At 42.8% G+C, this 71,816-nt stretch overlaps 3 protein-coding genes and 2 long non-coding RNA genes across 5 annotated transcripts; 4 read left to right on the top strand and 1 right to left on the bottom strand.

Annotated features, from left to right (window-relative positions):
• Positions 1-10,906: 10,906 nt before the first annotated feature.
• Positions 10,907-12,909, top strand: bcl2l16 (BCL2 like 16). Its single transcript, XM_014171422.2, has 3 exons — positions 10,907-11,142; positions 11,447-12,082; positions 12,702-12,909. The coding sequence occupies exons 2-3, from the start codon at positions 11,603-11,605 to the stop codon at positions 12,885-12,887; spliced, it is 666 nt and encodes a 221-aa protein (XP_014026897.2). The 5' UTR covers positions 10,907-11,142; positions 11,447-11,602; the 3' UTR covers positions 12,888-12,909.
• A 1,128-nt stretch (positions 12,910-14,037) lies between these two features.
• On the bottom strand, positions 14,038-16,770 carry LOC100136483 (tubulin beta-1 chain). Its single transcript, XM_014171634.2, has 4 exons — positions 16,611-16,770; positions 15,584-15,692; positions 15,364-15,474; positions 14,038-15,257 (listed from the first exon to the last, which is right to left on the bottom strand). Exons 1-4 carry the CDS (start codon positions 16,665-16,667, stop codon positions 14,197-14,199), a joined length of 1,338 nt encoding a protein of 445 aa, XP_014027109.1. The 5' UTR covers positions 16,668-16,770; the 3' UTR covers positions 14,038-14,196.
• A 167-nt stretch (positions 16,771-16,937) lies between these two features.
• On the top strand, positions 16,938-23,914 carry LOC106585439 (uncharacterized). The gene is made up of 3 exons (XR_001323969.2): positions 16,938-17,141; positions 17,688-17,726; positions 20,967-23,914. It is a non-coding gene; the product is annotated as an uncharacterized lncRNA (long non-coding RNA).
• A 3,399-nt stretch (positions 23,915-27,313) lies between these two features.
• LOC123730425 (uncharacterized) lies at positions 27,314-29,734 on the top strand. Its single transcript, XR_006761827.1, has 3 exons — positions 27,314-28,479; positions 28,612-28,759; positions 29,422-29,734. It is a non-coding gene; the product is annotated as an uncharacterized lncRNA (long non-coding RNA).
• Positions 29,735-39,523: 9,789 nt separating this feature from the next.
• LOC106585440 (protein crumbs homolog 2) lies at positions 39,524-70,188 on the top strand. The gene is made up of 13 exons (XM_014171636.2): positions 39,524-39,805; positions 45,197-45,892; positions 46,129-46,324; positions 46,927-47,066; positions 47,674-47,859; positions 48,032-48,145; positions 60,350-61,342; positions 61,572-62,131; positions 62,313-62,478; positions 64,942-65,803; positions 65,919-66,035; positions 67,843-67,969; positions 68,228-70,188. Exons 1-13 carry the CDS (start codon positions 39,736-39,738, stop codon positions 68,447-68,449), a joined length of 4,449 nt encoding a protein of 1,482 aa, XP_014027111.1. The 5' UTR covers positions 39,524-39,735; the 3' UTR covers positions 68,450-70,188.
• The last annotated feature ends 1,628 nt before the right edge of the window (positions 70,189-71,816 follow it).

Here is a 71,816-nt window from a genome sequence, read left to right as displayed (position 1 = left end):
CACACCTGTATTTAGGGAGTTTCTCCCATTCTTCTCTGTAGATCCTCTTAAGCTCTGTCAGTTTGGATGAGGAACGTTGCTGCACAGCTATTTTCAGGTCTTTCCAGAGATGTTCGAATGGGTTCAAGTCCGGGCTCTGGCTGTGCCACTCAAGGACATTCAGAGACTTGTCCCGAAGCCACTCCTGCATTGTCTTGGCTGTGTAGTTAGGGTTGTTGTCCTGTTGGAAGGTGAACCTTCACCCCAGTCTGAGGTCCTGAGCACTCTGGAGCAGGTTTTCATCAAGGATCTCGCTGTACTTTGCTCCGTTCATCTTTCCCTCGATACTGACTAGTCTCCCAATCGCTGCTGCTAAAAAACAACACCACAGAATGCCGCTGCCACCCCCATGCTTCACTGTAGGGATGGTGCCAGGTTTCCTCCAGACGTGACGCTTGGCATTCAGGTCAAAGAGTTCAATCTTGGTTTCATCAGACCAGAAAATCTTGTTTCTCATGGTCTGAGAGTCATTTAGGTGCCTTTTGGCAAACTCCAAGCGGGCTGCCATGTGCCTTTTACTGAGGAGTGGCTTCCGTCTGGCCACTCTACCATAAAGGCCTGATTGGGGGAGTGCTGCAGAGATGGTTGTCCTTCTGGAAGTTTCTCCCATCTCCACAGAGGAACTCTGGAGCTCTGTCAGAGTGACTATCAGGTTTTTGGTCACCTCCCTGACCAAGGCCCTTCTCCCCTGAATGCTCACTTTGTCCGGGCGGCCAGCTCTAGGAAGAGTCTTGGTGGTTCCATACTTTTTCCATTTAAGAATGATGGAGGCCACTGTGTTCTTGGGGACCTTCAATGCTGCAGACATTTTTTGGTACCCTTCCCCAGATCTGTTCCTCGACACAATCCTGTCTCGGAACTCTACGAACAATTCCTACGACCTCATGGCTTGTTTTTTTTTCTCTGACATGCACTGTCAACTGTGGGACCTTAGGTAGACAGGTTTGTGCCTTTCCAAATCATATCCAATCAATTGAATTTACCACAGGTGGACTCCAATGAAGTTGTAGAAACATCTCAAGGATGATCTCAAGAATGATCAATGTAAACACGATGCATCTGAGCTCAATGTCAGGGTTTGAATACTTATGTAAATAAGGTATTTCTGGTTTTTATTTTTTATAAATTAGCAAACATTTCTAAAGACCTGTTTTCGCTTAGTCATTATGGGGTATTGTGTGTAGATTGATAATAATGTAATCAATTTTAGAATAAGGCTGTAACGTAAAACAATTTGGAAAAGGGATAGGGTCGGAATACTTTCCGAATGCACTGTATCTATGGCTACCCGTGCTCATACACCCACGCACCCCACACATATTCTGCTTGCTTATTCCAGTTCTCAAACTTCAGTTATTTGTCTTCCAGTCCCTTCTTCTGCCTCCATGAGCATGCTCATGATCATGACTCTAACTCTCTTAGGGGGGTGTGGTTAAATCCCCACCAAAACATAGCTTGCTTTACAGCTGTTGGCTTTCCTCTGAATAAAGATAAAAGGTATAATTGTGTGAGGTGAGTCAGACTCCACTCACAATACTGGAGCTAATTGGTCATAAATGAGTCCATCTGGTTTGATTTGGAGTTCAGTGAGGCAGCAGGATAACGTCTCCCTCTGACCAGTCCCCCTCCTCGTCCCCCTTCTAGCCCCCCCCACTCGCCCCCACCTCGTCCCCCACCTCACTGCCAGGCCCCAGAGGACCACCTGGCCTCACCGTCTGTGACCACAACCGTATTGTCTCTACTACACAACCTCAGAGCATTCTTCCTCGTAACACATAGGATGTGTCAGGATGCCATAGCTCACAGTTCCATCACCACAAAAAAGTCAGCAACAGCAGCAGTGGAAAGACTATGTCTAATGTTTACCGGGTGTTTGTATATCCTGTTTTATAATAACAAAAACACAAACTGGATCAGTATAACATCAACAACTCAACAGCATACCTCTTAATGCCCTCCATTAGATAAACATCCAATACAATCATGCAACAATTCCATAATCTCCTAAAATAAAGGGACATTAACGTATCACAACGTTGTAATAACCCTTTAACCTTTGCTCAGTTTAGACCCACATTTGACTTGTTCCACTCCAACAGGTCCAGACCTGTTGGCAGCATCCACAGACCTCCAATCTCAAAATCCCCAAAGCCTAATCGGGTTCTGTGTGTTTGCACAGCTTGCTGATCAACATTTTCTATTATGACCTCAGAGCAGATCAAACTGTCAGACCCCTCCTGGATCAGAGTGTGGATGGATGCAGCTTGTCCCACACACCTAGGTCCTAGTATGCCTTCAGGCTGTGGACATGCCCCATGAGAGGGATTCATAAAGAAAATACAAAGTAAGGGCTCGATTAAATCCATGGCGCTGAAGACCTGCACTAGCATGATAGAAATTTAAAGGCAACGTCCGAGACTGCATTCGTGGTAAACAATGCATATCTCGGCTCAATCGGAAATTACTTTTAAATGTAAATCGTGCTACAGCGCTGATTTTCAACGCTAGGGAATGAATCGAGTCCTAAATGTGGTCTTTATACTCGCTGTGAGCTCCATGATCCCTACTCTACTGGCTCTGTGGTAGTGGCAGGGAGGCCACAGTACTTGTAGGTTGGGGTTGAGAGTGGCTAGCCTTAAATAGCGCTCAAATTCCCTCACGAACTATATTCTACCTCTGTTGACAGGCCTGGAACTATAGGCTAAACCTCAGTTATTATGCATTGTAATGTAATGCCTTATATGATCAATAGGGAGGATTAATGGGCAAATAGCAAGCAGTAATTGATGTGGGAATTCAGAAATAGATGGTGAGAAACAAAGCTGTCAGAGTAACTGTGGGATAGAGTTGAAAAATGAAAAGTAAATTCACGTGTTAATGACTGTGGTGTTTCTGTAAGTATCTGCTGATGCAGCACTCTGTTGGATCTTTGTCCCAATTATCATTTGTATTTCATTTCCTCAAATACAGATTGTAGGTGATCACATGCTGTATCTCTTGTCCTTGAGCGAGAGAGCGATAGAGCGATAAGCGAGAGAGAGAGAGAGAGTGTGTGTGTTTGTGTGTGTGTTTGTGTGTGTGTGTGTGGCCACTCTTCTTTTCACCCACGGTGCTCTAATTGAGTAGAGGCTTCCGTTATATAAACAAGAGGTATATCTGTAGTTGAACATGTTCATGTGGTGAAGAACAGTCAGACAGTGCTGGTTGAGAGTGATACATATTCCAGTGGGTGAGCTCTCATCATGTCACACGTCTGACAGTGAGAGGGAGTTATTGGTATGGAGAGGCAGCTCCTATTCCACAGGAGAGTCAACTCTCACCCCTCCTCAACAATGAACAGAACATTCTCTCAGCTCTATTTCTGTATGCCCAGGTCCTAGCACATTGGTAGAGACTGTTATACATTTTAATAGCTTGCTAAATTCATCCAGGTTTGGAGAGGTTTAGGAGGTGGAGAAGAGGTTTAAAGCTGGTTGGTCCAATGGGTCTAACTGCTAATGTAGGTTAATATAAAGAGAGGACACTTGAATAACAGTTGACCACTTTAGGAAGCTCAGCACCCGCTCTACCTTTACCTGACCTCAGTTGCGGTTCAAGCCCATTTCAACTGGGGGCAAGCTGGGGCCAGTTGTACTGTTAGAGGGGCCAGTTACATTAGACGTTATTGTTGTCATATTGTTTTCTTCACTGCATTGCAGGCATTAACAGGCAAAAGACCATGTTCATAATCATTAGTGTTCTGCGTTGCCACTGTCTAATGACGGGTGTAAAAAAAGGAACGATAGCAAAAATGTGTTATGGAAAAATTATTTCATACTCCACATTTAGGGGGGCCACAAGAGGGTCCAAAATTGTTGTCACAGGGGCACTGCCCCCCCCCGGCCCTCCCCCAGAACCGCTCCTGCCTGACCTGGACCTCAAAACTGTATTCTATCCATATAATTTACAGTCCCCCATAGAGCTCACCATATCTGAGATACAGTACATATATATATTATATATGATCACCTGCATAACTTTATGAAGAAAAATGTGAAGATTGTGGAAGTTAACTTCAGAAGCAGAGGCCGAGTCAGACAGCGATCACAGGCAGATAACCATTCAGAGACACGTTCATCATTCATCTCTCTACTGCCATCGTCCCAGCATGAAGGAAACGTGGCTTCTGCATCTACAGTAAAGAACCTAGAATGATAAAGCTAGAATCGTTAGCTGCTACATCCATTTTTGAACCTATAAATTAATAAGATATACCCATTGATTCTTGAAGAATATAACTTATAAAAGCCTTATGAGCTTATTTCAACTGTCGTACCCCATCAAAATATAAGCTTGATTTACGCCAATGTTTGTAAACAATGTAAATGTAAACAAACACTGCATAGCCTCAAAACATGATTACAACTATACATTAGTTATGTTATTTTTTAAATTAAGGATTCTAGCTTTAACTGCAAACACCTCGGATTTGGCTTGGTATCTGAAAAGCTTGTACAGCACATGAACATTTGGAGGAGAAGGTAGAAATCGATAACTGCTATCTTCGCCTGATGGGTCCCTAATTTCCTCCATCTACGCCTGATGGGTCCTTAATTTCCTCCATCTACGCCTGATGGGTCCCTAATTTCTTTATCTACGCCTGATGGGTCCTTAATTTCCTCCATCTACGCCTGATGGGTCCTTAATTTCCTCCATCTACGCCTGATGGGTCCCTAATTTCCTCCATCTACGCCTGATGGGTCCCTAATTTCCTCCATCTACGCCTGATGGGTCCCTAATTTCTTTATCTACGCCTGATGGGTCCTTAATTTCCTCCATCTACGCCTGATGGGTCCTTAATTTCCTCCATCTACGCCTGATGGGTCCTTAATTTCCTCCATCTACGCCTGATGGGTCCCTAATTTCCTCCATCTACGCCTGATGGGTCCCTAATTTCCTCCATCTACGCCTGATGGGTCCTTAATTTCCTCCATCTACGCCTGATGGGTCCCTAATTTCCTCCATCTACGCCTGATGGGTCCCTAATTTCTTTATCTACGCCTGATGGGTCCTTAATTTCCTCCATCTACACCTAATGGGTCCCTAATTTCCTCCATCTACGCCTGATGGGTCCCTAATTTCCTCCATCTACGCCTGATGGGTCCCTAATTTCCTCCATCTACGCCTGATGGGTCCCTAATTTCTTTATCTACGCCTGATGGGTCCTTAATTTCCTCCATCTACACCTAATGGGTCCCTAATTTCCTCCATCTACGCCTGATGGGTCCCTAATTTCCTCCATCTACGCCTGATGGGTCCCTAATTTCCTCCATCTACGCCTGATGGGTCCCTAATTTCCTCCCGGGCAGAGGGGGAAACAATAGCGGGCATCAATACCTTCAATTGGCGGATTGGAGGTGGGGTGGAAGACAGCGGGACACAGAACACAAGTGGGTCACCTCTTCTCCAGACACTAAATGGACCTCAATCGATTGCACAAATTCAGTCTTGTGGGAGACTGAGAACAGGTTGGGGTAGGGAAGCCATTAAGACTGGTTTGGAATAAAAGGCAGTAACAGGGGAGGGAGAGGGGAGTGGACGTTTGAGGCCAGGTAGAGATAGGGAGTTATAGGTGTTTTCAATTACTGGCAAATTCAGAGCAATTTCTCCTCTTTCTGCCCAGGCCTCCCTCTGTGAGGGTGATAGGAGGCTCACACAAAACAAAGGTATAGAGGGGGTGTTTTTTCATTCGCTTGTCTCCTTTTACCTTTCTTAGTCATCTTGCAGCTTTGTATTGAGCTGAATGTTTTTATAGAAAAGGTCAAAAACTTCAGTGTTTCAAGTTCTGTGTAGATAAGAAACTGCCTGAACACAACAGATACGTACAAATGCATTACAGATAACAGACAGACAGGATGGAAGGAGCATATTGTTCCAATTGATAGAGCAAAAAACTGTGTTTCTGCTTTTTCTAGTCATTACAATGTGTATCACGCAGAGGTCACAAGATTCATCTTCCATCTTAAATCCTCTTTGTTCCTTTTCACCACTGGTCAAGACTCTAATGTTTCCCTTTCCCTTTCCTTCTTTGTCCCTGTCTTGATTGGGAGGCTATTTGCCGTGGATGACAGAGGATGAGTTGTGGGGATGTTATTGTGCTGTCTTTGTATGCCGTTTCTACTCTTTCCATCAGTACTACAGCTTTCCTGTTGCTGGATGTTCTTCAAATCAAATGTTATTTGTCACACACGCCGAATACAACAGGTGTAGTAGACCTTACAGTGAAATGCTGACTTACAAGCCCTTAACCAATAATGCTGTTTTAAGAAAACACACAAAATAAAAAGTTATAAAAATAACAAAAATTACTTAAAAAGGCAAAAAATTATTTAAATAACAAAAAGTAAGAGATAAGAGTAACAAATAATTAAAGAGCAGCAGTGAATAACAATAGTGGGGTTATATACAGGGGTACCGGTACAGAGTCAATGTGTGGGGGCACCGGTGTCGAGGTAATTGAGGTAATATGTACATGTAGATAGAGTTAAAGTGGCTATGCAAAGATAATAACAGAGAGTAGCAGCAGTGTAGAAGGGGGGGGGGGGGGCAATGCAAATAGTCTGGTTAGCCATTTCATTAGCTGTTCAGGAATCTTATGGCTTGGGGGTAGAAGCTGTTTAGAAGCCTCTTGGATCTAGACTTGGCACTCCGGTAACACTTGCCGTGTGGTAGCAGAGAGAACATTCTATGACTAGGGTGGCTGGAGTCTTTGACAATTTTTAAGGCCTTGCTCTGACACTGCCTGGTATAGAGGTCCTGGATGGCAGGAAGCTTAGCCCCGGTGATGTACGGGGCCGTACGCACTACCCTCTGTAGTGCCTTGCGGTCGGAGGCCAAGCAGTTGCCATACCAGGCAGTGATGCAACCCGTCAGAATGCTCTCGATGGTGCAGCTGTAAAACCTTTTGAGGATCTGAACCTGCTCCTCTCTCAACCTGCTCCCCTACAGCCCCATCGATGAGAATGGGAGCATGCTCGGTCCTCCTATTCCTGTAGTCCACAATCATCTCCTTTGTCTTGATCACATTGAGGGAGAGGTTGTGTCCTTGCACCACACTGTCAGGTAGCTGACCTCCTCCCTATAGGCTGTCTCATCATTGTCGGTGATCAGGCCTACCACTGTTGTGTCATCAGCAAACTTAATGATGGTGTTGGAGTCGTGCCTGGCCGTGCAGTCATGAGTGAACAGGGAGTACAGGAGGGGACTGAGCACGCACCCCTGAGGGGCCCCCGTGTTGAGGATCAGCGTGGCGGATGTGTTGTTACCTACTCTTACCACCTGGGGGCGGCCCATCAGAAAGTCTAGGATCCAGTTGCAGAGGGAGGTGTTTAGTCCCAGGGTCTTTAGCTTAGTGATGAGCTTTGAGGGCACTATGGTGTTGAACGCTGAGCTGTAGTCAATGAATAGCATTCTCACATAGGTGTTCCTTTTGTCCAGATGTGAAAGAACAATGTGGAGTGCAACAGAGATTGCATCATCTGTGGATCTGTTTGTGCGGTATGCAAATTGGAGTGGGTCTAGGGTTTCTGGGATAATGGTGTTGATGTGAGCCATGACCAGCCTTTCAAAGCGCTTCATGGCTACAGACCTGAGTGCTACGGGTCGGTAGTCATTTACGCAGGTTACCTTGGTGTTCTTGGACGTAGGGACTATCGTGGTCTGCTTGAAACATGTTGGTATTACAGACTCAGACAGGGAGTGGTTGAAAATATCAGTGAAGACTCTTGCCAGTTGGTCAGCGCGTGCTCGGAGTACACGTCCTGGTAATCCGTCTGGCCCTGCGGCCTTGTGAATGCTGACCTGTTTAAAGGTCTTACTCACATCGGCTGTGAAGAGCGTGATCACACAGTCGTCCAGAACTGCTGATTCTTCCATGCATGTTTCAGTGTTGCTTGCCTCGAAGTGAGCATAGAAGTTATTTAGCTCGTCTGGTAGGCTCGTGTCACTGGGCAGCTCTCGGCTGTGCTTCCCTTTGTAGTCTGTAATAGTTTGCAAGCCCTGCCACATCCGACGAGCGTCAGAGCCGGTGTAGTATGATTCTATCTTAGTCCTGTATTGACGCTTTGATGGTTCGTTGGAGGGCATAGCAGGATTTCTTATACGCTTCCGGGTTAGAGTCCCGAACCTTGAAAGCAGCAGCTCTACCCTTTAGCTCAGTGCGAATGTTGCCTGTAATCCATGGCTTCTGGTTGGGGTATGTGCGTACAGTCACTGTGGGGGCGACGTCTGATGTGGTGTACTCTTCAATGCCATCGGAAGAATCCCGGAACATATTCCAGTCTGTGCTAGCAAAACAGTCCTGTAGTTTAGCATTGCTTTCACATTTCACAGGGAAGCTCTACATGATTCTTTCAGGTTCCAGCAAAGGCCTGAATTTTCCCAGAGAAACAACATGCGATCAAGCAGTCAAATTATAGTATTCCACATTTCTGGTCTCAGACCAATTGAATGTGTTAATGTGTGTGTGATCCTGGGGAAGCTCTGAAAACCTCTCGGCAGGGAAAGAAGCAATGTACCAGTAGAAAGAGAGAGATATATATGTACATGTGGTCATGGTGGGCAGATATAAGTGGATGAAAATGAGCATTGTAAAACTCAATAATATCATTATTTCTTGCTCTCCTCAAGTTGTCCATAAGGTTTTTCCACAATATCCTTTGTTTGTTTTTGAAAAGGAGGAGACAGTTGTTACACTCAATCAGGTGCTGTATGAGAAAGACAAAACCGTAAACATCCTATATCTACACTATATATACAAAAGTATGTGGACAACCCTTCATATTAGTGGATTTGGCTTTTTCAGCCATACCCGTTGCTGGCAGATGTATAAAATCGAGGACACGGCCATGCAATCTCCATAGACAAAGATTGGCAGTAGAATGGCCCAACATCAGTGCCAACCTCACTAATGCTCTTGTGGCTGAATGTTCCAAAATCTAATGGAACTCCTTCCCAGAAGAGTGGAGGCTGTTATAGCAACAAAGGGGGGGACTAACTCCACATTAATGCCCACAATTCTGGAATGAGATGTTCGACGAGCAGGTGTCTACATACTTTTGGTCTTGTAGTCTATTTGGTTTCACAAAGGACATAGAAACTGCACTAAGCAACATACTCATGTACTCTCAAATACTTCAGCTCTCAACAAAAGCTGGTGTTGGAAAGCAATTATCTTGTAATCAGCTTGTCAGATGAAACTGTCAGAGTGGATTTTGCTTCATCTGGTTAAACACTTTAGTTTCCCTGGCAGGGACTGAACCAACTTCAAAGGGCCCTGTAGCCTACAGTAAAACTCTAGACAGGAAGTTCCCCCCCCTGCAAATGTTGCCACATGAACATATGAGAGCCCTGATAGCAGGTACTATCAACGATGTCACTTCCCCTGCACCCTGTCTCTTCCATGAGGAGGGGAACCATGTTACACACTCATTGTAACGTTCTAGCATTGTCTGTTGAATGTGTTGAAAAAAAAACCTCTCTCATACTGCATCTATCTATGAGGAAGGATGAGGGGACTTGTCATTTTTCATATCTCCTTCTGCATGTACAGTATGTGCCAGATGGGCAAACACACAGAGCTGGTGACGAGGCTACTTGAGCTGGTCTTTGTCTTCACTTATAAATCAATGGAGTGAACAGGAGTACATGACTTAACCCTAATTGAGCCTGTTAATCTCTCTGGATAAGAGCGTCTGCTAGATTACTAAAATGTCAATGTAAATGAGTGCATTTGATTGATCCCCAAGTGCTCCATCAGATTAACGGGTATGTAGATAGTTAACACACAGGCCAGTGTAGATGCACACATGAACATGAGTGTGTCATTAAGCCATACACTGTCGCAATAACAACCCTTTCTTTTGTCTCTTTAAATCAACAGACAATTATTTGGTTGCAATATGCGTAATCACAAGAATAAAAACAAATGTATTGAAACCCAAAATGCTTGACAATGTGTTAAAGATAAATTATTGTTTCCATGGCCATACAATATACTGGTTGTATATACAAAGCTGCAGGGGAGGAAGTACAAAGGCAACCATTTCCTGGTCTCTGTTATTTTAATCAATTACAAACCTACAGTATTGCAAAACCATAATTTACAGTTCAATACTGACTGCAACTCACAAGCACCAAATCTGTTTAGTGACACACCACTGCACCCTAGTGGAAGTCCAAGTGCTTGCATGTGACTTTTATTGCCTTGCACTGCACTGGTCAGCATTATTCCTGGTGGAGGAACAGATGTGTAGATTGGCAGACTCCCATTGGGGGAAAACAATGGTCAATAGAGGAAAGCCTTCAGCAGCTCCTAAAGCCTACACCTCCTCACCACATTCCCCTGACTGGCACCACACAGATTACAGACAGGCTGAAAGAAGCTCACTGGAAGAAGCACAATCTATGCTAAATCTGTATGCGAAGGAGTAGGATTGTTGTATGTTTATCGTGATGCTGTGTGAGTGTGTGTGTTTGTGGGTGGTCTCTGAATTAAAATACCACAATCAAACATCAATGACAAATGTTCCAGAGCTAAAACTGTATAACTGTACATCTATGTAAGGCAGCACAACATCACAGTATGAAATCTGGTTTTGATGAGGGCAGAAACCCAAAAAGAAACATTTCTGAATGGTTTTCAAAGGCAATAGCTCAGTGAAATATTAAACCTACCAACTGATTACTTTATTTTGGCCTGCCTCCTCTTTGTCTGTCTTCACCCGTATGATCTCACAGACTGTTAACATTAACCTGTTTCTACGCTGAGCCACACACACACACACTCTCTAAGATCTATATTTAACTTTGCTTGTGTTGGAATGGGGATGTGTGTCAGAGGGTTGATGATTGTGCATATGACGCAGGAGTTCAGTGTCAGTTTCCAACAAGGCCTCTAAATTTAGCCTGGGTAAAGGCAGCAACGAGCGGACTGGTTGGCGACCTACTCCTGCTGAACTATATACTGCTTTGGACCCACTGTTGTTCCGTCACCTGCACCTCTAATTCCTTTTTGTGTGTGTGTGTGTGTCTTGGTACCACTTGTGTTTTGGTGGAAGGGAAGGGGTGAGTTTTAAATACTTTCTCTGTTGATTGCCAGTGTTGTTTATTGGAAATGTGCACATTGCTGTATTAGTTGACATTTCAGAATATGTTATATTCAAATATTGTATGATATGTCTGTGTAATATAACATTAGTCTAACAAACATAATGGAGTTGGGGAAATGCACAGATTTTTACTAACATTAACTGAAAAGCATTCTACTTGTTTTGTTTATAAAAGGTATAATAAGTGCTAAATGTTTTTTTACCCACTGTGCAGTTTGGCATGCACTGTGCAGAGATTGATGATTTCTTTGTGGTTTCAGGTGACTGGATCTCTAACCATCTATGAGGAATTGACATTGCTGAGAGGATGGCAGATGGCAACTTGGCACAGGGACTGTTTATCTGTGAACGGCCCACTGCTCTAATGCAAGTCACAGCTTTGTGATTTGCGACAGGGAGTCAATCAGCCGGAGGCGATGGGTCAGTCAGAGGGGCTAGAGAGCAGGGGTGGCATAAACAGCCCTGACCCCCTGGTACAAGAGGCCTATCTGATGTTACATGACTATATAAACTATGTGATCGCAGGGCCTGACGGCCACATAGGCCCACCCCCTACTGCCACAGCAGCAGCCCTGCGCCATGCTGGGGATGAGCTGCTAGTTAGGTTCCCCATCTTCTTCAGGCGCTGGCCACGCGTCTTCCACGATGTGACCGAGGCCACAGCCTGCCCCATGCTCACCGCCATCCTGGATGAGCACTTTGCCACCACCACCCCCGGGGGGCGTCGACGAGACCTGGCCTGGAGTGCGGTGCTGTCTGTGTATGTGCTGGCTGGCCAGATGGCCCTGCACTGCCACGAGAGGGGCATGGGGGGAATCCTGCCCCAGCTTAAGGAGTGTGTGGGCGGTTACGTGGAGAGGGTCATCTGTCCAGAGATTCGGGACAAGGGTGGATGGGTAAGTTCACTAGTCAAGGCTCTTCAGTGGCAGAGTAAGACTAAGGCCTAGATTCAATCAGATCAAGCGTTAACCAGCAATGGCAGACAGCCACATAACGGATGTTTTGGCGGCGTTGGAGCCGTCAAATCGGTGAGCAGTTGATCTTACGATCATTGTCACAAAGCCACACCTGCCCCACTCCCGTTAGAAGTTCAGAACGAGAAAGTGTAAGCTATATAGAAATAATTACTCTCAAATTATAAAATCATAAAATCAAGTAATGAGGGTTTCTATCAGCCTAATTGAGGTGTAGATTACATCTCACATTCCAGGGTTCAAACTTGGTAACGAGGCTGGCTGCATGGGATTTATTTTCATGCGACTCTGTGCAGCCAATGGCAATGTCCGCTTTAGGTGTAATGCCAGGAGCTGCTTGTGAATTTGACAACTCTAACGCAGTTCCACCTCTGACATCGCCAAAACAAGGACATCGCTTTAATAAGGATGTCGGCTAAAGCAGATGTGATTGAATAGAGCACTAGACTACAGTTTAAAATGTTTGATTGTCCTGTTGTTGTTGTGAATCTTAAATTTGGTTTCATTCCTGGGAACTAAACACGTTTTCTGTTGTTGGCAGACAGGCTTTGTGTCCCGCTTTGGGCAGAAGCAGGACTTGGAGGGCCAGGTGAAGAAGGTGTGTTGCTGGACTCTACTGCTATTGGTCACCAGTATCCTGTCCTATTTCCTGTGGAAACGAAAATATCTTAAACAACACCCCCACCTGGTGGCCACAATCAGATTGCTCCAAAAGTCCCCTTATTGAATAAATATTTTCCCAAAGCATATATTTACCAATTGTATCTCAATGTCCCACTATTGTCTATTTTAATCCATTGAGGTGTGCAATCATGCTGGTAAAAACCTTACCTCAGTAATAATGTGCCAGGCATTTATGGGACTTTGCATTAGACATTGACATAACAGTTTCAGGGCTCAACAAACATACAATAGGCTCCCAGTATTAACCAGCCAGCTAGTTTACAACTGAATCATAATTCAGTAGAGATAAGCTTTTCACTGTGTCAGGTGTCAGCCAAGGATATTAGCACAACTGAAACTGAAATGCCCAAACCAACATTTTTTTTGGGGGGGGGGGCTGAAAATGCCCCATCCAGGCAGCCAATTGAGATTTTCTTTCCCCTACATCAGATATCTTTCAGAGCTAATCTGATTGGTCATAAGACCAATTAGTGAAAGAAAAAGACCAGATATGGGCTGCTTGTGTAAAGGCAGACTTTGATTTGTCAAGTTCAACCCATGTCATACATAAATGGTGAATGGACAGGCATATTCCAATATTACTCATATACCTTTGACTTTGTCAGCCAAATTAGCAAGAAACTTCATGATAGCCTACATGTGTATATTTATGTGTGCACTAACATCGAAATAAGGAACTAGAGGGTTTATGAAACACCACTTTGGTCTGTCAACATCACAGGGGATAAAGTCCTTGGATAAGCAGTATGGTTATTAGTGCTACAGTGCATGTTATGTCAGACTAAATCATAGCTTGAATGGCTAAAAATTGCTAATTCAAAATAGATTTACCATGAGTTTAGCACACTAGTCAGATTTCAGAGGCATGGCAAAACATGCAAAAACCTGGGCTATGCCTCAGAGAACTTGCACAATCGTGCTGGGGAACACTGTAGCCCCTCATCTTACCATGTATAGAAAACATACATGAATGACTTCATAAATGCACCAACAGCTGCTCTACAATTATTTATGAAACTGTGGTTACAATACAATAAATGTATGTCATTTGAATGTTTTCGCCACAGAACACTATTGCCTAGCTGAAGAACTGGTTGTCAGAATAATGTGTGAAATGTGACTACTGATCTGGCTATTATTGAAGCCCAACCATAGTTTATTGAAGCAATCATTAAATCGAGGAATACAGCACATTAAACAAAAGAAATTTTATTGACATGTTTCTGTACAGACAAGAAATGACAGGAATAGCAGAGGTGACAAAACAAAAAGGACAGGTAATGGAACACTGGAAAGGTCAAGACTGACATGTCAGTGAATTATACAGCTTGGATGCGCACAATTATAAACATTTAGGCCAGCTCCTCTTCTCCCTCCTCTTCAAACTCTCCCTCCTCCTCAGCGGTGGCATCTTGGTACTGCTGGTACTCAGACACCAGGTCATTCATGTTGCTCTCAGCCTCAGTGAATTCCATCTCGTCCATACCCTCTCCGGTGTACCAATGGAGGAAAGCCTTACGCCTGAACATGGCTGTGAACTGCTCTGAGATACGCTTGAACAGCTCCTGGATGGCTGTGCTGTTGCCGATGAAGGTAGCAGCCATCTTGAGGCCGCGGGGAGGAATGTCGCAGACGGCGGTCTTGACATTGTTGGGGATCCATTCAACGAAGTAGCTGCTGTTCTTGTTCTGCACGTTCAGCATCTGCTCGTCCACCTCCTTCATGGACATGCGTCCACGGAAGATGGCGGCCACTGTGAGGTAGCGTCCGTGACGGGGGTCGCAGGCGGCCATCATGTTCTTAGCATCGAACATCTGCTGGGTGAGCTCAGGCACAGTGAGGGAGCGGTACTGCTGGCTTCCCCTGCTGGTGAGGGGGGCGAAGCCAGGCATGAAGAAGTGGAGACGGGGGAAGGGCACCATGTTGACAGCCAGCTTACGGAGGTCAGCGTTGAGCTGTCCTGGGAATCGTAGGCAGGTTGTGACACCGCTCATTGTTGCCGACACCAGGTGGTTGAGGTCGCCGTAGGAGGGAGTAGTGAGTTTGAGGGTACGGAAGCAGATGTCGTAGAGAGCCTCGTTGTCAATACAGAAGGTCTCGTCAGTGTTCTCCACTAGCTGGTGGACTGACAGGGTGGCATTGTAGGGCTCCACCACAGTGTCTGATACTTTGGGTGAGGGCACCACGCTGAAGGTGTTCATGATGCGGTCAGGGTACTCTTCACGGATCTTGCTGATGAGCAGGGTGCCCATGCCAGAGCCGGTTCCACCTCCTAGTGAGTGGGTGAGCTGGAAACCTTGCAGACAGTCACAGCTCTCAGCTTCCTTCCTCACAACATCCAGGACTGAGTCCACCAGCTCAGCGCCCTCTGTGTAGTGGCCCTTGGCCCAGTTGTTTCCAGCACCACTCTGGCCTGCAAAACAAGATATTGAATAAATTATTGTAGTCTATTGCTCTATTCAGTTTATGTACAGGCGACATTATGAATATGATAAAATACTGTAGAAATATAAACCTACCGAACACAAAGTTGTCAGGTCTGAAGATCTGGCCGAAGGGTCCAGATCTCACAGAGTCCATGGTCCCTGGCTCCAAGTCGACAAGCACGGCACGAGGCACATATTTACCACCTAGACAACCAGGAGGAAAATAAAGATCAATATCAGAACCACACATAATCAATTGGGAGGGATAATGAATTTGACAAATGTGGTTATACAGCAGACGAACAAGGCTTACCTGAGGCTTCATTGTAGTAGACGTTGATCCTGTCGAGCTGGAGGTCACTGTCCCCATGGTATGTACCAGTTGGGTCAATGCCATGTTCGTCACTGATCACCTCCCAGAACTGCAAGAAGAGCATTCGGATTTAGTCTACAGCGCAAAATAGAATTCATATCAGGTAGGCTAATATGCCATTCAAAGTGTGATCTTAATCAAATGCGTGGTAGGCCTATGCAGTTAGATTGTTTCAATATTCCATTTGATCACGTCAATGGATCAATTCGACTACATTGCATGGTTCATTATAGGTACATACAATGTATGGTTAGGTATCTGGAATGAAAATCTCCCGTTAAAATTCCGCGCGCGCGGCACGACCTCCGATTGGCTGAAATCCATTCGCAATGGTTTTGAAAATGTCGAATACGTCACTTGCTGAAACACCGCCCACATCTGCCAAAAACCGGGCGCGGCGCGCTATCAATGACACGAATGTGGGTCATAATATGGGATTGAACAAATTTCCCATTCCCCCCAAGAAATATGTTTATTACGACAATAACCGAAATGTACTCACTATTTAACAGATTACTTGGAATATGGCATTTGGCATCACTGAGGCCTACTTCCCCTTTTGCGCATTGCAGTAGGTCGAGTAAATTGTGGTTATCCATACCCACATTTAATCGATCAAGTTTACATTTAATAAAACAATTTATTAATACACATGTTCATGTATATTGTCGCACTCGCCAGTAGTCTACAGTGTAAGGATCATTCCAGTCCAAATAAAACCGGTCGAATAAAAATAGAGTAGCGCATAAAAATAATACCAACGCTTTTTTTTCTCTTCCCCCCCCTCACCCATCAAAACAATAACGACGGTAATCAATATAGGTTAGGAATATTAATTACTTGCATTTCCATTAACAATACAGTTCTTTGGGTGTGGTTAACTGGACACGCATACAAAGAAACTGCGATTTTACGCACAGTTATTTATCGCACGATTTGCATCAAATTAATAAAACAGATGACAAACCTTAGCTCCGATCTGGTTTCCACACTGTCCAGCCTGAAGATGCACGATTTCCCTCATTTTTACTTTGGAGGTAGAACAACTCTTATGCCAATAAAAACCAGTGGCTTGGCTTCCTTTCTTAGAGTGCGCGAAAAGAATGGTGTCCCTGACTATATAGGAGGACCTTGTGCCCGCCCCTTAGATTCCATGTCACCAAATCTGACAAATCTGTTGGCTAATATTTCTCAGACCCAATTATTGACACACTTATAGACCAATCATATTCACAAAGAATAATTTTCATTGGCCTCTTCTGTCTATCAATCAAAATATACGCAAACGTGTGATCCTCGCATAATCTTGAAGATTTGTCCTACATCCTTTATGCCGGCTAAAATCATATCTCATTTTAAACTATACTTTCTTCACCATATTTTGATCCAATAAACCACACAGAGTACATGATTAAGAGAGGCACCTGTTGACTATTTAAAATATGTGAAACCTTTTCACATAAAATGGTAGAACTAAGAACAACCTCACAGATGTAATGTAAGTCCACGTGGCTCATTGTTACTTTGTAACCATTCCTGGCAGAATTATTTCAGCTTCTTGGGGGTGAAACATAGCTATTTCGTTTCTCGATTTACATTTTGTCACATGAAATGTATCCAACATCATGTCACATGTTTTCTGTCAAGAAAGGGATCTAATATGTCATCGAAGATATGTCAGTTGTTTTGTTATCATAACACAACATAGTCTACAGCCTTTGGTACTGTGCCGGAAACCTTCGATTAGATTATATGTACCCAGAGTCATTTATATCCCTAATTCTTATCGTTGTTGTTACATATTTCTGAATATGGGCGCCTCCCTTTTTGCGCATTGTAAAACATGGCTGCCTGGGCTGTGTCAGGGCTTTACACACAGACTGCTTGGCTGCTCCTTTCCCCTTACAGGCCACAGTGAGAACTTCACAACATGATTATTATATTTAAACTACATCGAGACGAAATCCTGCATATACATAGTCTATTGTTGTGAATGAATCCATGTCTGATTTATATAACGTCAATGTATTACCATTTCCAACAGATGACTCTGACCTGGGGCCCCATTGCAACCATCTCCTTGGTATGTATTACTGATCACAACATAGTCCAGTCATGAAGTGACAGACAGTCCAATAAAATGTTTAATCTTCCATGTTAAATTGTATTAATCTTTGTACTGGCATAGTCCTAATTATATAATATGACACAACACATAAATAGTGCAATGAAACAGCTCAAATCCAGTTTAGCATGAGATGGGGAGGTTGGGCTATCGGTCTCAAAACCAGAGAGACAGACACTGTCTGGAAGGATGAACAAAACAGGGAGGGGTGTGGCAGCAGCAGAGAAAGAGAGTGGGCTTGGGAGGGGAGCAGTGCATGGCTGTTTTAAAGAGTGCTGGAATTAGGAACGGGGGCTTATTGATAGTTAATATGTGTGCCAGGGGGAGAATGTGTCTGAGACGCCAGCGCTCGCCTCCTGCATGGGCAAAGTAGCTGTGCGTTGAAGGACAGAGGAGAGACACCAGCTGATTCTCTGTTAGTTTGGACCAATATCCGTTGAACAGACCTTTGTGGAGGACCTATAGGGGCTTTACCTTGAGTCTGGTGATCCATGCCCATTCAGCTCTTACCACTGTATCCATAACATGCATTTTCATGTAGATTAAACCTATAGAGTTGTCAAGGTGTAGGGATAAGAGCTCTGTGTGCGGAATGAATAGCCATACTCAGAAACAAAGGGCCTAGTTTCAATCTCATTACAGCACAGTGAGTGCATACAGTCCATTCTCACAGCGTAGGCTGCCTTTGCAGAGACATCGCTGCTGTGTTCACTCTGTAACTGGGTCATCATACAGTGTACTCTCAGATTGATATAGCACACATTGACATTCCCTGTGGTGCCTCAAGTGTGTACACTTTAGTGTATACATACACTGAGTGTACAAAATACTAGTAACACCTTCCTATTATTGAGTTGAAGAGCAGGTGTTCCTATTGTTTTGTACACTGTGTATATACAGAATACTTTTTTATTTTACTAGGCAAGGCAGTTAAGAATGTATTCTTATTTACAATGACGGCCTAGGAACAGTGGGTTAACTGCCCTGATCTAGCAACCTTTCGGTTACTGGCCCAACACTCTAACCACTAGGCTACATGCCACCCCATACTAAAGCCTATGACCCTGTTCAGTTGGGATGTTGACAAATATGCCTAAAGCACAACATTTCATATGAATCTTAAGAACAGTGTGCTTTCAACAATAGTTTCATTTTTTTTAAATATAGGCATGTCAGTTAAGAACAAATTCTTAATTTCAATGACTGCCTAAGAACAGCAGGTTAACTGCCTTGTTCAGTGGCAGAACGACAGATTTTTTATCTTGTCAGCTCAGGGATTCGATCTTCCAACCTTTCGGTTACTAGGCCAATGCTCTAACCACTAGGCTACCTGCCGCCCCTTGTTATGTAAAGTGGAGCTCTGTCTAACTCTTCCTCACACTTCCTTCATGGCCCCTGCATTCTTCCTCCACGGTAGTGTCTAGTCACAGATGACAGGGAAAGGGGGGGGGGTGTTAATAGTAACAAAGGGGGAGAGAGTGGGGCTTTCTTGTGAGGACTGGAAGAAGGCCAGCCTGAGGAGAGACAAAAGGAATCAATCACAAATACATTTCCTGAGTAACATCCTATACAGTGGAAGCAGCTCATTATGGTTTCATACAACACCTTTCCCACTCCATCCTCTGTCTGGGCACACACATCCACATTCTATTTCTATCTCAGCCTTTTTAATCTACATTAAAAGCAGCAGAAAGACAAGGGCTGGGCCTATCCAACAATAGACAGCCTCAAGACAGGATTGGAGGTGTGAGATTTCCTTTTGATTCAAACCATTTTTATCCCTCTGCGGTAAATTAATTATTCATCTAACTTTGGAGGGGAATAGAGTCTGATTGTACACCAAGTGGTGTGATGTGATGTGAAGCGAGGCTGAGTGAGGCTGAGCGTGTCTACTGCACATCGGCAAAAAAGCATCTCCGAGTCAAATTGAGGGCATTTGCTGTCCTCGACTCTTTATGGACTCATTTATGGACATAACGTCACCTCATTATATGCTTACAGTAACTTGCAGCTTGGCTGTCCCACTAGACAAGAGCTCCCCAGAAGGTTGATGGTTAAATTACCCTGCCCTGACTCGGCATCTTCCCTACATCTGCAGTAGACTACTGCATCCTCTGTGTACTGCCAGATAGTGTAGCAGACAGTGGTACACTACACCCATGGAAAAATGATTACAACTGTAGATATAACAGAATCAGTATTATACTGTATCTCTATGACTTGACTACACTATTCTCAGGGTGGAATGTGAGGAAGAGTTAGACAGAGCTCCACATTCAGGTTACATAACAAAGAGACCATGACCATGCAAAAAAGACACCCTGGCAGAATGCAAATGCTAGCTAGTGTCAGCTACAATAGTTACTGTGTTGCAGTGGGCATGTTGTGATGCTATTCAAGTACTGGGTCTTCTAGCAGTGAGGAACAAGTACACACAAGTCAATTTATAAATGTATGCTGATTTGCAACAAATTGACAGTAGAATTCTAAAGCACTGTAAAGTAATTGCCACGCCCAGTCCTCCTCAGCTATTCAGCATATTGGTACAGACAGATGCCTACTCTCTACAAGAGGGTTCTACCAACAATTATTTGGGCAACATTTAGTATTTCCAGTGAATATCTGACATCTTTGTAAAGTTTCATTGGAGAACAGCAGAAATCAGAGGTGGTCTTCCCTGGCCTGGCCTATACAGTAGAATTGTCAGTGAGTGAGCAGGTGGAATGGGCATGTGGTTAATAATGCAGGCCAGGTGTTGGACAGGAACAGCTGTGTCTCACGCTGATTGTGTACTGTACACTATGTCTGCTGGTGGAGCCCAGTGATTCAGACATATCAGGTTACTCTCCTCAATATTTACATTTACTCCGGAATGCTGTTATAATAAATGGCTGTGTCTGATCCCGATCTCTCATAGCGTAGTAAGCTGTGTATCACCATATCTGTCCCTAATGAAGAGTAACAATCTATGAGTGAATGGGTGGGATTCACTATTGTAAGAGCGAGAGGGGGAGGGGCACTCCTTCAGTGGAGGCGGAGTAGGCTAGGCTGCATTGTGAATAATGGAACAGTGCCCAGATGCAGAGACGGAATACATCATTCTTCCATTGATTTTCCTGAGATTGGCCATGCATGCTATCCTTCTGTGCTTTTCTCTCTTCTCCCTCTGTCTCCATGGCTGGTCTACTGGGAGAACAGTCAGTCAGGAAGCACAGCTGATGCTAACGCTGCCAGACACTCAGCTCCAGACTATGCAGCACATCCACTGAGCTTACTGATGATGATGATGCATACGCAGAGAACATGCAGTCAGCTGTGGTCCGGGGAAGTCCAGACCTCCGCTGTGACACTTATCAAAACAGGCCATCACATCGCTGGCAATATACTATGCTGGTTATGTAGTGGGATATCACTGCCACTGGCTGAATGACTGAGTGGGATAATGATGGTGGCTAAGATGGTAGGTAATTGGTGTCGTAATGGTAAAAGAAAATGGGGGATGGGTTTGTATTGATTAAGGATGACTCACTGGATCAATTTGGATTTCTAGCCTTCTGGAGGGGGGTGATGTAATACTACTGCATCACTAATTTAGGGATTTTGAGATTAAAGTAGATGCGTTCTTTCCCAAAAACAATGTAAATACATTTTCAAGATCTCTTGTAATAAATACTGGCCCACTAGACTTAGACTAGCACTTAGCAACAGCCTCATATCTGGTTTTATGGTTGGATGTGACAGAGCATATTTTCAGATGTTTATGAGATGTTGAGATGGTTCAAATCATTTTGATCAAGCCTGGGAGTGTTCATTCATTAATACATTACATTTGCACTCTTTCAAGTGAGTCTTTAATCAAATGAATGTGGTTTACCAATCAAATGTGTTTTTCTCTGTGGTGTTCTTTCCTTTTTTCTAAGAACGGGGATTCTCTCTAAATGGTTTAAATGAGCTCTGTAGTAGTGACATTGATTTGAATCAATCAATGGTTTCAATAAATAAATCTTGCCTACCTTTTCTAGTGTTTTATATAAGCATATTGGACACTACTACACTCACCCATAATGAAACAGTGGGTAATGGCATATGGGTAAACCAGTCTTAAAACTGTTACCAAAAGATTACAATCTCTGGGACAGCATCCAAACAGATGCTCATTTGGTATGATGATCTTTTTCAGAGGCCTGCTACTGGAGGCAGCTGCTAAGCAGTCCATTGTGTGTTCGACTCCATACCACTCCCTTATTACAGGCCAACTCCCAACACTTCCGGAGAGCAATAATGTTCCAATCATCTACTGCCATCTTCTGGCTGTATTGAAAACCAGTGTCATGTTTATTGATTATTGGAAAAATACGTCCCAGGAGACTGGCGATCTTGTATGAATTCACAATTTCCAATAGATCCACATTAGGGTGTTTTGGTTCATCAAAACAAACATTGATGAAGGTCTATTAAAAACTTTGATGAGAAATTGAAGAACATGAAATTAACCATGAGTATGATCATGCTGAATCATTTCAATGTGTTAGATGTAGAGTTTTACTTCCTGTTTCTCTGACTAGCAGTGTCCCTGTTTCCTAGTGACTATAATGTTGTTGCCTAGTGACTATAATGTTGTTGCCTAGTGACTATCATCTTGGTTTTGAATGAAGTGAACTCCAACTGTCTCGAGGTAATATTGTATGTTTATCTTATGACAACATTACATTTCAACACAAATGTCTTATAAAGCAAAAGAAAACCTTTATTTTTCTATTTAGAATATACAAAACAGTACCTAGTTGTCATAAAGATAAAACACAAGTACAAGATCATTTGTTTTTACAGTGAAGGTGATTGGGAATGATTTGTGTTGGTTGGTAGGCCTGTTGTGGGGTGGAGTAGCTGCAGACCAACATGACCAATGATGAGGGCCCGACATGCAGAAAGTAGAAGACTGATCATTATGGCTCCTATAGCAGAGTTCATCTTGTCTTGGTGCAAGGTGGTTGGGTAGAGGTGCTTCTTGCAACCACCACCACTTGACAATGCACAGCCTTTTATTACACTGGAAAGAGACAACAGAGAATGGTGGTAGAATCAGTCTGCTGACATGGGAATAAGGCTTTAGTAAATTTAGCCTACGTGCAAGAGCAGCATGCATACCGACACTTTCCCCATGACTCTTTACCATAACATCTGTAACAGAGCATGAATGGCATGGTGATATTCAATTCAGGAGTAGATCATTGATTTTGAATTGAAAAAAATCAGATCAGTTACCTGCAGGGAGGATGTTATCCTTAGAGTATCCCTTCATGTTCATGTTTCCTGCTGGGTTGTACGGGCCCAGCAGGAAAATTATCTCCATTAACCCATAAGAGTCTAAGCCATGTCTAAGCCAGGGGTGGGGAGGTTCTACTAAGCTATATGGAATTGTTTTAAGAAGGTGATACTAAGGATCATTTAGGTATATGATTTTGATTTTAAGACCCCTTGAAGTATCAAAAAAATATACATGAATTTTTTTTTGATATTTTTGGCTTTACCACTATTAACCCATTCAAATGCATTTAATAACAGATTCACTACATGGAACAACAGATAGTCCCCCCAAAAAACTAAAGAAGGTTCATTCTGAAGTGTCTGTCCTATATCTGAAAGATATAAGAAAGATCAGGGAACATTTGTTTTTATTTCTGTTTTTACATGTATTTAACCCCTTATTTCAACTGGTACCGGGGACCTTCAGACGAGTCTTGTGGGGCCCTCATGAAAAAGTACTACTGAATTACTACTCATCACTAATACACAAGATCTACACAAACGTACTGGTTTTACTACTTGATTGCTATTGAGATGTGTAATAAACCAGTAGTGATTTATGTAGTAATTTAAGAAGTAATGAGTGATAAATTAGGATGTTTCACTACTGGTGAACACTACATATTTCCTACTCAAACTACATAATTCTTTCTTATTGATTGATTAACTACTGAGCGTTTGGGTATCTACTACTTAAAACCTACACATTCCGACATGTTCACTATTGAATTACTACATAACGGCTACACATTACTGCTGTATGTAAATGTTATATTTCAGTTTATAATTTTTTATAAATTTGCAAAAATGTCTAAAAACCCATTTTTGCTTTGTCATTATGGGGTATTGTGTATAAATAGATGAGAAAAAACGATTTAATCAATTTTAGAATAAGGCTGTAACTTAACAAAATGTGGAAACAGTCAAGGGGTCTGAATACTTTCCGTATTCACTGTATGACTTAACCTCCACATTCCTACATAATTCCTCCATGTTCATAAAACAAGAAATACGTTTATACAAACTTAATTGTATGTTTTTTAATCAAATGTATTACATTAATTAAATTCATTAATTACAGCACTTTTAATCCATTTGAGGTCTTCATTCAGCTTTGACATCGCTATCTTGAGATCCTCTTTTTTGTTGCAGCCACATTTCTCCACAAGAGAAAATCAATTATAACTTAAGCCATTACCAATCACCTGCTGACTGTGTTCACGTAAGACAACACAGAAAAACATTTGATAAACAATGTTAATCGTACCAACAGTGGCCTCCAGTTTTATGTCGAGGTCCTCCTTGACAACAGGTGAAAACGGGTAAGTAGAATGTGTAAGTATACTAATGTGAAAATACTGTACATTTGCATACTAGTGGTGCACGGGTCAGGTGTTTGTTCACGCACACCTGCCGCAATTGCTAATAACCCATCCGCAATCACCTGACTATATGTGATAAAGTGAAAATCTGAGGCCTGCACCCGACCCTAACCCGCAAATATAGAACATGTGGAATAGGCTACAGTCAGAGACTGCAGAACAAGGGGTTGCAGGACTTAGATATGTTTCTGCTTATAATTTCCGACATGCTGGTAGGTTATTTGTTTGTCAACTTATCTATAATTAGATACATGTAGCTTCTCTTATGTATTTCATTTTGAGTTTGCATCTCAATATTACATTTTATACTGTATACATCACAGAAGACTGAAATATAACAAAACCTATTGACATAGAAACACGTTTTTTTTCGGCTGTTAAAAAAAAAGGTTTATTAATTAGGAAATTATGAAAGATATTAGTAACATTCCACCCATGAGGCCACTAGAGGGCGAGTTGGTCATGTGACTCCAGGATAGGGCAACACGCTTGATGTCATCTCTAGTGTAAAAGCCCCATCAGGCGTGAGCTGCTTGTTGAAATCTTACACTGTAGCAGCGCAAATCTCTTGTGGAGCTGGCGTGTTCATGCCCAGGTTTCGTTGAAATTAATAGGAGTGTCTCACGCTCTGCAAAAGTTAGGCCTATGCGTTCCATCTGATGGAGCAGGTCAGTAAAGCAGATTTTTCTGCTACCTCATTGTTGTTTTATTAAGAGACTGACAAGTTATAGCATTTGTGTGTGTAAACAACTATTTTCCCATTTCTGGGCAAGTGAACATAATCTTCGGGCAATCAAAAAATACGACTGATTTGGCAGATGGGAAATACCTTTCTGACCTTAAAATTAGTCTCTGTGTGGGACATGACAGTGATTAATCAGATGTAAAACGGTTTTATATGAGCTTTGATGAGAACAGAGTTTTTCTAATCAGGTCACAGTTTTAAACTCCTGGAAAAACTCCTGGCCCTGTAGGGAGGATGAAAACCCTATCAAACAGCAGCAACCTTGTACTTGTTCATACTTATTATATTTTAAAACTTACTGGGGGTTTCAGTTGCACAGACAGAACTGGAATTAGACAATATAACTAACTAACAGGCATGAGCTTCTTTGATGTAGGGTTGCATCATGTAGGCCCATATATACAGTACATTTGTAATTCAAAAGTTACAGGTCTAGCCTGTTACAGGTCTAGCCTGTCATCACTATTTGTTGATTTATAATATTTTTTTATTATGGGAGGTTTCGTAAATTCACTCTGGCTATCTACTCCGATTTCAGAGCACTCTCATCTGAGTGTGCCAGAGCACAGAATAACTGATTAATTTACGAACGCTCAACACCAGTTGAATATTTTAATATGTTTTAAAATGTAATCTTTATTTAACTAGGCAAGTCAGTTAAGAACAAATTCTTATTCATAATGACGGCCTCCTGGGGAACACTGGGTTAACTGCCTTGTTCAGGAGCAGAACGACAGATTTATACCTTGTCAGCTCAGGGTTTCGAGCCAGCAACCTTTCGGTTACTGGCCCAACGCTCTAACCACTAGGCTACCTGCCACCCAACAATCAGTTAGCAAGTCTGAAATGTCATAGTTTCCTCGGTCCGACTAGCACGTGAACAAAGGATTCCCCACTTAATTCAATGAGGATTACAGTTGCGTTTGCAAATCATTCTTTACCTTTAACCTAGCAATTACATTACCAAACGTGTGCACTTGAATAGTGATGGGTAACCAAGGCTTTCTGAAGGCTTTGGCACTTTCACCGAAGGTACCACGTTCATCTGTACAAACAATAGTACGCAAGTATAAACACCATGGGACCACGCAGCCGTCATACCACTCAGGAAGGAGACGCGTTCTGTCTCCTAAAGATGAACGTACTTGGTGCGAAAAGTGCAAATCAATCCCAGAACAACAGCAAAGGACCTTGTGAAGATGCTGGAGGAAACAGGTACAAAAGTATCTATATCCACAGTAAAACGAGTCCTATATCGACAACCCGAAAGGCTGCACAGCAAGGAAGAAGCCACTTCTCCAAAACCGCCAAAAAAAGCAAGACTACGGTTTGCAACTGCACATGGGGACAAAGATCGTACTTTTTGGAGAAATGTCCTCTGGTCTGATGAAACAAAAATAGAACTGCTTGGCCATAATGACCATCGTTATGTTTGGAGGAAAAAGGGGGAGGCTTGCAAGCTGAAGAACTCCATCCCAACCGTGTTGTGGGGGTGCTTTGCTGCAGGAGGGACTGGTGCACATCACAAAATAGATGGCATCATGAGGGAGGAAAATTATGTGGATATATTGAAGCAACATCTCAAAACATCATTCATGAAGTTAAAGCTTGGTCACAAATGGGTCTTCCAAATGAACAGTGACCCCAAGCATACTTCCAAAGTTGTGGCAAAATGGCTTAAGGACAACAAAGTCAAGGTATTGGAGTGGCCATCACAAAGCCCTGACCTCAATCCTATAGACAATTTGTGGGCAGAACTGAAAAAGCGTGTGCGAGCAAGGTGGCCTACAAACCTGACTCAGTTACACCAGCTCTGTCAGGAGGAATGAGCCAAAATTCACCCAACTTATTGTGGGAAGCTTGTGGAAGGCTACCTGAAACATTTGACCCAAGTTAAACAATTTAAAGGCAACGCTACCAAATACTAATTGAGTGTATGTAAACTTCTGACCCACTGGGAATATGATGAAAGAATTGAAAGCTGAAATAAATCATTTTCTCTACTATTATTCTGACATTTCATATTCTTAAAATAAAGTGGGGATCCTAACTGACCTAAGACAGGGAATTTTTACTACGGTTAAATGTCAGGAATTGTGAAAAACTACATTCTTATCACACACATAATATGAAATGACCTAACATACAGTCAGAGATGTCATGGCTATCCTACTGTGAACATTAGGAATGTAATCTTTACCTTACAGCTCTCCACACCTGGTACATGTCAGAGCGAGAATAAGCATCAATGGACAGCCAATCAGCAAAGAGCTCTTCACCAAATACTTCTGGGAGGTGTATGCCCAGTTAGAGGCTACAAAGTTATAGTATGTCTTCATAGAGAGTTGAAGAATGAACACTGATGTAGCCCATCACTCTCAAAGAAACTCTCTGACCCTTTCTTGTTATGACTGTGTCACTGCACTGATCCTTAGGACTCCCATGGAGTTAGTATGCCGGCCTATCTCCGCTTCCTCACGATCCTGGCGTTCCATGTCTTCCTATAGGAGAGGGTAACATTCACATACCCTGTCACATGTACAGTTTGTTTACAAATGTACTAACGACCAAATCAATTGATAACAGTTGTAAACCATTCTGAGCAGTATCTCTCTATATAACAGATGGATTTATCTGTAGAGGCTGTGATTTGAAGGGCCTATGACTGTACAAACATCATCAAGTATTTTTGCTGCATATCATAAAGGCTATATTATCAAAGTCAAACATAAGATTGATTAGTTACAGAATCCGTATTCACTTATTTTTCTTTCTGACATTTGGTGAACAGGAAGCCATGGGTTTCTGGGATCTCCTCCTTAGGAATTGATCAAGTATACTAGGAGACACCATAGAGGAGAAAGCATGTATATTTCAGATGAGAGTAATGCATGTTGTGTTGTGTGAGGTCAACCTATGCACTGTGTACCTGTGGCATTATTCTTACTATCTATTTAAAAAAAAAATTGTATTTAACTAGGCAAGTCAGTTAAGAACAAATTCTTATTTACAGTGACGGCCTACCCCGGCCAAACCCGGACGACGCTGGGCCAATTGTGCGCCGCCCTATGGGACTCCCAATTACAGCCGGATGTGATACAGTCTGGATTCAAACCAGGGATTGTAGTGACGCCTCTTACACTTTGATGCAGTGCCTTAGACCGCTGTACCACTCAGCCTGTCTGGAGGGGTGAATGTAGTTGAATAAAGTCCTATCTCTCCTCAGCCAGGGGTGCCAGCATTCACTGTTCTACCGGACAGAGCCGAAGAGACTGGGGTGAGTCACTGGGGCATTTTCTCATGGCTTTGGCATAAAACCAGTAGATTTGCATTGATTTTGCTATGCATTTGTTTGAGTGCACGCATATTTCACATGCTGAGTTGAACCCCTCTCCCCTGCCTTGTGTAGTGTCCCCTGTGGGTATGTCCAGATCTGGAGCAGTATGAAGTTGGGGCTGACCCTCTATGTCTGGGCCTGGCTGGACAACAGCAGCGCTGCAATGCATCACTTGCCCTGCAGCACAGCAAGACCTGGCTACACTGCTACCAACAGTCTGGTGTGTGTGTGTGTGTGTGTGTGTGTGTGTGTGTGTGTGTGTGTGTGTGTGTGTGTGTGTGTGTGTGTGTGTGTGTGTGTGTGTGTGTGTGTGTGTGTGTGTGTGTGTGTGTGTGTGTGTGTGTGTGTGTGTGTGTGTGTGTGTGTGTGTGTGTGTGTGTTAGATTATAACTTGCAAAGTATGACAATGTTATTCTAGCTAGTGTGGGAACGTATTTCTCAAAATAACAGCACACATTCCAATTGTGATGAGGTTCAGTGACTGTGTGCCTCTGCTTACTTGCAGATGACACAACACAGATTAAACACTGAAATAGACAAAATATCAAATCTTCTCACTTTGTTGTCCTAGCAGCCATGCTAGTTTGATTCGACTGTGTTTTGTCCCAACATCACTGAAACTATTACAGAAAACAATGTAGGTGAGTTATCTTCTCTCTCTGGGCTTCTCTGTCTGGGGTTTTAACAGACAAGTCGTGCAAATAAATGTTTATTTACTGGAGCAAAACTGCCACAATAAATATATGATTACACAAGTTGGAATATTTGTTTTCTTGGCTGTGTAAAAAATCATGCTACCACATTCATTGTCCAGCTGTGAAAAATGTCTTAGATGTGTGTGTGTAGTCCTTTACTCTCTTTGTGTGCTCTGCTTTTTTACAGATCAGCAGAATTTCAATGTGTTGGTGGAGAACATGCTCACCCGTTGCCTGGACAATGAGAGCAGCTAGCAGAGCCTGAGTGGGAGAGAAGCAGCAGGGATCTGAGTCAGGCTGCTGATACAGGACAGGTTCCCCCTGCTGGCCAAGACCATGACACACACCCTGGTCTTCCCCTGCATCGTCAGCGCCCTCCAGTGGATCAGTCAGGGAAGGGACACTGTGCTGGCTACTGCAGGGAGCCACTATCTCAAATCAAATTGTATTTGTCACATGCACCGAATACAACAGGTGAAATGCTTATTTAACAGTTTAGCTCGGCCCAACCTGGGCTTGAACCAGGGACCCTCTGCACACATCAACAACTGACACCCACGAAGCATCGTTACCCATCGCACCACAAAAGCCGCGGCCCTTGCAGAGCAAGGGGAATAACTACTTCAGGTCTCAGAGCGAGTGAGTCACCCGATTGAAACGCTATTAGCGCGCACCACCGCTAACTAACTAGCCATTTCACATCGGTTACATTTACATACAAGCCCTTAAGCAACAATGCAGTTCAAGAAATAGAGTTAAGAAAATTTTTACTAAATAAACTAAAGTGAAAAAAAAAGAAAATAATTAATAATCTATATATTTTTTTAAAGTAACAGAAGAAAATGACATAACAACAACGAGGCTATATACAGGGGGTACGGGTACCAAGTCAATATGCAGGGGTACAGGTTAGTCGAGGTCATTTGTAAAGTGTCTATGCATAGATAATAAACAGCGAGTAGCAGCTGTACATAGTCCGGGTGATTAATTGTTCAGCAGTCTTCCAGTACAACCCAGTGTCATGGCTAAAGCAGCACCACTAAGAGAGGCAGCCCACGTCTCTGGCCTGGTCGCAGGTAGTCTACACTTGGTAGGAGTGGCTCTGAAACACCTGGACCCCTCGCTCGACTCCTAATGGATTATTGGCACAGTGGTTTGGATTCTGCTTGGATCAGTAGTTAGTTTGGATCCGTCTGGCTGTTTTTTATGTAGGACATTGAGATACACTCAATGTTTGACAGGTATTATATTTGAGGTGTTTACAGCTAAGGGTCATCTTGAATAGAGGTGTGCTCTTTGTCCAGTGCGCTGTACTCATGTTGCTCTGTCAGTGCAGGAGCTTTTATACTATGAAGTTATGCTGTTGGCCTACTGTCAGCTAGTTATATTTCTTCCTGATAGAACTTGAAGTTTTTTGATTTTCTCAGGGTGATTAAATTATGATTGTGTTGGATTGTATTTTCTCTTAGAAGTATTTTTTTGACTAATGTACATAACGAAAATTAAAGTAGAAATTGTTTCTAAATAGTTGTCATTTTTTTTAAATGAATTGTGAGTAAATATTTATTTTCATGTTCATTTGTACCCTAGCCTAGCACTGCCTGTTCATGCGTACAGACTGCCACATATTCCCCGACCTTTGCTAGAGTTGCCCTGAAACAGAACAACATGCCTGTCTGTCTCTGTCTGCATGCCCCCTCAGTGAATGAATTCCCTGTAATGTCTTAGGTAAGCTTACAGACAGACACAATCTTAAAAGCTAAATGGAATGCAATATTTTGCCATTAGCTTTACCTTCAAAATATTACGAGAGGAAGTTTGCTCCAATCCCCTTATCCTGTCTGAATCCTTTCATTACTTCAGCATCTGAGGGGGGTATCGCTATGGCCAGGCCGGTGAAAGAAAGGGTTAAAGTGGGATGTTTGTGTGGGTTCAGGGCCCCGCTAGGGGACTAGTGTCTCTCTCTCGCTTATTAGCCTCTCATCAAGATTACCATAGACACAAGGTCATAGGAGAGGAGCCCTACAATCTTAGAAAAGAAATTAGAACCTAGAACCTAAAAAACAATCTTCCTGAACTTTGAATAGAAAATATGATTAGTGGCATTTAATGAAACTGTTATACGAATCAGTAAACATTTTCATGCTGAGCACAGAGATTTAGCCATACATCCTCTCAGGATATATTGGATATTGCTGCTGGACTGCATGTTACAGTAGATTGAAAGCCTCAGTGACAAGCACATCAAAAGAGCAGAATATACACCAAACACACAATGAAACTAAAAAGACGATCCAATAGGATGTTACATTGAACATATACATTTCAATACATTTAGTCAATAGGATTTCAGAGGCAATAGAGTAATTAGAAAGGCTAGTTCTGATGAGGATATTAGTGTAGCTGCTGCTTGCTGCTAGTTGACGGAGATCACCTTTCCCCTTCAATGAGAAACTGCAGGGATTTGGTCATGAATCTGCAGCGCCTCTGCTCTCTGAGAAGATTGTACTATTTAGAATCCCATTACAGCAGGGACTCCTATTACAGGTCCCTGACTGAAGCTCTGGGAGTGGCGGCGGTAAGCAGACCGCAACACTGCAGTTATACTGTATCAAAGTAGGGTGTCCAATCCAAAACAAATTTAGAGCAATGGGTAAAATAATACATTGTGTAGATCATTCTCTAAGAAAATCAATGGTCCAAACCTAATGTCGCTACCATAATCTGTTCAAAAGTTATTGGAATGTTTACCCTTGTAGGATGGCTAGATTTTAGGTGACTTAATCAATTGAGGCTAGAGAAAAAAAAACTGTAAAATTGCATGGCGTCAGCTAGGCTGCAAGAATTAAGGCTACTGGCTACCTGACAGACTCACTTTCCCATTGAACTCCTCATCTTTCTCCTCGAATCCGCTGGACATAAAACAATATAGAGGTAAGATGGATATCGATTTTGAGTCATGACGTAGTATTTGTCATATTTTAGAATACGCTCTTCATATTAATTCAAAATAATGTTATTTTCAAAGATTTAGAATATGGTGTAATTGCAGACCACAATTCGGGGTGTTTATTGATGTGGCTGTTCGCTGATATCAGGAAATGCCCATTGATAAACTCTATGGGGGTGCCACAGGGTTTAATTCTCGGGCCGACTCTCTTCTCTCTATACATCAATGATGTCGCTCTTGCTGCTGGTGATTCTCTGATCCACCTCTACGCAGACGACACCATTCTGTATACTTCTGGCCCCTCTTTGGACACTGTGTTAACTAACCTCCAGATGATCTTCAATGCCATACAACTCTCCTTCCGTGGCCTCCAACTGCTCTTAAATGCAAGTAAAACTAAATGCATGCTATTCAATCGATCACTGCCCGCACCTGCCCGCCCGTCCAGCATCACTACTCTGGACGGCTCTGACTTAGAATATGTGGACAACTACAAATACCTAGGTGTCTGGTTAGACTGTAAACTCTCCTTCCAGACTCACATTAAGCATCTCCAATCCAAAATTAAATCTAGAATCGGTTCCCTATATCGCAACAAAGCATCCTTCACTCATGCTGCCAAACATACCCTCGTAAAACTGACCATCCTACCGGTCTTCGACTTTGGCGATGTCATCTATAAAATAGCCTCCAACACTCTACTCAACAAATTAGATGCAGTCTATACTGTGCCATCCGTTTTGTCACCAAAGCCCCATACACTACCCACCACTGCGACCTGTACGCTCTCGTTGGTTCGCCCTCGCTTCATACTCGTCACCAAGCCCACTGGCTACAGGTTATCTACAAGTCTCTGCTAGGTAAAGCCCCGCCTTCTCTCAGCTCACTGGTCACCATAGTAGCACCCACTCGTAGCACGTGCTCCAGCAGGTATATCTCACTGGTTCCCCAAAGCCAATTCCTGCTTTGGTCACCTTTCATTCCAGTTCTCTGCTGCCACTGACTGGAACAAACTGCAAAAATCACTGAAGCTGGAGACTCATATCTCCCTCACTAGCTTTAAGCACCAGCTGTCAGAGCAGCTCACAGATCACTGCACCTGTACATAACCCATCTGTAAACAGCCCATCTATCTACCTCATCCCCATATGGTATTTATTTATTTATCTTGCTCCTTTGCACCCCAGTATCTCTACTTGCACATTCATCTTCTGCACATCTACCATTCCAGTGTTTAATTGCCATATTGTAATTACTTCGCCACCATGGCCTATTTATTGCCTTAACTCCCTTATCTTACCTCATTTGCACTCACTGTATATAGACTTTTTGTTTATTTTTTTCTACTGTATTATTGACTGTATGTTTTGTTTATTCCATGTGTAACTGTGTTGTTGTATGTGTCGAATTGCTATGCTTTATCTTGGCCAGGTCGCAGTTGCAAATGAGAACTTGTTCTCAACTAGCCTAGCCTACCTCAACTAGCCTACAGTGGGAAGGCTTTCCACTGGATGTTGGAACATTGCTGTGGGGATTTGCCACAAGAGCAATAGTGATGTCGGGCCCTGATGTTGGGAATTTAGGCCTGGCTCGTAGGTGTTTGATGAGGTTGAGGTCAGGGCTCTGTGTAGGCCAGTCAAGTTCTTCCAAACCGATCTTGACAAACCATTTCTGTATGTACCTCGCTTTGTGCACGGGGGCATTGTCATACTGAAAAAGTAAAGGTCCTTCCCCAAACTGTTGCCACAAAGTTGGAAGCACAGAATCGTCTAGAATGTCATTGTATGCTGTAGCGTTAAGATTTCCCTTCACTGGAACTAAGGGGCCTAACCCGAACCATAAAAAACAGCCCCAGACCATTATTCCTCCACCAAACTTTACAGTTGGCACTATGCATTGGGGCAGGTAGCGTTTTCCTGGCATCCACCAAACTCAGTTTAGTCTGTTGGACTGCCAGATGGTGAAGCTTCATTCATCACTCTAGAGAATACGTTTCCACTGCTCCAGAGTCCAATGGCGGCAAGCTTTACACCACTTCAGCCGATGCTTGGTTTGCGCATGGTGATCTTAGGCTTGTGTGCGGCTGCTCAGCCACGGAAACCCATTTCATGAAGCTCCCAACAAGCAGTTATTGTGCTGACGTTGCTTCCAGAGGCAGTTTGGAACTCGATAGTGAGTGTTGCAACCGATGACAGATGATTTTTACGTGCTATGCGCTTCAGCATTCGGCGGTCCCGTTCTGGGAGCTTGTTTGGTTTACCACTTTGCAGCTGAGCCGTTGTTGCTCATAGACGTTTCCACTTCACATTAACAGCACTTACAGTTGACCGGAGCAGCTCTAGCAGGGCAGAAAATTGACGAACTGACTTGTTGGAAAGGTGGCATCCAATGATGGTGCCACGTTGAAAGTCACTGAGCTCTCCAGTGAGGCCATTCTATTGACAATGTTTGTCTATGGAGATTTTATGGCTGTGTGCTCGATTTTATACACTTGTCAGCAACGGTTGTGGCTAAAATAGCCGAATCCACTAATTTGAAGGGGTGTCCACATACTTTTGTGTATCTATAGTGTACCTGCCATTGGTCAGTTCCAATGTTATGAGACTGATGGGTTCTCGACACATATGATTTGTTTACATAGCAGGTTAGGGTGAATTAGCGTGGCAGGTTAGGTGAAATAGCGTGGCAGGTTAGGTGAAATAGCGTGGCAGGTTAGGTGAAATAGCGTGGCAGGTTAGGTGAAATAGCGTGGCAGGTTAGGTGAAATAGCGTGGCAGGTTCGGAGACTGAGGTTTAGGTTAAGAAAAGTGTTAGAGTTATTTTTACAAAAACAAGCGTATCTCTGTGAAATGTCAACGGAGCACTGAGTGTGTTCCAAGCTTTTTATTTTCAAAGCCTTTTACATGTAATTCTGCTCGTGTCGTGTTAATTTAGCTTTTTGCAACCAGCAAACAACTTTGAAGACGACAATCACGAAAATGTAAAATCCTCAAAAGTTGTTATGAGAAATCAGCACCGCTATGTCAGCAGAATTCTGTGCTTGTTATGTATTAGGTTACGACATCCGACTTTTTTGATATAATGTTAAAGATATGTTAGAAAAAGTCCCCACTGAATGATTCAGAACACGAATAATCATATTTGTCTCGGTAAAATGTATTTTATAACATAAGGAAGTGAAATGTCATCTTCTGTCTGGACACCCTAATCAAAGGCTCAATACTCTGTGAGGTAGCAGCAATGCAACTACTGAAGTAACTTAGAAGAAAATAAGATTTTAATGGGGAGAAAACATTCTCCTTCTTCAAAGTGTAGCTGCTGTGGATGTAATCCGATGAATGTGAGACAACAAAGGTAATGTTGGATTATATATCCAATGGGGTCTGAATGCCCTCCAGTCTTCTGCTGTTCCTGCATTCTCTGTTGTTAAAATGAAAAAGAGGAACTATAAGCCAGTGGAGCTGGGGGTCACAAGTGGTACACGGACCTCTTTGAGATGTCAAAATTGTTTAGGGTCAGGCTTGAAGTTCAGCAGCTTTTCTAAGGTTTTGCACAGAGTATGTCTCCATGTGAATATGTGTGTGTGTGTGTGTGTGTGTGTGTGTGTGTGTGTGTGTGTGTGTGTGTGTGTGTGTGTGTGTGTGTGTGTGTGTGTGTGTGTGTGTGTGTGTGTGTGTGTGTGTCTGCGTGCACGTGTGGGCTTTAGGGAGGACAGTGCAGAGTGTGTGATTGAACAGGCAGATTAAGCTCCAGTCTGGGCCTTTATAAGAAGTCTCATAAATCCTGGGGGTTCCCCGTCTCTAAGAAAGGTGGGCAGTGTCAGATGGTACTTGGTCTGTGAAAGCTCAGCCCCAGAGGCCATCACTCTTTCTCTCAGCATCACTCATGCATGCTCTATTCCCTCTCAATGGCAGTAAAAGTGTAGTAAAAGTGTTAATAGATTCAGTGGCATGAGATCATAGCAGAGGGAAGTCGGGGTGCTGAAAAATCTGATTACATTTCTAAAATTAATAATAAATAAACACATACCACAAAAGTAGTGCACTGGGCCTTTAATAGTTCTGTATTATTAGCAGACCGATATAGCTTTCTGCAGCTCGCCCCCCCCCCCCCCTAAAAAACTACTTCCCATGGCTATGCATGAGATACGCTGCCATAAACCTCTATTATTGCTTAATGACAGAATTAGCATTAGTTGGTCATCACCTCCCCATACTCATCCTTCCACCCCCTGTAAACAACCCACTGTTAAAACCTGCTTGTTCTAACAGCAAGCCAGCATTCAGTCACTGGTCTACCTGTAGATTCTCAATATTACAGTGCCAGTGCCACCCATATCAAGGAACAGCGCCTATAAACAGGAAGCCGTCATTGATTCACAACATTTCCATACAATGCTGCTGTAAAGTCAGAGGTGCTTTGGGCTTCCTGTCACAATGGTAATCTCAGAGGCACAGAGCAGAGGGGATGTCATGGCATGTGTGTGTTTTAATCATAGTCTAATGGTCATGTTTGTTTGCTCACAGACCACCTAGCTTAAAGGGGTTTCTTTCTAAAGCCTCTTCTCGATCACTAGCCCAGCAGCCCTTTAGCCCAGCCCTTTAGCCCTTTAGCCCAGCCCTTTAGCCCAGCCCTTTAGCCCAGCCCTTTAGCCCAGCCCTTTAGCCCTTTAGCCCAGCCCTTTAGCCCAGCCCTTTAGCCCAGCCCTTTAGCCCAGCCCTTTAGCTCTTTAGCCCTTTAGCCCAGCCCTTTAGCCCAGCCCTTTAGCCCAGCCCTTTAGCCCTTTAGCCCAGCCCTTTAGCCCAGCCCTTTAGCCCAGCCCTTTAGCCCAGCCCTTTAGCCCAGCCCTTTAGCCCAGCCCTTTAGCCCAGCCCTTTAGCCCAGCCCTTTAGCCCTTTAGCCCAGCCCTTTAGCCCAGCCCTTTAGCCCAGCCCTTTAGCCCAGCCCTTTAGGCCATATGGTATATGACTGGTAAACTGGAAACTCCATAGTGGGCAGACAGATTTGTTGTGCTTCCAGCACTAATCTGGGTAGTATACTGTTTTATGACGTAGGATAACTACCCTTATCATGGTTACCCAAATTGCTGGTGGGACTGGGATTAGTGCATATAGCTTTTCCGTAGTACATCACTTCTCTGCAGTAGATCTTGTTTCACTAGTTTATTTTTAGCAGGCTAAACACTGATAAGCTCCTAACTTATCATTCACATAATAAGCTGTTTATGTTGATCAATAAGAACATTTAGACCCTATGTATAACCAATTGTTATAGACTTCAGATAATAACTTCATCGACTTTATATAATTATTATAAACATGTCTCCAGGATTTCAGCAGTTTTATAAAAATTCCTGTCTTTTTACTCAGACTAGGGAAGAAGATTACCTCATCAATCATGTCTGCCCACAGACCCTTGACCACATATAACAAACATTGGTCTGGGGGTGTGTCTATGACTGAGGAGGACCTACACAGGCACAGCTATAAATCTAATGATAAAGCATACGGCCAGGGTCCTACAATAACAAACATCCTCTTAGATAGATAAGGCATTTCACTGGAACCTGAAGATTAAACATAAGTAACACAAGTAATTTTAAATAAAGTTTTCAAATGTTCCAATTACCATCAGAACTATTTAAAAAACAATAATTTTTCAGAGATCAAAAGGGATAAATAGTCTAGTGATCTTGAAATTGTTTCTACTTTACAACATCCACTCTAACAGATCAACTATTCAAATGCTTAAATGATCTTCTCATGATTTCTTCATCTGCCTGTGCTCATTACTGAGTTGGCCGAACAACTGACAAACTGGAACTGTCTTTAGGTCCTTCCCTCTCTTTTGTCTTGGTGCTTAATGAAAGCTGCAGCCGTCACTGTGATCCTGCCAGGCAGTAATGCTGAGAGGTGCTCTGCTCTGCAGTCTGTCACTCTGTCACACTCAGGCTCCCATACTGCAGGTTGGGTTTGCGTGTTGCTGGGATGAATGGAGCTAGACTTATCTCTGGCCTGCTCTGGTGCCAAGTGTTTAATTAAACTCTGTGTCATTCCACTCCCAGTATGCTGTAGTTATGCCTGGCCTGGGTTTAGGACTGCTCTGGGGGGCGGAGGGGCTACCCAGCTGCCATGGGGGGCTCCTCTGTCCCGCTAGGTGTTAGAGCGCGGTGGGATAAGTCCCCCACTCACAAAGGATCCGGCTAGCCATTGATGGACCCCTCGTACACTCAGTAAACCTGGACTGGACCTCTCTCCACTCCAGAAACTGTTGTAAGGCTGGTGCAGGAGGCTATAGTGACATTAAAGTCTGGCTTAACACATTTATAAAAGAGGCAGGGATACTTTTGAGAGAAAAATCTTGTTAAAGTGGGTTCAGTATCATGGTCTACTTTGATTCATATCAACAGGTGCATTTGTTGTTGGTCCACACTGCCATAAAACTACACTGAACAAAAATCTAAACACAACATGTAAAGTGTTGGTCCAATGTTTCATGAGCTGAAATAAAATATCCCAGAAATGTTCCATATGCACAAAAAGCTTATTTCTCTCAAATGTTGTGAAGAAATTTGTTTACATCGCTGTTAGTGAGTATTTCTAATTTGCCAAGATAATCCATCCACCTGACAGGTGTGGCACATCAAGAATCTGATTAAACAGCATGATCATTACACAGGTGCACCTTGTGCTGGGGACAATTAAAGACCTCTCTAAAATGTGCAGATTTCTAAAGTGTTGAGGGAGTGTGCAATTGGCATGCTGACTGCAGGAACGTCCACCAGAGCTGTTGCCAGAGAATTTAAAGTTAATTTCCATACCAACAGCCTCAACGTTGTTTTAAAAAATTTGTCAGTACGTCCAACCGGCCTCCCAACCACAGACCACGTGTATGACATCGTGTGGGCGAGCGGTTTGCTGATGTCAGTGTTGTGAACATGGGCAGGCATAAGCTACAAGCAACAAACACAAGACCATTTTATGGATGGCGATTTGATGTGATTTGCAATTTGAATGCACAAAAATACCATGACGAGATCCTGAGGCCCATTGTGAGCCCCATTTTTTTTTATATGTCTGTGACCAACAGATTGATTGATTTCCTCATATGAACTGTAACTCAGTCAAATCAATGAAATTGTTGCATGTTGCGTTTATGTTTTGTTTCAGAAAGTGAAATAAAGTGGGGAGAGAGGAATGAAGAGAGAGGAGGAAAGAGGACAAAGGGGTGTAGTAGAAAGAGAGAGTGCTAAAGAGAGAAACAGTCCATGTCAGTGAATCCAGGCCATGTTTTCTTTGGCCTCTCTCTGCAGGGTGATTACTCTGCCTTACTCTAGCCAGCCAAGCTCTGTCCCCAGAGAGCTCACACACACACTCACAGTACTGACTACTGACCAAGCATGGAGAGCCTGCAGCACACTTCCAGCTAACTTCTATTAGAGCAGAGAGTTGATCGGCTGGACCAGTATGCTGGGCGGGGACCCTGTGGAGGAGTGACAGGCAGCAGTTCTCAGGCTGGACGTTACGGGACCCAGTGGGTCCCATCACTGCCATGGAGTTTGGGAGGTTTCTTTTCAAGTCCCAAAGAACTTTGCTGCTCAGCATGATAATGTTCAAACTGGGTAGGACTGTTGATCAACTACTAGGTGTATGAATACTAGGATATTCCATGTGTTGTTGTGAGTGTGAATAGTGAGAAGTGTGTGTGCACTTGTATGTGTGAGTATTAATGGGGAAAGTAGTGATGTGAAAATGTGTGTGTGTGTATATCTGTGTATGTGTGTGTGTGTGTGTGTGTGTGTGTGTGTGTGTGTGTGTGTGTGTGTGTGTGTGTGTGGGTGGGTGTAGGAGATAGGGACAGGGCTGTAATAGGGCATTAGCAAGGTGGGAAGATGTTACAGGAGGACAAGTGGTAGTAGCCAGCTGGCAGACAGGTTGTTGTAGTTGATGTTAAGCTGAGTGCAGTCTCCCTTCAATAAGTCATTTATTCTTTAATTATACGGCTGGTCCTATTTATACATCTCTTTAAGAGAACCAAGATAGACTTGCCCCAAGAAGAGAGCTATCAAACATTTGTAACATAGCATACATAAAACAAGAATTGTGGTAAAACATATGTCACTATAATTTATCATCCACTACTATGTTCGACAACTAAAGATATAATTGTTTGAGCGCTTATCATTAATTAATTCATAGTTCACAGTCAACTAACACGGTGAGATAATTGGCTTTTGTTATTAATCTCTGATAACCCATGTCTTCTATGATAGGAGCATTAAGATTAGTAGAGAGATGAAGACAGGAGGGATTGTGGGGTGGGATTGGGGTGCCGTTGGGTGGAGGCTATTTTGAACCCCACCTAATGATGCATTGACCCATTTTTCCTGCGGCCCTGTGGGAAGCGTCTGAACCTCGTTAAATTGGGCAGACTGACAGGACGGGACGGCTAGAGTGGATTGCATGCAGGGGCCATTGTTACCCATCACCATGGTGACGGGTTAAGAGTCTGCACCACTTTTTGTCTAATCTATGAATGGAGAGAGAGGCAAGTGTTCGGAGAAGTGTGGAAAAACAAACACTATATTTAGATTTTATGGCTGATGGAAAAATATCTACAGTATTGAATCAACCATTGTTCATAGAAAATACTATCTTGACAACAATATGGCTCCTTTAATGTTAAACCCACACAAAACACAAACCTTTAAATCTCTGACTGACATCACAGGATAACTGTGACTAAATGTGTGAGAATTTGTGCTTTTTAAAGCGAAGTGAATCACCACAGTGTAGCCTTTTGAGTATGAATACAGTTTAGGAGAAAGCTCAACACTGGCATGGCTTGGATAACAGTCCCCTGTGGTGACCAAATAGAATTCCTCTAACTAGAACTTGTGTTAGAGCCAGGAGCGTCCTCTCACATTAGTCATGGCATCATTGGTCCATACCTCACAGTGTGGGTTTCAATTGACATTTGACTTGGAGTATATGTAAAGGTTATGTTTGGCTAACTATTGTTGGTAACTGTTATCACGGGGCAGGGGAAAGAAGTTCTCCTATATAATAACTATTAATCATCTATTATCTTCCTGCTGCGTTCTCCCACACTGTTAGAGGGATGCTCTGACAGACTCACTCTAGAGTTGAGGCTGACAACTCTCTGTTCTTTTACTCTACCTGCGTACTAAGTTAGGATGGTCCCATGACAAGTATCTGGCTCTGCTCTGTGTTTATCTTGATTCCTGGGGGTCAAGTGCTTGGTGCAGTGCAGTGCCAGAGAACAGCGCTGTAATCTGCCCATAACCATGATTTATGAACTGTTTCATGACACGGGAGGCAGCAATGACATCAACACATTGGAATGTTTCAGGGATGACTGGTCTGGCTGCAGCAGGATAGACCAGTCAGAGACCCCCACTGTCTAAACCAATCACCACCCCCCACACTACTACTAGTCTGATATGGGGTCCATGTGTACCAGCTACACTACACTACTTAAGCATCTTTGGGTCTTATAAAACTGCTATATACACTGAGTGCACAAAACATTAGGAACACCTTACTAATATTCAGTTGCACCACCTTTTGCCTTCAGAACAGCCTCATTTTGTCAGGGCATGGACACTACAAGCTGTTGAAAGCGTTTCACAGGGATGCTGGTCCATATTGACTCCAATGCTTTCCACAGTTGTGTCAAGTTGGCTGGATGTCCTTTGGGTGGTGGACCGTTCTTGATACACACGGGAAACTGTTTAGCATGAAAAACCCAGCAGTGTTGCAGTTCTTGACACACTCAAACCGGTGTGCCTGGCAACTACTACCATACCTATACCAGATCCTGTTCAAAGGCACTTCAATCTTTTGTCTTGCCCATTCACCCTCTGAATGGCACACATACACAATCCATATCTCAACTGTCTTAAGGCTTAAAATCCTCCCCTTCATCTACACTGATTGAAATGGATTTAACAATTGACATCAGTAAGGGATCATAGCTTTCATCTGGATTCACCTGGTCAGTCTGTCATGGAAAGAGCAGGTGTTCTTAATGTTTTGTATACTCAGTGTATATACGATATTACATTACTGACATACTGCTCTTCCCCCAGGTATCAGTAACGGCACCTTGGAGAGCAATGCTCTGCAGTTCACTGCTAACGGCTCGCTAGTTGCCTCTGTGACCAGTACCTGTTCCTAATGTTTTGTACACTCAGTGTAAATCCTATGCATTATGATTATGTCTGGAGGATGAGAGTGTTAACATGTGTGCATGTTAAACACACTCTCTAGTATAAAGGGAACACCATGAGTTAAGGGAAGCTTGTGGGTTGATGGGTTGAGAGTAGGAGGAACTGATTAAACTGGGGGCTGAAACCAACATTCCAGTGTGTCTGGGGTATCAGGGCATTAGTAGAGAACAGGGAAGGTGTTTCGAACAGACAGATTACAGCAGGGGAAGCAGACTGACTGACAGCAAGTAGACAATGACACATTGCCTTACAGTAGTAAATGATCAGTGGTCAGTGGTCTCCAACACTTGTCATGGAGAGCAACAAGTTGTGCTGACTTTTGCCAATAATCACAAACCTGATCACACACAACTAATCTATGTGATGATAAGTTGATTGATTGAATCAGGTGCTGAACTCGATCAAAAGCCTGCCCACCCTGCAGCTCTTCAGCACGATGGGTGGTCACACTACAGTAACAGGTGTAGGTGTTAGGGTTAACATGAAGGTACCAGATAGGTGTTAGGGGTGACAAAGGAGGGATATACTGTATGTAGACGTGCTAAAAGGCATGGGGCGACAGGTAGCTTAATGGTTAGAGCGTTGGACTAGCAACTGAAAGGTTGCAAGATTGAATCCCCGAGCTGACAAGGTACAAATCTGTCGTTCTGCCCCTGAACAAGGCAGTTAACCCACTGTTCCTAGGCTGTCATTAAGAATATGAATTTGTAGTAGGTGTTACTATGGATAGAGGGATGGGTGTTTTATAAGGAGTGGTGACTAACAACCCACTGGCATACACTGGTTGAATCAATGTTGTTTCCCCTCATTTAAATTAACCAATCAACCAATGTGGAATAGACATAGAATTGATGTCTGTGCCCAGTGGGAAGGGACAGAGAAGTATTCACAATGTGAACCCTTTAAGATAAGCTGTGAGTGACAGAAACAACTCTCATGTTAAAAATCCCTTAAATACAATATAAACAACACCAGCATATTGAATAACTCTGATAAGCCAGAAGCTATACATCTGTGTTCATTAAGTCGATACTTTAGTAATCTAATCAAATCAGGATTTAAGACAACATACACATTTCAAAAACGTAATGTTTTATGAGGAACACATTATCAGGACTCACACAGCATTTACATTTGACATTTTAGTCATTTAGCAGACACTTTTATCCAAAGCAACTTATTTACTATGACTGATGTGGTTGTCTCATCTATCTATCTTAAGATAAATGCACAATTTACAGTTAGTACCTTTATCTTAACATAGATAGATAGATGAGACAACCACATTTTTCTTCAATAAAGCAGCAAAGAGCAAAGTCAGTGCTAGTGGGGGGAGGAGAGGAGGGGGGGGGATGTGGGTTTGTTTAAGATACTCTTTGAAGAGGTAGTGTTTCAGATGTTTTCGGAAGATGGGAAGGGACTCTGCTGTCCTAGCTTCAGAGGGAAGCTGGTTCCACCATTGGGGTGCCAGGACAGAGAAGAGATTGGACTGGGCTGTGCGGGAGGGGTAGGAGGGCCAAGAGACCAGAGGAGTACTTGGGTTGGGGTGTAGGGTTTGAGTATAGCCTGAAGGTAGGGAGGGGCAGTTCCACAGTTTTGTCCCCTTTATATTCAAATATTTTAGCACTGTAAGCTTATTCTTTTCCATAAAGGAAATTCTGCAAAGATAGTGTTTGCTATGTCCTCAACAACTATAGCGGAAAATCGAACCAGGGTCAAACAGTCTGTGATTATTAAACTAGTGAATGACAACCTGATGCATTGTGTATTATGATGGGCCGTGCGGTCTGAACCAAGTTAGAGAAGTAGTGGTCAGAGTGAAGGGATCTAACATTGATGAAGTCTCAGCTAACAGCTGCTCACACAATGATTGTGTAATGAAGTTACTCCTAACACCATCCGCTGTGTTCACGGTAGAGACTAGAGAGAGAGGGAAGTGGGGCTTTTTACTCTTCATTAAGAGAGTGCTCTGTAAGCGCCTCAAAATCAGAGACAAAGGGAGATGTCAAAGGTACTGTAGCTGGTGTATTAGTCTACTAATGAGCTTGTAGGATGTCACGCCTATAAAAACTCTCAGTGCTACTACTTGGTAATCTCACTGGCAATGTTCCCTCAAAAAAAATGTAGGCACTGAGCAAATTTCAGGTCTGCTGAGCACAAACTTGAACCTTGTGAAAATTCTGTGCGACTTCTGGCATGCGTTTATTGTGAACACTGAGGCTGTACCCGCTTTAGGCTACTGTGGATATTTGATCATAATGTAGGCCTATCAGAATGGCCTACTATCAAAATCAATGGATAAAATGCATCCCATAACATTTTAACATGGAAAAACTGCAGCGGCTCTATCATTCAGCCTACAGTAGCAGTTAATGTGTGGTGTTCAATGTAGGCCTACATTCCATGAGACTTTTGAAAAAAACATGCAGGGCTTGACATTAACCTGTTTATCCACTTGTCCTTCAGACAAGGAGGTGACTGACAATATGTTGTTTGATGCAAGAAACCACTTTACAAAATAAAGTCAATTATTATCCCCATACCAATATTACAGAGAATCAGACACATTATGCTACCCTCTGCCTATTGGCTACTTAACTTATGCAAGCCTGTCTCAAAATACAACACTGCCCCTTTAACAGATAAAATGCTCTTTACCTGACTCGCTTTTGAAAGCGAGTTTCATCAAGTCATACTTTGGAGCTTGATAAGGTCTACTTGTTCATGTTAAATACTGAGTCTTTTATTTCTTGCCAACAGGTATACTGTGCACAGCAGCAGACCAGTGTCTGTCATCCCTGTGTCAGAATGGAGGTACGTGTTTGGACTATATGGGTAACTACACGTGTCTCTGCCCCAGATGGCCAGTCCACTACACAGGCAAGGACTGTAAGGAGCTGTACGACCCCTGTGTCTACGATGCCACTTGCACCAACTGTACCAGCACACTGGGCACAGGGGTCTACACTTGCCACTGCCCCGTCGGCTTCGCAGGGACCAACTGCACACTCAACATCAGCAGGTGTTTGAGCAACCCATGTAAAGGAGGTGTCAGGTCTCACTGTGTGGACACGGTGGATGGCTACACCTGCCACTGTCCCCCTGGCTATGGAGGAGAGGAGTGCCAGGAGAGGATCAGGGACTGCTCTGAGGAGCCGTGCCATAACGATGCCACCTGTGTTGGCACACCGGATGGGTACGTGTGCCAGTGCGGCCCGGGTTTCCAGGGGAGGGACTGTGAGGAGAACATAGATGACTGTAAGTCAGTCCCCTGTCAGAACGGAGCCATCTGTAAAGACGGCGTCAACGGATACCAGTGCTTCTGTGTGCCTGGTTTCCAAGGCTACCACTGCAACCTGGACATTAACGAGTGTGCATCGCGGCCGTGTGAGAACAACGGGACCTGTGCCAATGAGGTGGACCACTATGAGTGCAACTGTCTTCTTGGATTCAAAGGTGAGACAGTCTCTGTTTAGGTCAGTGCAATACATCCTGCTGTCTTAGAGTGTTAGGGAACTACCCTTTCTTCTTAATTCAATGCCTTTAGTTAAGAGTTCATTACTGAACCAACCTCATATAGAAAATACAAACGTTTGACACACCATGTTCAGTGTTGCTCCATTAGACCTCAGAGTTGTTTTCCTCATGGTGAAACCCATCATATGAAGCTGTGTCTGTGCTGTGTGTGGCAGGAGTGAACTGTGAAGTGGAGATAGATGACTGTGAGGAGCAGCCCTGCCAGAATGGAGCCAGCTGCCATGACCATGTGGGTCTGTACACATGTGAATGTGTGTCCGGGTACGAGGGCCATGAATGTGAGCTGGACATTGATGAGTGTGCCAGTGGACCCTGTCTCAACGAGGGCAACTGTACAGACCTGGTGAACAGGTAAGGCGGCTCCTACTCTCTCTCCTCTTATAGGCTGAATCAGCTGCTTAACCCCAATGTGTCGGTGAGCAGTATGTCAGCCGAGGGATTCCTTCCAGACAGTAAAGTTTAACAGGGCAAGGATAAGGATCAATCCGCTTATTCGGATGGTAATTAATCATGAGGTTGGGAAGTTAGGAAAACCTGATAGAGCTTCATCAGACCTGGGTTGATAAGACAGAGATACATTAGATTGAACCAATTACATTTGTTTGTCAAAAAATGCCCTAAAGGTGGTCTAAGGAGTCGTAGAGGTCTAAGCTGTTTAGGATCAGGCCCACTGCTGTTTCAACATAATCTCACCTCTATCTTTCCTCTCTACCTTTGTCCTGTCCAATAAAACTAAATAACGCAAGGAGTGGGACTGCCCCACAAAAAAACTACTTGAGGGTGGAAAGCCTGTAGCTCAGAAATCATATACTAGATTAGAAACTTCACAGCTAAGGCTGTTTAACATATCTACTGGCTGCGCTGAGATCCCACCGCATTTTTATACATCAAAGCTGTCCCAGTTTCACTGAAATAAGATGGATCTAATTTGCCTCTGTAACTTTCCTCCTCAGCTATGAGTGTGACTGCACTGGGACAGGCTTTACAGGAGAGCAATGTGAAGTGGACATCCCAGAGTGTGCTTCTGACCCCTGCCAGAATGGAGCTACCTGCGTAGAGGGAATCAACCAATATGGCTGTGTCTGCTGGCCAGGTACACACACCAAATACTCCCGCTGTGTACCCACTTCTCACTAAATGAGGCAGTGGTAACATGTCTGCATTGCTTTCGCTACACTACAGGAAGTACTACACATGCAGAGATTATTGGACAAGGCAATTTGATCTGCTATCTGACACTAAAACAGCGAGTGTATGGCAACATCCTAAGTGTCAGGAGTATGATGAAATGAAAAACTCCAGGCGCAGTCTTTTAGAGACATTTGAAACCCTCTTCTTGGTAAGATTGGGTTCTTGGAGTTACCCAGACGTAAATCAATGAGATAAACGGTAAAAGGTATGTAGTTTAGAGGACAAGAAGGAGGAGTGGTATGAGACATAGTGAAAAACCTATAATAGTCTGTAATAGTGTAGTACTGTGGTGTTACACCACAGTGCCATCTAGTGCAGAACTGGTGCAGCTGCAGGGCCATGAGCAGTAGGAAAACAAAGATGACCCTCAATAATATATCATAATATGGGAGAACACATCATATTGTTGTGTTTTGATGCATAAAGACATGATGATAGATACTGTATGTGTGTATTGAACAAGGTGGTACTGTGTGGTCCTGTTTTAACAATGGCTGTGTGCAATGCAGGTTATGAAGGGAAGAACTGCCAGGTGGATATAGACGAGTGTGAGCCGGAGCCCTGTGAGAATGGAGGAGAGTGTTTCCAGCGCTCAGAGTTGCTGTACTATGGGGTGCTGTCTGGACTGGAAGACAGGGAGTTCAACTATGAGGATGCAGCTGGGTTCCTCTGCCACTGTCAACCTGGGTTTGCTGGTAAGCCAAAAGACTCATATTCATACTTGATGACCTCATGATCATTGAATAGGACAGGATCCTTTAAGAATAAGATCTGGTTGAATTGGAATCCTTTGATATTGTAGTCAATGTTAATTTGAGTTAAGGGTAAGTTATTGAGTAAGTAAGTAATGCGTCCTGTCTCTTGCAGGAGAGAGCTGTGAAGTGAATGTGGACGAGTGTGAGTCCGCCCCGTGTCAGAACGGAGGGAGCTGTGAGGACCTGGTCAACTCATATTGGTGTGTCTGTCTACCTGGGTTTACAGGTAAGACTGTCTCTCTTTTTCACTGTGTAATAATACAGCTCTTTATGTGCAAAGAACCCCTGACCTGCTCTTAATATATTTAAGTTTACAGAGAAAATGAACCCTCCCCCCTTGACGGTAGAGAGAAACATGTTTGTTTTAAAGTTAATTTCCTGCAATTCTACATATTTTGCCAAGGGGCAGAGAGAACACTTTTCTAGTTTTACAGCTAATTTCCTACAATTCTGCACATTGTGTAATGACTTATGCCATCTTAATATGATGTGTGTGTGAGAATGACTAACACAATCAATGGGGGCCCCCTGAAGATCAGGGCCCCTGGGCATGTGCCCTGAGTGCCCGTTCGGTATTTGGCCATGATTACTACAAGTTTAGATAGCTGGCTAGACTAACTACCAATCTGATGCATAACCAAAATGAAACCTGGTGTATTCTACTATTCTTACTCTCAATAGTAAGTTGAGACCCCGACTGAGTTCTTTATTGGGTCGGGGACCCCCTGATGGCCGGGGGCCCTAATTGACCGGTTATTGCACTTATGCCTAAACACGGCCCTGGAAATCCCATAGTGATATCTCTTTGGAGATGCTTGCTGAGCAGTGAGAAAAACAATAATTGGTTAATCCTGCCACTGCTGATCATTCCGGCTGGAACTGGTCTGCTTGGGCATTAGAAAACTTTAATACCGCCATCAGTCAAAACAGAGATAAAACCACTTTGAAAGTTTGACCTTGAGTTTTAGTACAAGTGAAGGTGGGAAGCAAAACCACCCATGAATAACTCTGAAAAACAACTGAATATAGTATTTATCCAGTTTCTTGGGTGACCTGCCGTGTACAGGGGTTTGACAGGGCAGGTATTTGTTCATTTGGATCCCCATTAGTTTTTGCAGAAGCATCAGCTACTCTTCCTGGGGTCCTCAAAAAAACTTTACAAAACAAAACACTGATACACTAACAGACATGGATAGTCACAAAGTGAAAATGCAATGATTCACAAACAATACAACTAAAAAACGAATATAAACAATACAACTAAAAAACAATGTGTGTGTTAGAGTGTGTCTGTGTGTGTGTGTGTTTGTGTGTCCCCGCCGTTCCATGAGATGTTGTTAAATCCGTTTTGAAAGGTGATTTTGCTGTTTGCTTGAGTAATTGGAGATGGAAGGGAGTTCCATGCGATCATGGCTCTGTATAATACTGTGCGTTGCCGTGAATTTGTTTTGGACTTGAGGACTGTGTAGAGGGGAGTCCATATGGAGGGGCAAGGCAGTCGAAGAACAACAAAGCCCGTAAAACCTGCTGCCATATGTCAATAGTCCTGGCTGGGCATTAAACATAGGTCTTTCCTCTAGTTTACCAGGGGAGAGAGAGATTACCTCAAAGCTGCTTAGGCCTTATCAACTGCTAATGAATGAAAGCAGACACGAAGACCCTCTCATCACAAAAACAAAACCTGTTACCAATTAGTACAGAATGCATTGTGATACTCCTAGTCCTAGGCTATTTGCACTGTAAGCATACTTCCATATATTGTAACCAGGCATCAGCAAAATAGAGGGGACATAACACATACGTGCACAACAAAATAATATGACTGCATATTATCTGTAATTCCATGAGTTTCCTTTGCACGTGCAGATATAGTACTCAGGAACTGGATACACAAATGACATAGAACCCCCCCATCCCAGCCCACCTTGACCCTCCTTTCCCCCGATGTTTTACTGAGCTAAAAAAAAAAAATGTTAGTCATTTACCAGAAGCTCTTATCCAGAGTGACTTACAGTAGTGAGTGCATACATTCTCATCTATTTTTTCTTTTTTTCTTTTTTGTTAGTCAAGCTCAGCCCCTCTACTCACAAGCCCATCTCTTGTGATTAAAATGTCATCTGCCACGAGTGGGCATCCATAACATCAATCAGGAGGGACTGCAGCCCAACATTCCTGTTGTCAGCACTGAAAGAAGCCAGCTGGGTGGGAGGCTTAGAGCCCTGGCTGGGCTGGGCTGCCGAGGGAAGGAGGCATGCAGGCAAAAGGGAGGGAGAGAAGGAGGGTGGGCTAGGCTTGTGTAATCACTTCTGCCTGCCTGGTACAGAGGGGAGTGTATGGACTGTGTGTATGTGTGTGTGAGTGTGTGTGTGTGTGAGAGAGGGAGAGAAGGGGCACGAGTTGGATCTCTTCTGTTAAGCTATATGTGTGTGATTACTGCTCTGGGAGAATGAGGGGGCTACTGCTACTACTGCTGCTGGTGTGGTGTGGGTCATGGGGACAGACAGGTAAACACCTCCGATTTACAGTACAGGGAAGGGCTGCTAGGACAGGCTGTGTGTTTATGTGGGGGAGGTATGGGGCTGGAGGAGGGTGCATGGAGAATTGTTATTGTTTTTACTTGTGTGGAGAGGAGTTTTAGTAGGTTTTGCTGATGCATAAACTTTCTGGGCTCATTTCTTACTAAGTGTATTAAAGTCCCATTGATTTACTATATATATACTGTAAATAATCTGGCAATATTCTTCACAGCAAGTGTTTTTTTTACTGTGATTTGGCTGGAATGCAGAAAGAAAAGGAGCAACTGGGCTACCATCCCTATCGATATTTCTACTGTCAGATCAATTCAATTAACTTCCCAGTCATTACTTTAATAGTGTAAGGCTACCTTCATCAGTAATTTCATCATTAGTAAACTGTCATAGACTAATCAAGTGCTTCCTGGTGTACACTGTCTCATGCGTGCCAGTGGACTTAGTTCCATATCTGATTAACTTATTGGTTTGGTTAGGGAGACTCTGATTAACTTATTGGTTTGGTTAGGGAGATTGATTAACTTATTGGTTTGGTTAGGGAGACTCTGATTAACTTATTGGTTTGGTTAGGGAGACTCTGATTAACTTATTGGTTTGGTTAGGGAGACTCTGATTAACTTATTGGTTTGGTTAGGGGGACTCTGATTAACTTATTGGTTTGGTTAGGGAGACTCTGATTAACTTATTGGTTTGGTTAGGGTGATTGATTAACTTATTGGTTTGGTTAGGGAGACTCTGATTAACTTATTGGTTTGGTTAGGGAGACTCTGATTAACTCATTTGGTTTGGTTAGGGAGACTCTGATTAACTCATTTGGTTTGGTTAGTGAGACTCTGATTAACTTATTGGTTTGGTTAGGGAGACTCTGATTAACTCATTTGGTTTGGTTAGGGAGACTCTGATTAACTAATTTGGTTTGGTTAGGGAGACTCTGATTAACTCATTTGGTTTGGTTAGTGAGACTCTGATTAACTTATTGGTTTGGTTAGGGAGACTCTGATTAACTCATTTGGTTTGGTTAGGGAGACTCTGATTAACTCATTTGGTTTGGTTAGGGAGACTCTGATTAACTCATTTGGTTTGGTTAGGGAGACTCTGATTAACTCATTTGGTTTGGTTAGGGAGACTATGATTAACTTATTGGTTTGGTTAGGGAGACTCTGATTAACTTATTGGTTTGGTTAGGGAGACTCTGATTAACTCATTTGGTTTGGTTAGGGAGACTGATTAACTTATTGGTTTGGTTAGGGAGACTCTGATTAACTTATTGGTTTGGTTAGGGAGACTCTGATTAACCGATTGGTTTGGTTAGGGAGATTGATTAACTTATTGGTTTGGTTAGGGAGATTGATTAACTTATTGGTTTGGTTAGGGAGACTCTGATTAACTTATTGGTTTGGTTAGGGAGACTCTGATTAACCTATTGGTTTGGTTAGGGAGATTGATTAATTTATTGGTTTGGTTAGGGAGACTGATTAACTTATTGGTTTGGTTAGGGTGACTCTGATTAACTTATTGGTTTGGTTAGGGAGACTGATTAATTTATTGGTTTGGTTAGGGAGACTATGATTAACTTATTGGTTTGGTTAGGGAGACTCTGATTAACTCATTTGGTTTGGTTAGGGAGACTCTGATTAACTTATTGGTTTGGTTAGGGAGACTCTGATTAACTTATTGGTTTGGTTAGGGAGACTGATTAACTTATTGGTTTGGTTAGGGAGACTCTGATTAACTCATTTGGTTTGGTTAGGGAGACTGATTAACTCATTTGGTTTGGTTAGGGAGACTGATTAACTTATTGGTTTGGTTAGGGAGACTCTGATTAACTCATTTGGTTTGGTTAGGGAGACTCTGATTAACCTATTGGTTTGGTTAGGGAGACTATGATTAACTTATTGGTTTGGTTAGGGAGACTGATTAACTTATTGGTTTGGTTAGGGAGACTCTGATTAACTTATTGGTTTGGTTAGGGAGAATCTGATTAACCGATTGGTTTGGTTAGGGAGATTGATTAACTTATTGGTTTGGTTAGGGAGATTGATTAACTTATTGGTTTGGTTAGGGAGACTCTGATTAACTTATTGGTTTGGTTAGTGAGACACTGATTAACCTATTGGTTTGGTTAGGGAGATTGATTAATTTATTGGTTTGGTTAGGGAGACTGATTAACTTATTGGTTTGGTTAGGGTGACTCTGATTAACTTATTGGTTTGGTTAGGGAGACTGATTAATTTATTGGTTTGGTTAGGGAGACTATGATTAACTTATTGGTTTGGTTAGGGAGACTCTGATTAACTCATTTGGTTTGGTTAGGGAGACTCTGATTAACTTATTGGTTTGGTTAGGGAGACTCTGATTAACTTATTGGTTTGGTTAGGGAGACTGATTAACTTATTGGTTTGGTTAGGGAGACTCTGATTAACTCATTTGGTTTGGTTAGGGAGACTGATTAACTCATTTGGTTTGGTTAGGGAGACTGATTAACTTATTGGTTTGGTTAGGGAGACTCTGATTAACTCATTTGGTTTGGTTAGGGAGACTCTGATTAACCTATTGGTTTGGTTAGGGAGACTATGATTAACTTATTGGTTTGGTTAGGGAGACTGATTAACTTATTGGTTTGGTTAGGGAGACTCTGATTAACTTATTGGTTTGGTTAGGGAGACTCTGATTAACCTATTGGTTTGGTTAGGGAGACTCTGATTAACTCATTTGGTTTGGTTAGGGAGACTCTGATTAACTTATTGGTTTGGTTAGGGAGACTGATTAACTCATTTGGTTTGGTTAGGGAGACTCTGATTAACTCATTTGGTTTGGTTAGGGAGACTCTGATTAACTCATTTGGTTTGGTTAGAGAGACTGATTAACTTATTGGTTTGGTTAGGGAGACTGATTAACTCATTTGGTTTGGTTAGGGAGACTGATTAACTCATTTGGTTTGGTTAGGGAGACTCTGATTAACTAATTTGGTTTGGTTAGGGAGACTCTGATTAACTAATTTGGTTTGGTTAGGGAGACTCTGATTAACTTATTGGTTTGGTTAGGGAGACTCTGATTAACTTTTTGGTTTGGTTAGGGAGACTCTGATTAACTCATTTGGTTTGGTTAAGGAGACTCTGATTAACTAATTTGGTTTGGTTAGGGAGACTCTGATTAACTCATTTGGTTTGGTTAGAGAGACTGATTAACTTATTGCTTTGGTTAGGGAGACTGATTAACTCATTTGGTTTGGTTAGGGAGACTGATTAACTCATTTGGTTTGGTTAGGGAGACTCTGATTAACTCATTTGGTTTGGTTAGGGAGACTGATTAACTTATTGGTTTGGTTAGGGAGACTCTGATTAACTCATTTGGTTTGGTTAGGGAGACTCTGATTAACCTATTGGTTTGGTTAGGGAGACTGATTAACATATTTGGTTTGGTTAGGGAGACTCTGATTAACTCATTTGGTTTGGTTAGTGAGACTCTGATTAACTTATTGGTTTGGTTAGGGAGACTGATTAACTTATTGGTTTGGTTAGGGAGACTCTGATTAACTAATTGGTTTGGTTAGGGAGACTGATTAACTTATTGGTTTGGTTAGGGAGACTCTGATTAACTCATTTGGTTTGGTTAGGGTGACTCTGATTAAATCATTTGGTTTGGTTAGGGAGACTGATTAACTTATTGGTTTGGTTATGGAGACTCTGATTAACTTATTGGTTTGGTTAGGGAGACTCTGATTAACTCATTTGGTTTGGTTAGGGAGACTGATTAACTCATTTGGTTTGGTTAGGGAGACTCTGATTAACCTATTGGTTTGGTTAGGGAGACTCTGATTAACTTATTGGTTTGGTTAGGGAGACTGATTAACTTATTGGTTTGGTTAGGGAGACTATGATTAACTTATTGGTTTGGTTAGGGAGACTGATTAACTTATTGGTTTGGTTAGGGAGACTATGATTAACTTATTGGTTTGGTTAAGGAGACTCTGATTAACTTATTGGTTTGGTTAGGGAGACTATGATTAACTTATTGGTTTGGTTAGGGAGACTCTGATTAACTCATTTGGTTTGGTTAGGGAGACTCTGATTAACTCATTTGGTTTGGTTAGGGAGACTCTGATTAACCTATTGGTTTGGTTAGGGAGACTCTGATTAACTTATTGGTTTGGTTATGGAGACTGATTAACTTATTGGTTTGGTTAGGGAGACTGATTAACTCATTTGGTTTGGTTAGGGAGACTGAATAACTCATGTGGTTTGGTTTGGGAGACTGATTAACTTATTGGTTTGGTTAGGGAGACTCTGATTAATTCATTTGGTTTGGTTAGGGAGACTCTGATTAATTCATTTGGTTTGGTTAGGGAGACTCTGATTAACTTATTTGGTTTGGTTAGGGAGACTCTGATTAACTCATTTGGTTTGGTTAGGGAGACTCTGATTAACTTATTGGTTTGGTTAGGGAGACTGATTAACTCATTTGGTTTGGTTAGGGAGACTCTGATTAACTTATTGGTTTGGTTAGGGAGACTCTGATTAACTCATTTGGTTTGGTTAGGGAGACTCTGATTAACTTATTTGGTTTGGTTAGGGAGACTCTGATTAACTCATTTGGTTTGGTTAGGGAGACTCTGATTAACTTATTGGTTTGGTTAGGGAGACTCTGATTAACTCATTTGGTTTGGTTAGGGAGACTCTGATTAACTTATTGGTTTGGTTAGGCAGACTCTGATTAACTCATTTGGTTTGGTTAGGGAGACTCTGATTAACTTATTGGTTTGGTTAGGGAGACTGATTAACTCATTTGGTTTGGTTAGGGAGACTGATTAACTCATTTGGTTTGGTTAGGGAGACTCTGATTAACTAATTTGGTTTGGTTAGGGAGACTCTGATTAACTCATTTGGTTTGGTTAGGGAGACTCTGATTAACTTATTGGTTTGGTTAGGGAGACTCTGATTAACTTTTTGGTTTGGTTAGGGAGACTCTGATTAACTCATTTGGTTTGGTTAAGGAGACTCTGATTAACTAATTTGGTTTGGTTAGGGAGAATCTGATTAACTCATTTGGTTTGGTTAGAGAGACTGATTAACTTATTGCTTTGGTTAGGGAGACTGATTAACTCATTTGGTTTGGTAAGGGAGACTGATTAACTCATTTGGTTTGGTTAGGGAGACTCTGGTTAACTAATTTGGTTTGGTTAGGGAGACTGATTAACTTATTGGTTTGGTTAGGGAGACTCTGATTAACTTATTGGTTTGGTTAGGGAGACTCTGATTAACTCATTGGTTTGGTTAGGGAGACTCTGATTAACTCATTTGGTTTGGTTAGGGAGACTCTGATTAACTCATTTGGTTTGGTTAGGGAGACTGATTAACTCATTTAGTTTGGTTAGGGAGACTCTGATTAACTCATTTGGTTTGATTAGTGAGACTCTGATTAACTTATTGGTTTGGTTAGGGAGACTGATTAACTTATTGGTTTGGTTAGGGAGACTCTGATTAACTAATTGGTTTGGTTAGGGAGACTGATTAACTTATTGGTTTGGTTAGGGAGACTCTGATTAACTCATTTGGTTTGGTTAGGGTGACTCTGATTAACTCATTTGGTTTGGTTAGGGAGACTCATTAACTTATTGGTTTGGTTATGGAGACTCTGATTAACTTATTGGTTTGGTTAGGGAGACTCTGATTAACTCATTTGGTTTGGTTAGGGAGACTGATTAAGTTATTGGTTTGGTTAGGGCGACTCTGATTAACCTATTGGTTTGGTTAGGGAGCCTGATTAACTAATTGGTTTGGTTAGGGAGACTGATTAACTTATTGGTTTGGTTAGGGAGACTATGATTAACTTATTGGTTTGGTTAGGGAGACTGATTAACTTATTGGTTTGGTTAGGGAGACTATGATTAACTTATTGGTTTGGTTAAGGAGACTCTGATTAACTCATTTGGGTTGGTTAGGGAGACTCTGATTAACCTATTGGTTTGGTTAGGGAGACTCTGATTAACTTATTGGTTTGGTTAGGGAGACTGATTAACTTATTGGTTTGGTTAGGGAGACTATGATTAACTTATTGGTTTGGTTAGGGAGACCTGATTAACTTATTGGTTTGGTTAGGGAGACTCTGATTAACTTATTGGTTTGGTTAAGGAGACTCTGATTAACTTATTGGTTTGGTTAGGGAGACTATGATTAACTTATTGGTTTGGTTAGGGAGACTCTGATTAACTCATTTGGTTTGGTTAGGGAGACTCTGATTAACTTATTTGGTTTGGTTAGGGAGACTATGATTAACCTATTGGTTTGGTTTAGGAGACTCTGATTAACTTATTGGTTTGGTTAGGGAGACTGATTAACTTATTGGTTTGGTTAGGGAGACTCTGATTAACTCATTTGGTTTGGTTAGGGAGACTCTGATTAACTCATTTGGTTTGGTTAGGGAGACTCTGATTAACCTATTGGTTTGGTTTTGGAGACTCTGATTAACTTATTGGTTTGGTTAGGGAGACTGATTAACTTATTGGTTTGGTTAGGGAGACTGATTAACTCATTTGGTTTGGTTAGGGAGACTCTGAATAACTCATGTGGTTTGGTTTGGGAGACTGATTAACTTATTGGTTTGGTTAGGGAGACTCTGATTAATTCATTTGGTTTGGTTAGGGAGACTGATTAACTTATTTGGTTTGGTTAGGGAGACTCTGATTAACTCATTTGGTTTGGTTAGGGAGACTCTGATTAACTTATTGGTTTGGTTAGGGAGACTCTGATTAACTTTTTGGTTTGGTTAGGGAGACTCTGATTAACTCATTTGGTTTGGTTAAGGAGACTCTGATTAACTCATTTGGTTTGGTTAGGGAGACTGATTAACTTATTTGGTTTGGTTAGGGAGACTCTGATTAACTCATTTGGTTTGGTTAGGAAGACTCTGATTAACTTATTGGTTTGGTTAGGGAGACTCTGATTAACTCATTTGGTTTGGTTAGGGAGACTCTGATTAACTTATTGGTTTGGTTAGGCAGACTCTGATTAACTCATTTGGTTTGGTTAGGGAGACTCTGATTAACTTATTGGTTTGGTTAGGGAGACTCTGATTAACTCATTTGGTTTGGTTAGGGAGACTGATTAACTTATTGGTTTGTTTAGGGAGACTCTGATTAACTTATTGGTTTGGTTAGGGAGACTCTGATTAACTCATTTGGTTTGGTTAGGGAGACTCTGATTATCTCATTTGGTTTGGTTAGGGAGACTGATTAACTTATTGGTTTGGTTAGGGAGACTCTGATTAACTTATTTGGTTTGGTTAGGGAGACTCTGATTAACTTATTGGTTTGGTTAGGGAGACTCTGATTAACTCATTTGGTTTGGTTAGGATGACTCTGATTAACCTATTGGTTTGGTTAGGGAGACTGATTAACTTATTGGTTTGGTTAGGGAGACTGATTAACTCATTTGGTTTGGTTAGGGAGACTGATTAACTCATTTGGTTTGGTTAGGGAGACTCTGATTCATTTATTGGTTTGGTTAGGGAGACTGATTAACTTATTGGTTTGTTTAGGGAGACTGATTAACTTATTGGTTTGGTTAGGGAGACTGATTAACTTATTGGTTTGGTTAGGGAGACTGATTAACTTATTGGTTTGGTTAGGGAGACTCTGATTCATTTATTGGTTTGGTTAGGGAGACTATGATTAACTTATTGGTTTGGTTACGGAGACTATGATTAACTTATTGGTTTGGTTAGGGAGACTCTGATTAGCTCATTTGGTTTGGTTAGGGTGACTCTGATTAACTCATTTGGTTTGGTTAGGGAGACTGATTAACTTATTGGTTTGGTTATGGAGACTCTGATTCATTTATTGGTTTGGTTAGTGAGACTGATTAACTTATTGGTTTGTTTAGGGAGACTGATTAACTTATTGGTTTGGTTAGGGAGACTGATTAACTTATTGGTTTGGTTAGGGAGACTGATTAACTTATTGGTTTGGTTAGGGAGACTCTGATTCATTTATTGGTTTGGTTAGGGAGACTATGATTAACTTATTGGTTTGGTTACGGAGACTATGATTAACTTATTGGTTTGGTTAGGGAGACTCTGATTAATTTATTGGTTTGGTTAGGGAGACTCTGATTAACCTATTGGTTTGGTTAGGGAGACTCTGATTAAATAATTGGTTTGGTTAGGGAGACTGATTAACTTATTGTTTTGGTTAGGGAGACTATCATTAACTTATTGGTTTGGTTAGGGAGACTCTGATTAACTTATTAGTTTGGTTAGGGAGACTATGATTAACTTATTGGTTTGGTTAAGGAGACTCTGATTAACTTATTGGTTTGGTTAGGGAGACTATGATTAACTTATTGGTTTGGTTAGGGAGACTATGATTAACTTATTGGTTTGGTTAGGGAGACTATGATTAACTTATTGGTTTGGTTAGGGAGACTCTGATTAACTCATTTGGTTTGGTTAGGGAGACTGATTAACTCATTTGGTTTGGTTAGGGAGACTCTGATTAACCTATTGGTTTGGTTAGGGAGACTCTGATTAACTTATTGGTTTGGTTAGGGAGACTGATTAACTTATTGGTTTGGTTAGGGAGACTGATTAACTCATTTGGTTTGGTTAGGGAGACTCTGATTAACTCATTTGGTTTGGTTAGGGAGACTGATTACCTTATTGGTTTGGTTAGGGAGACTCTGATTAATTCATTTGGTTTGGTTAGGGAGACTGTGATTAATTCATTTGGTTTGGTTAGGGAGACTCTGATTAACTTATTTGGTTTGGTTAGGGAGACTCTGATTAACTTATTGGTTTGGTTAGGGAGACTCTGATTAACTCATTTGGTTTGGTTAGGGAGACTCTGATTAACTCATTTGGTTTGGTTAGGGAGACTCTGATTAACTTATTGGTTTGGTTAGGGAGACTCTGATTAACTCATTTGGTTTGGTTAGGGAGACTCTGATTAACTTATTGGTTTGGTTAGGGAGACTCTGATTAACTCATTTGGTTTGGTTAGGGAGACTCTGATTAACTTATTGGTTTGGTTAGGGACACTCTGATTAACTCATTTGGTTTGGTTAGGGAGACTGATTAACTTATTGGTTTGTTTAGGGAGACTCTGATTAACTTATTGGTTTGGTTAGGGAGACTCTGATTAACTCATTTGGTTTGGTTAGGGAGACTCTGATTAACTCATTTGGTTTGGTTAGGGAGACTGATTAACTTATTGGTTTGGTTAGGGAGACTCTGATTAACTTATTTGGTTTGGTTAGGGAGACTCTGATTAACTTATTGGTTTGGTTAGGGAGACTCTGATTAACTCATTTGGTTTGGTTAGGGAGACTCTGATTAACCTATTGGTTTGGTTAGGGAGACTGATTCACTTATTGGTTTGGTTAGGGAGACTGATTAACTCATTTGGTTTGGTTAGGGAGACTGATTAACTCATTTGGTTTGGTTAGGGAGACTCTGATTCATTTATTGGTTTGGTTAGGGAGACTGATTAACTTATTGGTTTGGTTAGGGAGACTGATTAACTTATTGGTTTGGTTAGGGAGACTCGATTAACTTATTGGTTTGGTTAGGGAGACTGATTAACTTATTGGTTTGGTTAGGGAGACTCTGATTCATTTATTGGTTTGGTTAGGGAGACTATGATTAACTTATTGGTTTGGTTACGGAGACTATGATTAACTTATTGGTTTGGTTAGGGAGACTGATTAATTTATTGGTTTGGTTAGGGAGACTGATTAATTTATTGGTTTGGTTAGGGAGACTCTGATTAACTTATTGGTTTGGTTAGGGAGACCCTTATGCTCCTGCTGAATCTGTCTGTGTGGCTGAGAATGACATGTCAAAACCCTTCAGCCAGATACATGTATAACATGAAGAACTAGTGGTGTGTTATGTTTTCGTTCCAGGTGTGCACTGCGAGGTAGACATCGACGAGTGTGAGAGCGAGCCTTGTCAGAACGGAGGGTCCTGCCACGACGGCGCCAATGCCTACACCTGTCACTGTGTGGAGGCGGAGCCAGGGGAGGAGCCGTGGGGCGGCCATAACTGTGACGTCCGTCTGATTGGCTGCAGGGAACATCTGTGTGAGAACGGAGCCCCCTGTGTGCCTATCCTAAGCCAAGAAGAGAATGGTAATGAGGACAGTGATGGGGATAGGAATGAACTAGAGCATGGCCACACCTGCCTTTGTCCCCCGGGCTTCACTGGGAAGCACTGCGGCATCCCCACCACCTTTTCCTTCAACACAGAGGGCTATATCCTCATTCAGCTCCCTCCTACAGCTAACAGGAGCAGGGCAGAAGTAGATCCCCATCACCACCACGTCCAGCTGCGCTTCAGGACCACTCTACCTGACATGCTTCTGTTCTACGGAGGGGCTGAGCACTACTTTGTGTCCCTGGAGATCGTGGGGACCCTCCTCAAGGCTAGAGCTGGATCAGGGAAGGAGCTACAGGCCACCTTCCATCTCCCAGTCAACAATGGAGACTGGCATGAGGCCAAAGTGACCATGGATGAGAAGCTGGTACTGAGGGTCAAAGGACCAGTCTGTGACAATGACAAGGGATGCATGGTGGAGAATGAAGGACACAATCAACTGGTCTTCTTCCAACATGGATCATTCCCAGAAGTCTATGTGGGGGGGGCCCCCCAGAAGTATCTGGACAACACAGACAGTAGGAAGGGTTTCATTGGCTGCATGGAGGATCTACAGGTTGACCACCATCGTGTTCTGCCACAGGATTTCTCTCTAGAGCACATCCAAGACATGGAGCTGGGCTGCAACAAGACTGACTGGTGTCATCCTGACCCCTGCCATCATCGTGGGCACTGTATTGACCTGTGGACTAGCTTCAGCTGTGAGTGTCATCGACCCTATCATGGCTCCCTGTGTGAAGAAGGTAAGAACTGTTATAGCTTTAAAAAAATTACTACTTTACTTTTTAGTTTTCAAATATTGCTTTTTAAATTATGTAAAAACTATACAATAATCTCTAAACACCAGGCGTTGACAATATACGGTCATTTACAGAGGGTTACTCAACTTACAACCAGTTTCCTTCAACTACACTGGTTTGTACAGGTTTTGTCATTCACGCTGAGAGCATTGCTTTTTGTTGCTTCCCTCAGAATACCCCTCATGGACATTCAGTAATGAAGAAACAGTGAGTTATGCTGCCTTCAACATCAACACAACTGATGGTGAGAACTTCAACATCTCCTTCTTCCTCCGCTCTCTGAATCCCAGCGGCCTGCTACTCCAGCTGCGGAGAGGGAGGAGGGCCTACCTCATCCTGTACCTGCGGGAGGGAACCCTGGTCTTCAACAGCCCCCCCACCACTCTGTTCTCTAACAGTACCTACTTCACCAGCGGACAGAGGGAGCTGGTCACTGTGACGATACGCCAGGGTCAGGTAGGGTTCAGCCAGGCTGGTACACAGCTCTCCCTGGGGAGGGTGAGGATGGAACGGGGGGATGTGGTGTACATTGGGGGTCTGCCGCCGGGGGAGTCCACTGCCCCCTGGGGAGGTCACTTCAAAGGCTGCCTGCAGGACATCACTCTGGACCACATGCAGCTGTATCCCAATCACACAAAGGAGGAGTGCCACACCCACGAAGCGTACCAGTGCTACTTCCCAAACAAAGCTGAGAACGTCTTGGATGGCTGTGTCAGTGATGAGGCATGCAAGGTACAGTAACATCAATGGCAACTTTAATCTTTAGAGATGTGTTACTGTAACTGCAGGAAGTGGGTGTAACTGTTCAAGGAAACTTGGTACAAGAGCTGACTAGATTTGTCAGGTTAGGGTCCTGATAAAGACTTTTGAGTTCAGTCTTTGTAACAGACACTAATTTCTAAGTTCTCCTCAGACTGGTCCCTGTCAGAATGGAGGAACGTGCATGGTCACCTGGAATGAATTTGAGTGCACCTGTCCCATGAACTTCTCTGGCAGGCGATGTGATACACGCGTGTGGTGTGTCAGTGACCCCTGTGTCATGGGTAGCCAGTGTGTGGATCTAGTTGACGGTTATGAGTGTAAGTGGACTTTTTTGATACATTATCTCACTCCCTCACTCCCTTTCTGACAGTCTCAGTCTCTTGCTCTCTTTCAGCCATAAACATGCACACAAAATAACAAATACAATATAATACTGAATATTACATATTGAAAGGTATGACTAAGAAGACCTTCCTAATATGGAGTTGCACCCTCTTTTGCCCTCAGAACAGTTTCAACACTACAAGGTGTCGAAAGCATTCCACAGGGATGCTGGCCCATGTTGACTCCAATGCTTCCGACAGTTGTGTCAAGTTGGCTGGATGTCCTTTGGGTGGTGGACCATTCTTGATACACATGGGAAACTGTTGAAAAACCCAGCAGCGTTGCAGTTCTTGACACAAAACGGTGCGCCTGACACCTAGTACCATACCCGTTCAAAGGCACCTAAAAATGTTGTCTTACCAATTCACCCTCTGATTGGCACACATACACAATCCATGTCTCAATTGTCTCAAGGCTTAAAAATCCTTCTTTATCCTGTCTCCTCCCCTTCATCCACACTGATTGAAGTGGATTTAACAAGTGACATCAATAAGGATTCACCTGGATTCACCTGGATTCACCTGGCCAGTCTACAGTGGGGGGAAAAAGTATTTGATCCCCTGCTGATTTTGTACGTTTGCCCACTTTTTTAATTTTAATTTTTATTTTTGTCATTTAGCAGACGCTCTTATTCAGAGCGACTTACAGTAGTGAATGCAAACATTTCATACATTTCATTTCAAGCATTTTTTTTGTGTTGTTTTTTTGTGCACCTACCCCCCGTGCACACACCATGCTGGCATTGCAAACACCATGCTCTACCGACTGAGCCACAGGGAAGCAAAGAAATTATCAGTCTATAATTTTAATGGTAGGTTTATTTGAACAGTGAGAGACAGAATAACAACAAAAAAACCAAGAAAAACGCATGTCAAAAAGGTTATAAAATGATTTGCATTTTAATGAGGGAAATAAGTATTTGACCCCTCTGCAAAACATGACTTAGTACTTGGTGGCAAAACCCTTGTTGGCAATCACAGAGGTCAGACGTTTCTTGTAGTTGGCCACCAGGTTTGCACACATCTCAGGAGGGATTTTGTCCCACTCCTCTTTGCAGATCTTCTCCAGGTCATTAAGGTTTTGAGGCTGACGTTTGGCAACTCGAACCTTCAGCTCCCTCCACAGATTCTATGGGATTAAGGTCTGGAGACTGGCTAGGCCACTCCAGGACCTTAATGTGCTTCTTCTTGAGCCACTCCTTTGTTGCCTTGGCCATGTGTTTTGGGTCATTGTCATGCTGGAATACCCATCCATGACCCATTTTCAATGCCCTGGTTGAGGGAAGGATGTTCTCACCCAAGATTTGACGGTACATGGCCCCGTCCATCGTCCCTTTGATGCGGTGAAGTTGTCCTGTCCCCTTAGCAGAAAAACACCCCCAAAGCATAATGTTTCCACCTCCATGTTTGACGGTGGAGATGGTGTTCTTGGGGTCATAGGCAGCATTCCTCCTCCTCCAAACAGTTGAGTTGATGCCAAAGAGCTCCATTTTGGTCTCATCTGACCACAACACTTTCACCAGTTGTCCTCTGAATCATTCAGATGTTCATTGGCAAACTTCAGATGGGCATGTATATGTATTCTTGAGCAGGGGGATCTTGTGGGGGCGCTGCAGGATTTCAGTCCTTCACAGCGTAGTGTGTTACCAATTGTTTTCTTGGTGACTATGGTCCCAGCTGCCTTGAGATCATTGACAAGATCCTTCCGTGTAGTTCTGGGCTGATTCCTCACCGTTCTCATGATCATTGCAACCCCACGAGGTGAGATCTTGCATGGAGCCCCAGGCCGAGGGGTATTGACAGTTCTTTTGTGTTTCTTCCATTTGCGAATAATCGCACCAAATGTTGTCACCTTCTCTCCAAGCTTCTTGGCGATGGTCTTGTAGCCCATTCCAGCCTTGTGTAGGTCTACAATCTTGTCCCTGACATCCTTGGAGAGCTCTTTTGTCTTGGCCATGGTGGAGAGTTTGGAATCTGATTGATTGATTGCTTCTGTGGACAGGTGTCTTTTTTACAGGTAACAAGCTGCGGTTAGGAGCACTCCCTTTAAGAGTGTGCTCCTAATCTCAGCTCGTTACCTGTATAAAAGACAACTGGGAGCCAGAAATCTTTCTGATTGAGAGGGGGTCAAATACTTATTTCCCTCATTAAAATGCAAATCAATTTATAACATTTTTGACATGCGTTTTTCTGGATTTTTTTGTTGTTATTCTGTCTCTCACTGTTCAAATAAACCTACCATTAAAATGATAGACTGATCCTTTTTTTATCAGTGGGCAAACGTACAAAATCAGCAGGGGATCAAATACTTTTTTCCCTCACTGTATGTCATGGAAAGAGCAGGTGTTCTTAATGTTTTGTATACTCAGTGTATATACGATACTGCTCTTCCCCCAGGTCTCACTAATGCCACCTTTGAGAGCAACGCTCTGCAGTTCACTGCTAACGGCTCGCTAGTCGCCTCTGTGACCAGTGTCTCCGTGGACATACGCACGCGGAAGGAGAACGGCGTGCTGCTGCGGGCCACTAACGGAGCAGAGGTCTTCTGTCTGGGTCTGCTCAACTCCTCCCTGCTAGTCAAACTACTGAGCGGCAACAGCCTGGAGTTGCAGGCATTCACCAGTGACCTGCCCATCTCAGATGGGGCCTGGCACCATCTCCACCTTGCCATGGCCGACCCCCTGAAACCTGTGTCCCGCTGGCGCCTCACTGTGGACGGGCGCAGGGTGGGCAGCACCATGGGCACAGCCGGGAATCTCAACTTCCTCAACGACACCACTGTGTGGATGGCAGAGAACTACACAGGCTGTCTGGGGGAGTTGAGGGTGGGAGGAGTCTACCTACCCCTGGTGGACGACCAGGATGCCCCCCAGGCAGCCCGGTTTATCAGGCAGAGGGGCCAGAAGCCCAAGATGGGGTGTGTTGGTGCCGATGTGTGCCAGTCCCAGCCCTGCCTCAACCAGGGCTTCTGCCAGGACCTCTGGAACCTGTTAAACTGCAGCTGTGCCCCAGGCTGGGAAGGACAGTTCTGCCAGAGGGACACAGATGAGTGTGCCTCAGGCCCCTGTGCCCATGGCACCTGCACAGACCTGCTGGCAGACTACTGGTGTGAGTGTCACAAAGGCTGGGGGGGCAGAGACTGTGATGAGGAGGTGGATGACTGCCTGGAGCACAGCTGTTTGAACGGGGGCTCCTGTCTGGACGGGACGGGCAACTACCACTGCGTCTGCCTCCCTGGATACAGCGGCCGCCGCTGTCAGTGAGTACCACAAACTTGTGCATGCTAGTGACTGGAAAAATCCCAACACTGTGTGTGTGTGTGTTTAGTTTGTGTAGAAGTTGTAATGACTCTATTATGTGTGTGTGTTCTGTAGGCGGAGATTCCCTCCACAGCAGTGTGATGAGGATACGCAGTGTGATAACGGTGGAGTCTGCATGGATGGGAACTTGGGTGCCAACTGCACCTGCAAGCCTGGATACACTGGGGACTGGTGAGATCACAAACCTATCATTTCATGCATTTCACATTTTCCATAGAAATACATTGGCTGGATCCATGGACACTAACATTTTTGTGGACTAAAATGCATGCTCAGTGGACTAGGCTTAAAGGTAAACTGCCTCTTAGAACCAACTTCTCTCGTTTTAAACGGCCTATGTGGCATCGATATGAGTCAGAAACATTAATTTTAGTGACAAAATTGTGTAAATAGGATAAAAAGTATAAATAGGATAATTTTGGTCATAAAGTCCTGTCCAATAAAGTCTCATCCAAAACAGAGAAAAAATGTATGAAATGTATGCATTCACTACTGTAAGTTGCTCTGGATAAGAGTGTCTGCTAAATGACTAAAATGTAAAATGTAAAAAAAACTACAGCACTAGGCTCACGTGGACTGGACAATAGACTAGTCCAGGCAAATGAAAAGTACTAGTGCTTACACCTACACATCATTTCTTATAAAGTAATCTAAAACATAACAGTGTACCAAAATGGATTATGATACTAGCTAATCACATTTTATAAAAGTATGAAAACTAAAATAGTTTGCCATGCATGATTAGCATGATCACTAACGTTTGCAATTTCAATTGATTGATAGCTGAGCTAGCCTAAATGTTAACGGCTTGTGCGTATGCTTGGTTCAGTATGAACACGCACAAAATGCTAGAAATAGCTTAGCTAGCCTAGACGCTAGCAGCTCGTTCTCCATACAAAAACTCACTAAATCCTGGCGTCAATCTTTCCCTTAATCCCTCACAGCATGTTCATATAGATAAGTGAGCGTTAATACCCAGTTCTCTCTTTTTAGTTCAGTTTTATACAACTTCTCAACAATTTGAAACGTAGTTTTTCTTCCATGGAATGGCGGTAGCTCTTCACGTTCCATTCTAGCTCTTTGTTTAGCATGTTGGCGCCAACTGGTGTATAACCTGAGGTTAGGAGAGGGACTAAGAGAATATTGAGTTTTGATTGGCTAAAAATAAACTGCAGCTTCTGACTGCTGATTTGTAATAGCTGTAAACTTAAACATATCAATAGCAATATAGTACAATATGATTGGTTACTGGAATCTCACTAGTAATGATAAGTATTCAACATTAGTTGACCTACGTTACAAATGCTTTTCCAACAGTCTTGAAGGAGTTCCCACATATGCTGAGCACTTGTTGGATGCTTTTCCTTCACTCTGCGGTCCAATTTATCCCAAACCATCTCAATTGGGTTGAGGTCGGGTGATTGTGGTTGTTTAACACTTTTTTTAGTTACTATAAGATTCCATATGTGCTATTTCATAGTTTTGATGTCTTCACTATTATTGCACAATGTAGAAAATAGAACAAATTAAGAAAAACCCTTGAATGAGTAGATGTGTCCCAACCTTTGACTGGTACTGTATATAAATTCAATCAAATAGCCTAGTGCACACACCAAAACTTTTCAAATGTCCAAATCAAAAGGCTATTTCACAGAGAAATGTGGACAGCAACATAATAAACTAAAGCATTGATCATTGGGAAAGAAATAAGAATGACTGCTAAGGCTTGATCCAAAAATGTAATAATTAAATAGGTAGCCTAGCCTACAAAACTAAAACAATCTTTATGTTCAAATCAAAAGGCCTAAATAACATGACATCATTAAAGCACTGTGTCCAGTAAACCAGCCCTATATGTCTAAGGTTAAAATGCTGTCTGTCAGTGGGTGGACAGGGCAAGGTCCCTGTTGTAAGTACAGCGAGCTGTGGGACTGCTGGTGTGTCACTGTTGTGTTGAACCCCTGAAGTTCTCTCCCAGGTGTGAGGCAGAGATAGATGAGTGTGAGTCCAGTCCCTGTCTCAACGGTGCTACCTGTCTGGACCGACTCAACAGCTTCCAGTGTATGTGTATGCCGGGCTTCAGCGGCACACAGTGTGAAAGCAATGTAAGTGACCACATACTGTATCTCCCCATATCGCACTCAGTAACTGACGGTCTGCATGTAACCAGTACATAGTGTAGGTGTATATGTTACAGTAGTCTAGTATGTAATGCTAATGTATGTTGAGTATCAAAAGCTTATACATAGACCAGATTGGATCAAAAGAGCTGATGTATTAAACTATTTAAACTGTAGTTCCTCTAATCTCAGTTTGAGTGAGAAGTAAGTTAGGCCTGTTGTCCTGCTCTGTCCCATCTGTAGAGACAGGAGCAGAGGGACCGTGTGCCCTGGCTAGTGGTGGCCATCCCTCTGGCCAGCCTGTGTGTGCTGCTGGCTGTGGTGGCCCTGGTCTTCATGGTGCTGACCGCCCGCAAGAAGCGCCAGTCAGAGGGCACCTACAGTCCCAGTGCCCAGGAGGTGGCAGGGGCACGGCTGGAGATGGGTAGCGTGCTCAAAGTGCCCCCTGAGGAGAGGCTCATATGAGCCCTACACACAACAGAAACACACACTTCCTTCGCTTGGCTGCATACACCTACACTCCCTGGTTCAGACACACAAACAGACAGGTGAGGACTGGTCAGACTCATTAAGAGGTGTCCAAGGGGTGGAAGGCCACCGGTGGTGTGGACATATGCCCTTACAGTGGTGCCCCCGCCACACTGCTGCTGCTGGGTCATGGTGGTGGGGGTGGTTAAACCCAGAGCTCATCCCTCTATGGAAAGAAGTGATGTGATCTGTCAGAGCCTCAGAGAAAGGCAGGACAGAGACGGTCTTCTTCCCAAGACCCGAGAAATGCTGTCGGGTTGAGTCTCCTCAGCTAATCCCTTCTCTGGAGTGATGAACCATACTTGATTCCAGTGTCTTTCTATAAAATACCTACCTGTGAACATTCTGTAGCCCACATTGATTATGTGTGAGTTCACACTAATGACGACTTTGATGGTTAAACATTGTAATTTTCTCGGGATGTGCACTATGTAAGTTAACAGGCTACACCAACAATGTAAATAATGATCTATTTCTAAATCTTTTATGTGTTTTTGTTCATGTCACTGTCTTATGCAAATGTATGAGGTGCTCCTAAAACTCCTAGAAAGTGGATTGAGACCATGTTAATGTTATCAGCTAACTTCAACTCTGATGCCACAGTCTTCAGACAGGTTGCATTTACCCAAACCTACACTCCTGTCTCTTCGTCTTCGCTCACCAGTGCCACTAACTTAACCAGCCAAGTGGTCGATGGACGTTTTCGCTCTCTGTAACTATGGATTTTGTACCACATTTATACTGTAACTGAGCTGAATGAAAGTAAGGCACTATATTTTTCTATCAAATTAGCTAGATATGAAGTTCATGCAGACCCTACTAAAGGCAAATAATTGAAAGATAAGTATTTGTTATGAATTTACTTCTAAATTACTTTATGAATGAGTTGTTTGTATGTGCCTTCCTAACAGAATGGATGGAATGCTGACAAACCCAACATTTTACTCCTGTATATTGTATCTATATGTACGATGGAGCCATGTATTGTCTCAAAGGGAAACTCACTGTGATGATTTTATTGATGTCTTTGTGGAATACTGTAGAGCAGTATGACAGACAGATAGACAGAGCAAGCTGCCTGTTCCAGCTCTGTTGGGCCTCCTCCTCTTATTCCTGCAGGGCCGGATGATATTTTACTGGGAGGCATGTTACTGTGTATACACTGACATCATCTCTGCTCCAGTGCTGGATTTCACAGAATACATGCCAGGGTTGGGTTCAATTCAGTTTTCAATAAAGTCAATTCAGGAAGTGAACATAGCCCATTGCTTTCTATGGGCATTTTTCAATTCACAAAGTCAATTGTCAATTGAAAACTGATTTGACCCCAATCCTGGTACACCCTGGATTAATCTACAACAGGGGATAGACTGGACTGACCTGTATTTCAGCACTGAACAGTATGGTAGGAGCCTACACTGGACGCATCTCTACTCACGCAGCACAAAGTACAGTGTACTCAACAGTATGGGATGCTGGGTAAGCTACACTGGTATATACAAGGAGTATTCTGTGATTCTGTAAAATGTGATTGGATAGTAACACTGTAACATGATGTAATTGTATATAATGTGATTTATTCGAAATGTAAACGTTTCTGTTGGATTTCAAAAGTTAAAATTCTGCAAAAGAGCTCATGTAGAAGAAGGATAATAAAAACACAGTGGAGTAACGGATCTGCTGTGTATGTTTCTGTTTGGAACTCTCTTAGAAGTCAACAGGTATCCTATAAGGCACGTGTCAAACTCATTCCACGGAGGGATGGATGTCTGCAGGTTTTTGCTCCACCCTTGTACTTGATTGATGAATTAAGGTCACTGATTAGTAAGGAACTCCCCTCACCTGGTTGTCTAGGTCGTAATTGAAAGGAAAAATCAAAAACCTGCAGACACTCGGCTCTCCGTGGAATGAGTTTGACATCCCTGCTATAAGGGGTTGACTATCTATTTGTTAAATAGAATTTGCAATTCAGTGCCTATGGTTTGTGTCTTTTAAATTAATGCAATGCTCCTGAATGGATCCCCTCTCTCAGTGCTGTAGCAAAAGAAGGGAATCAGGGAGGGAGTAGAGCGGCACAGTGCATGTTTGTAACGCCTTCATTTCATTGAAAAATAAATGATATAGAAATACAGTCTCTCACAAGCACAGGTCTGTTTCTTGGCTGGAAAAACAAAGTAAGAAAGGACCCTTCAGACACGACACAGAAATCTTCTCTTGCTCATCCCAAATGAAACGAAGAGTATGATTCCAGATTTAAAATGAGCTCACTGATCCAAGAGAATGGGAACTGGCCTATGATTTTGAAACGGAGGGGCCCATCCGGTCCAAGAAAATAATTCTAAATTAAATCTTCTCTGCTGACATAATATGAGAACAACTGAGGGAACTACAATGATTTCACTCAAGTAAACCAAGAGGGAGAGGGACACAACCAGGATAAGGGCCAGAGATAGAGATGTGAAGCCTGATCCACAGGAGGGAGTGCTGAGCTTAGAAGAAACATTTGGGAAGGACTATTATTACAGTTTACAGTATTGCTGACAAAGGTGCTTACATTTAAAGGTTATGATATGTGAAAAAGTTAGAACAATGATGGTGGCTGAATATCCTGAGGGATCATTCAATTTACAGAAAAATCCTGTAACATCACAGTCTCCATCTTATCTCCTCCTCTTTCTCTCTCTTTCTCTCTCTTTCTCTCTCCTCTCACTTTGCACCATCCCTCCTTCCTCACTCTCTGGCCTCTTTGAAGAGCTCATGGTGAATTCCTTTGTGTCTTTATCATAACTCCCACCCTCAGAGCAGTGCAGTGGTGGTCAGTGCTTCTCTCCCTCCCTAATGAACAGAACTGCAGAGGAAAGGATTGCTGGCTGGCTTCTTCCCTGATCCACAGCGTGGGGGCGGAGGAGGCAGGAATGCTGGGCTGGAATCTACACACCCACGTATACACACACACACCGGGCAGCTCGCATTCCGATACCCCCCCAGCCATAAAAGAAGGTATAAAATATTCCTTACCTAGATATGATGTAATCTACTGTACAATGTCGAACATATTTACTTTTCTATTACTTTACTATCTTAACACAACCTTCCAGGTATCTGACACCTTACAGTAGATATATCATAAAAGCTTTCACAGACTCCAACACAATTTATACACAATGTTCTCAGCTTAGCTAAGCCTGATGAAGACAATTTAAAGCTGTGAATGCTACACTGTTTTTGTGAAAAAAAGATGATTGGTCTCATCTAATAAACTACATTTTCCTTGATCTGGGTACTCAGACTACACTAAGTATAG

Source organism: Salmo salar, chromosome ssa24, assembly GCF_905237065.1.
Source record: "Salmo salar chromosome ssa24, Ssal_v3.1, whole genome shotgun sequence".
NCBI lineage: Eukaryota > Metazoa > Chordata > Actinopteri > Salmoniformes > Salmonidae > Salmo > Salmo salar.
Note: the sequence above shows the minus strand (reverse complement) of the source record. Positions and strands in the feature narration are given on the sequence as shown.

What these genes read in the sequence shown, in the direction of transcription:
- bcl2l16 (XM_014171422.2), top strand. Translation starts at nt 11,603, where the DNA reads ATGGGTCAGTCAGAGGGGCTAGAGAGCAGGGGTGGCATAAACAGCCCT. An exon ending in TTCGGGACAAGGGTGGATGG is followed by an intron (nt 12,083 to 12,701) that starts GTAAGTTCACTA and finishes TGTTGTTGGCAG; the next exon opens with ACAGGCTTTGTGTCCCGCTT.
- LOC100136483 (XM_014171634.2), bottom strand. Translation starts at nt 16,667, where the DNA reads ATGAGGGAAATCGTGCATCTTCAGGCTGGACAGTGTGGAAACCAGATC. An exon ending in GAAACCAGATCGGAGCTAAG is followed by an intron (nt 15,693 to 16,610) that starts GTTTGTCATCTG and finishes CTCTTCTTGCAG; the next exon opens with TTCTGGGAGGTGATCAGTGA. An exon ending in CTACTACAATGAAGCCTCAG is followed by an intron (nt 15,475 to 15,583) that starts GTAAGCCTTGTT and finishes CTGGTTGTCTAG; the next exon opens with GTGGTAAATATGTGCCTCGT.
- LOC106585440 (XM_014171636.2), top strand. Translation starts at nt 39,736, where the DNA reads ATGGAGTTTGGGAGGTTTCTTTTCAAGTCCCAAAGAACTTTGCTGCTC. An exon ending in TCTAGTTGACGGTTATGAGT is followed by an intron (nt 62,479 to 64,941) that starts GTAAGTGGACTT and finishes CTCTTCCCCCAG; the next exon opens with GTCTCACTAATGCCACCTTT. An exon ending in TACAGCGGCCGCCGCTGTCA is followed by an intron (nt 65,804 to 65,918) that starts GTGAGTACCACA and finishes TGTGTTCTGTAG; the next exon opens with GCGGAGATTCCCTCCACAGC.